The sequence below is a fragment of the Ursus americanus genome, chromosome 1 (assembly GCF_024610735.1).
Source record: "Ursus americanus isolate L20-20 chromosome 1, mUrsAme1.1.p, whole genome shotgun sequence".
NCBI classification, from domain to species: domain Eukaryota; kingdom Metazoa; phylum Chordata; class Mammalia; order Carnivora; family Ursidae; genus Ursus; species Ursus americanus.
The window spans coordinates 98,589,584-98,661,672 of NC_142127.1; the positions used below are offsets into that span (position 1 = coordinate 98,589,584).

Consider the following 72,089-nt stretch of genomic DNA (forward strand, 5'->3'; position numbering starts at 1 on the left):
CAGGTGGACAGCCTTGGATCTGGCCCTGTGGCGTGGCCGGAGCAACGTCCACTGTTCTGCCTGCAGGGCCTCTCCAGAGCCCAACTCCCCAAGACTTCCCACTGTCAAATAAACCTATAAACTTTCCTTAGAGGGACATTGCCCACCCCGCTTCCCCCCAGGAACGTGGACAGCTACCCCTTCTACCCCAGGGGTTTTTCAGATCACAAGCTGTGGATAACCGAGTGAAAACCTAAGTACGGTTTATAGTCTGTTAACTTGGAAGAGGGATACAAACAGTACCGTTGTCGGGAGGAAACTCTACCTTCCTGAGATGGGTAATTTACAAATTGTTTTCTTCCCACGCTTTCCTGAGGATAAAGTACCCCCCCTCCCACCCCCGGCCTCCCCTGACATTGACACTCAAAGCAGCAAATCATCTGATGATTCCTTTTAGGCTACAGAAAAAAGTAGCTGTCAACTTCCCATCACAGTTTCTTCCCTGCAACCTGCACTTTAGTACCGGGAAGAAATAACATACGCCCCACCTGCTCCCCGTGCAGAGGAATTTCCTGAGATGCCTTGAGGCCTCCAGCTTCAGCCAATCTCCCCAGTCAAGTCCTCCTGAGTGGCTCAGAGCCACAATTTTAGTGATCGGTTCTTTTTTCTTTCTTACTAAACCTATGTTCATATCAAATCAGGTTTTAACCCCCAACCCTTAAAACTCACCCCCTTAAAACTCAGTTACAGATTTCCAGCGACATCTGTGAAATCGAGTGCAGTCTGCTTCCTGGCTGATGAGGAGCCTGTCAGAGTTGTGTCTGGATTTAGTCCAAGCAAAGAGCAAAGGTTTAACTGGTGAGAGAGCTGGGCTGCCTTCGCCACCCAGGAGGGCCTCTGCCAGGGTGTTGGAGGTGACGGGCTGGCCCGCAGGGGCCACGCACTTCTGCACAGATCCTGCAGCCTTGTTTCTCCCCAAAGTCCCCGACTTCGCTCAGGGCCAGAACATAGATTAACACCATGTGTGCGCAAGGACTGTGTGTATGGTTTGGTACGCAACATAACTACATAAATATAAAGTTACAGCTCCTTCGTAACATCGATGCAAATATGTCAACAGCTTAAGCATTTCATATGTCCTGTTTAATCAAGTAACAGACTCTGAAAGCTTACGGACATACACGGTGTTCTAGTTCAACATGAATCAGCAAGAACACAAACCAAACCCTTTGCAAACTCTTACCGTGTATGGAAACTATTATAACATAAAAATAGATGCGAACGGTAAATAACAATGAAAAATGAGCTTTTGATACGTTGACTATTGCTGACAATAGTCGAAATTAACACAGGTTATTAGATTATCTAAGTGATTATCAGCCCTAATAATTTGGGTGCCTTATTGCCTGATTATAATTTTTTTTGGTCAAAAAAATTGACGCCTGGGTGGCACAGCGGTTAAGCGTCTGCCTTCGGCTCAGGGCGTGATCCCGGCGTTCCGGGATGGAGCCCCACATCAGGCTCCTCCGCTATGAGCCTGCTTCTTCCTCTCCCACTCCCCCTGCTTGTGTTCCCTCTCTCGCTGGCTGTCTCTCTCTCTGTCAAATAAATAAATAAAATCTTTAAAAAAAAAATACCAGTTTCACCCACCTAAAATCCTGCAGGGGACTGATATTCTCAGTGGTTGAAACATTTTGCCCCTCTTCTCCAGCCTCATTTTCCGTGTTAGATCCCCTGTGGCAGTCCCATCGGATGGGATTAGATAGCTATGGTGTTGCCTTTCTGCCTCCACAGACAGCTTTCATGTGGACGAGTTACTCTGCTCTGTGTATGACATACCATCGCACAGTGAAATGCCACAGCACTTTATAATCTTGCCCTTTCTCATCTTTTAAGTCAAAAGTGTTTCTACTCTGTTCTCATTTACCATTGTAATAGTAAAAGCAAAATGCTGATATTTTCTGATGATTTATACGTTTAGTGTTATAAGAACAACTACTTAACAACAGCAAATGTGAAAATTTATAAACTAAAAAAATAAATATATTTTTCTTAATATCAAGTTCGGTTACTGCTTTTTTTTTCCTGAACAGGTTAGCATAGTATGTGCATTCAACCCCACTTATATGGAATCCAAAACATTGTGCACTGAGTAGACTCAAGAATTTAGACTGAGGTCATGAATTTTTTACAAGATTTTATTTATTTATTTGAGAGAGAGAAAGAGAAAGCAGGGGGAGGAGAAGAGGGAGAGGGACAAGCAGACTCCGTGCTGAGCATGGAGCCCAACATGGGGCTTGGTCCCACGACCCTGAGATCATGACCTGCGCCGTAATCAAGAGTCAGCCACTGAAACCGACTGAGCCATCCAGGCGCCCCAGACTGAGACTGTGATTGGGGTGAAGGATGGGAAGCCGGGGTAGGGACAACTCACTAGTCTCCACTTATTATTGTTTTCCGAGCTGCTTCTGTCCAAGATAGTCACCAGCCCTCATTAATTACCCCAAACTGACTCCCAAGACACCGAAAACTAATATAGAACAAGCTTACTAAAAACATAAACATTTGCGCGGCATAGTTTTTTGCTCTGAGCTTTAGTGGGATGACATTTATCTTCAGTTTGTGTTAAGATAATATACCGTGGGAGAATATCCAAGCTTTTCAGCTCTGAACAGTTGGTTTCAAATGACAATGAAGGTCTTCCATTGGATGTTAAAAACGCTAAGTACACAAGCTACCACTGCGTGAAAGAAAAAGGCGCCCTGACAGTTAGGAGCACGATGCCATGTATCAGGTCATCTTACAAAGTAAAATTGTTCTCTTAGCTTTACATATTTATTGTTTTGAAATGAGATCACCCACTGCGATAGCACTGGTTTGTCCTTGTAACGTGGAACCCTCAGGGCTGGGAGCACAGAGAACTCCCACGTTTCCTGTTTATTATGTTCCCAGATCTGTGTTCCTTCCACATGGATCTCCATTCAGAGAAGTAATTTTCAGTTGTGAAATTTTTTCTGCACTTCTGGGAAGTCTTACAGCCATAGATCCGTGGTCACAGACTGAGTTAGAATGACCTTAGAAATGGTAAGAATAAGAGTAAGAATAAGAATAATAAGAAAGAATGAGAATAGCAGCTTCCATTTGTTGAGTGTCTATTGGGTGCCAAGAAACAGGTAGCAATCAACTTAATTCTTACAGCAACCCTTGAAGGTAAGTGATTATTATTTCTGTCTAATAAATCAGAGATCTGTAAGCTATGGCGTAGGCCCAATTTGACCAGACACCTGTTTCTGTAGAATAAAGTTTTATTGGAGCACAGTCTATGTACTATCTATGGCCACCTTCACATGACAATGGCTGTATTAAGTAGTCCCAATACAGACCGTATGGCCTGCAAAGCTGAAATTATTCTCCAAGAGGGACAATCTTCCCAAGGTTTCATGACTAATAAGTGGTAAAGCTGAGATGTAAATCTATACTTAAAGTCTGTGTTCTGAACCACAAGTGCCACATATCACTCCTTTCAGAGCCAACACCGCATTTGACCAGTGGAATTTGAAAAGGTGATAGGATTTACCCAAGGTCATTTGAAATTATTAGGCCCTGAGCACAATATAAGAGACCATTCTAATGTAGATGTCCAGAGAATATTCCAAGCTTTTGATGAACTAAATTATTTTTTTATTATTTATTTATTTTTAAATATTTTATTTTTATGACAGAGTGAGAGAGAGAGAGAGAGAGATCATGAGCAGGGGGGAGGGGCAGAGGGAGAAGCAGGCTCCCCTGCTGAGCAAGGAGCCCAATAAGAGACTCGATCCCAGGACTCTGGGATCATGACCTGAGCCAAAGGCAGTCGCCTAACTGAGGTACCCAAGTGCCTTTTATTTTTTATTTTTAAAATTTTAATTCCAGTGCAGTTAACATAGGGTGTTATATTAGTTTTGGGTGTACAGTATAGTGATTCAACAATTCTATACATTACTCAGTCCTCATCCAGATAAATGTCTTCTTAATCCCCTTCACCTATGTCCCCCATCCCCCCACCCACCTCCCCTCTGGTAACCATCTGATTGTTCTCATAGTTAAGTCTGTTTATTTGTCTTTCTCTCTTTTTCCCCCTTTGTTTGCTATTTTGTTTCTTAAATAGCACGTATGAGTGAAATCCTATGGTATTTGTCTCTCTCTGACTGGCTTATTTCGCTTAGCATAATACACTTCAGCCCCATCCATGCTGTTGCAAATGGCAAGATTTCATTCTTTCTTATGGTTGGATAATATTCCATTATATATATATACCACATCTTCTTTATCTATTAATTGATCAATGGACACTTGGGCTGCTTCCATAATTTGGCTATTGTAAATAATGCTGCAATAAACATGGGGTGCATGTATCCCTTCAAATTAGTGTTTTTGTATTCTTTGGATAAATCCCCAGCAGTGCGATTACTGGATCCTAGGGTAGTGCTATTTTTAAATTTTGAGGAAACTCCATACTGTTCTCCACAGTGGCTGCACCAGTTTGCATTCCCACCAAAATGCACCAGGGTGCCTTTTTCTCCACATCTTCACCAGCATTCATTGTTTCTTGTATTTTTTATTTTAGCCATTCTGATAGGTGTGAAGTGATATCTCATTGTGGTTTTGATTTGCATTTCCCTGGTGATGAGTGACAGTGAGCATCACTTCATGTGTCTGTTGGCCATCTGAATGTCTTCTTTGGAGAAATGTCTGTTCATGTCTTCTGCCCATTTTTCATTGGATTATTTGGGTTTTTTTGGTGTTGAGTTGTGTAAGTTCTTTATGTATTTTGAATACTAACCCTTTATCAGATATGTCATTGGCAAATATCTTCTCCCATTCAGTAGGTTGTTGTTTAGTTTTGTTGGTTGTTGCCTTTGCTGTGCAGAAGCTTTTTATTTTAACGTAGTCCCAATAGTTTATTTTTGCTTTTATTTCCCTTGCCTCAGAGGACATATCTAGAAAAGTGTTGCTACATCCAATGTCAGAGAAATTTCTGCCTGTTCTCTCTTATAGGAATTTTATGTTTTCAGGTCTCACATTTAGGTCTTTAATCCATTTTGAATTTATGTCTGTGCATGGTGTAAGAAAGTGGTCCAGTTTCATTCTTTTGCATGTAGCTGTCCAGTGTTCCCAACACCGTTTGTAGAAGAGATGGTCTTTTTCCCATTGCACATTATTGCCTCCTTCGTCAAAAGTTAATTGACATCATATAATTTTGGGTTTATTTCTGGGCTTTTTATTCGGTTCTGTTGATCGGTGTGTCTATTTTTGTGCCAGTACCATACTGTTTTGTTTACTACAGCTTTGTGATATAACTTGAAGTCTGGAATTATGGTATCTCTAGTTTTGTTTTTCTTTTTCAAGATTGCTTTGGCTGGGGGCGCCTGGGTGGCTCAGTTGGTGAAGTGTCTACCTTTGGCTCAGGTCATGATCTTGGGGTCCTGGGATGAAGCCCCACATTGTGCTCCCTGCTCAGTGGGGAGCCTGCTTCTCCCTCTGCCTCTCCCCCTGCTTGTGTGTTCTCTATCTCTGTCAAATAAATACATAAAATCTTAAAAAAAAAAAAAAGATTGCTTTGGCTATTTGGTGTCTTTTGTGGTTCCATATGAATTTTAGGATTATTTGTTTTAGTTCTGTGAAAAATGCTGTTGATGTTTTGATAGGGATTACATTTAATCTGTAGATTGCTTTGGATAGTATAGACATTTTAACACTATTTGTGCTTCCAGTGCATGAAGATGGAATGTCTTTCCATTTGTGCTGTCTTCAATTTCTTTCATCAGTGTTTTATAGTTTTCAGAGTACAGGTCTTTCACTTCTTTGGTTAAGTTTATGCTTAGATATTTTATTCTTTTTAGTGCAATTGTAAACAGGATTGTTTCCTTAATTTCTCTCTCTGCTGCTTCATTATTAGTGTATAGAAGTGCAACGGATTTCTGTATATTGATTTTGTATCCTACAACATTACTGAATTTGTTAATCAGGCCCAATAGTTTCTTGGTGGACTCTTTAGGGTTTTCTATATGCAGTATCATGTCATTTGCAAATAGTGAAAGTTTTACTTCTTCCTTACCAATTTGGATGCATTTTATTTCTTTTTGTTGTCTGATTGCTATGGCTAGGACTTCTGGTACTATGTTGAATAAAAGTGGTGAGAGTGGGCATCCTTGTCTTGTTCCTGACCTTATGGGAGAAGCTCTCAGTTTCTCCCCATTGAGTATGATGTTAACTGTGGGTTTTTCATATAGAGCCTTTATTATGTTGAGGTATGTTCCTTCTACACCTACTTTGTTGAGGGTTTTTATCATGAATGGATGTTATATTTTGTCAAACGCTTTTTTTGCATCTATTGAAATAATCATATGGCTTTTATGCTTTCTCTTGTTGATGCAATGTATCACACTGACTGATTTGTGAATATCAAACCACCCTTGCATCCCAGGAATAAATCCCACTTGATCGTGGTGAATGATTCTTTTAATGTATCGTTGGATGTGTTTTGCCAATATTTTGTTGAGGATATTTCCACATATGTTCATGATGAATTAAATTATTGCCCATTTTTTTAAAGATTCTATTTATTAATTTGAGAGAAAGTGAAAGCAAGAGAGATCACAGAGGCAGAGGGAGAAGCAGACCCACCACTGAGCAGAGAGCCTGACGTGGGGCTCAATCCCAGGACCCTGAGATCATGACCTGAGCCGAAGGCAGACACTTAACTGACTAAGCCCCCCAGGTAGCCCTCCCATTTTTTCTATAAACAAGTACCTTAAGTTCATTTAATAATAAGGAGTTAATTCTTTTTCCAAACCCTCACATACTCTTCAGGAAACCCTAGTAAGGGATTGAGTGGAGGGTTGAATACGGCTCACCGGGACTTTCAGACCCAGTCCCCTCTTCTTCCTGCCACTTCCTCCACTTGGGAACCAGTCCCTCCCAAAGACTCTTACCTTTTTCTACTTCACCTGACAACAGAAGGGACTCCTCAGTGCCAGTTGGAGACCCTCAACCCAACCCTCCCTGCCTGTCATTGTTGGAGGTCCATACAGTTCTTCTGTGGCACCTTTAATGCCTTTCCAGTGATCTCTGTCCTCCGCGTGACTCAGTTTTCCTTTCCTGGGTTCCTTTCCTTTCCTTGGTTTCCTTTCCTTTCCTTTCCGTTCCTAGCCTTCCTAATTCAGCTGCAGCATTCTCTCCTCACTTCACTGTTTGTGGACGTTTTGACTTTGGAGACCTCTGCCCCGGAAGCCACACTCCCACGTGGCCAACATGGCGGGCTATTCTGCAGCATTTCCATCTGAGATTTCTGGGGTGAGGCCAGGCTCCCTTTTAAGGGAAGTAAGGAGACTTCCTTATTCCCTTGTTCCAAGCATTTGTGACTCTGCTCTCTGATGTAACCCAGGGCTCCTCAGACCTGTGTCTTCCTGTTCTGACCCAGTGGCTGTACTTGGTGGTCCGCCCCCTCTGGTCTCTGGGATCAGTGACGCCCTAAGTGACACCTGATGGCACCCCCCCCCCTCCACCTTCAGTGTCTGCTGGACTGGCAGACTACTTCCTCTTCCCTGGGGCAGAGTGCAGAGCATCACGGGAGAACATGCTCAGATGCGCTGCCTTGGTGCACCGCAGAATCCGGCCAGGCTCATCTGGCTTCCCGCCACGGCCTTCACAGCCCACTTATCGTCTCATCTACTTCCTGCACCCCTCACCCTGGATCTTCAAACCTTGCCTCCCACTTTGCAGAAATTAAGTTATCAGCGTAAACTTCACAGCTGCTTTTCTCTCCTGCTTTAAATAAATCTCCCCGTCCTTGGCCCTGCCTTCTCTCCTTTCCACCTTCAAAGAGGCAGGTGATACCTTATTTCCATCGCTCGCTCCTTCCCGTCGGCAGGGACTGTGGTCCTTCCCGTCTCCTCCTTCTCCCGCACCTTCGGGGTCTCCTCTTCACAAATCCCCGTCCATTTTCTTTCCGTACCTGCATCCATCTCTCCTTGAAGGAAACGTCACTTCATCCTACTGTCCTTCTTAGTGCCATCCTGGTTCTGTCCTTGGCAGCCACCAAACTTCTTTAACTCTTCATTTACCACCTCCCCCCACTCCATCCCCTGGTCTTCCTGCCTCCCTAGACAGCCTTCTGAAGCAACTCCCGTAGCTGCTACCCTGTTTCTCCTTGTTAATTCATTTCCAAAGTCTGTTTATTTATTAGTTACTCTGCGCCAAGCACTGGACTCGGCAGCGGGGATGCTCGTGCAGACAGAACACAGCTCGACCCACCAGCACGTTCACGGTCAGCGAACGTCCAGCTCTTTCTCCTCTAACGTCCTGGTTCTTCCTGGCCGGGGCTTCCTTCCCAGCCCTCTGCTCCTTTCTTCCGGCCCTAAACGTGCTGCACGTGCGCCTCTACTTACCTCCACGTTCGTTCTCCAGGCTGTTCCTGGGTCCAAGCCTGTGCGGTGTGGTGCCGCCTGTGGTGCTCAACTCACCGCCACCACCCGCACCGCGAGGGGGCTCTTGCCCACGTGCTCCTCAGGCTCCTGCTTTGTGCCCAGCAGGAGACACTGTGCCAAGGGCGTGGGGACAGCTTGATGGGGGTGGACCAGGGCCCTGAGCTCACGGAGCTTGCTTGGTGATGGCAGGGTAGGAGGGTGAGAGTTTGCAACCCCTCCCTGGGAGATTCTGATAGGCTCCACAGGGAGACGGGGTTGGTCTCTGCGCCATCCTGTGCTGCCGGGACACGTGCTTCCAGTAGGAAGGACGCTTGGGACACACTGTCTGCCAGCCTTGCCTCCCGCCTTGCAGAGGTGGAACTTAACAGCGTGAACCTCACAGCTTCTTTTATTAGCTTGTCCGTCAAAGTCTTGTCCCCCCGTCACCCGATTACTTCAGACGACTGTTGAACCTGAACTCCTCCTGGGCTTTTGCAAGTCGATGTTTCTGCCCTTGCCCCCGTCACAGGGCCAGCCCCCTAACCAAATCTGCCCAGCCTTCAAGGCCACTTCAGCTTCCAGTGACCCCCTCCTTCAGATTCCTCTAGTACAGCAGTTCTCAAAGTGTGCTGTGGGCCCTCTCAGGGGGTTCCTGTTACCCTTTTGGCAGTCTGTGAGGTCAAAATTATTTTCATAATGATCCTAAGGCATTATTTGCCTTTCCCCTCGTTCTTTCACAAGTGAACAGTGGAATGTTTCAGAGGCTACATAATCTGTCATGATGTCAGTGCTCTGACGGCTAGTGGAATGTATGCTTGTCTATTTTTGTGTTTTCTAGAATGTTCTTCAGTAGTAGGTTTAGGGTATAAATACGTTCAGATTTCAGAGGTTGCCTCAGTTCATTCTCAGTACTTCTACTGTGCTCTTGCTAGCTATCTTTGTTACACTTGCTGTAATTTATGTAACCTCGTTATCATGGAATAAATCATTTTGATGTCCTGAAGTTTTCCTACGTGGAAACACAAGCAAGAGGTAGGGATACTTTGTTCGCTTATTTTACAATATAATTTAAAAATATCCTTCCGGATGGTTTATACATTTTAAAATTTCTGTAAAACTCATGATTTTAGAATTTAATAGTATTTTATTCTAAAACTTAAAAAATTTACTTATATTTTTATTATATTCAAGGATGGATCATTTGCTTTAAAAAAGGACACTAGATAGCTTACTTTCCTAGCCCACAGCTGCACCATCTAAACCTCAAGACGCTGAAAAAGAGGAAGCTGAAATCTACTAAAAAAAGTATAAACACAAAACAAAATATTTCTCAAGATTTATCTTTTCCTCAGCTTTATGATGTTAAAATCCTTACCTTTTTGGTGCCTCTTAAAGTTGTGGCACCATTTTGAGAATAATAATGTCGAGTTTACAGAAAAGGGAACTGAGTATTTAAATGTAGATGTGATGAGTTCATTAAAAGCCAAAAATTGATCATTACAGCCTTTCAAATGAGAAATGCAAAAGCCATTGAAGTGCCGCGCGGGGAAGTGACTGCGCCGAACTGCCTGGAATGGGCTCGGGCGCCCGTACAGCTGACGCCGCTGAATGCCTGCTGGATGGAGAGTCAGCAAAAGGAATCACATCAGCGCCGCTTTCTAATGATACAGTAACTTGTCATATTAAAGATTTAGCTGCAGACATGAAGGCTGACTTAGTATCTTCTCTGCAGGACTGTACTTTTGTCTTACACACGGACAAGTCAGTAGAAGTGGCTGGCCTCGCCATTTTGCTTGTGTTCCTCTGATAATCAGCACCAGCTAATCCGAGAACTTCTTTTTTTTAAAGATTTTATTTATTCATTTGAGAGAGAGAGAGAGAGAGAGCATAGGAGGTGGGGAGCGGCAGGCAGAGGGAGAGAGAGAAGCAGGCTCCCTGCCGCCGAGCATGAAGCCCAATGTAGGGCTCGATCCCAGGACCCTGAGATCATGACCTGAGCGAAGGCAGACACTTAACGGACTGAGCCACACAAGCCACCCCCCCCCACCCCTGCCCCTGCACCCATCTTTTATGTGAATGCTTGGAAACAAACCCAAATGGCACTGAAACATTCACAATATTGAACAATTCCATTCACTCTCATGGCTGATCCCGGAGCAACTGTGTGGATGTTTGCACCAATGGTGCAAAAGCACCAATGGGTCAAAGTGCTGTAGCACAGGTCAAAGAAGTGACACCACAATGTCCTGGAAGTCACTGTATTTTTTACTGCCTTGCGCTTGCAGTCAAATAATAGCCAGATTTGCTTATCTTTGATGAAATCGTAAAAATGATCACCTTTTCTTTATTAAATCTTTCCTCTTGAGTCCACATCTTTTTAATATTCTGTGTAACAAAATGGGAAGTAGGCACAAAGCACAGCTGCTGCAAATCAAAGTCCAATGGTTGTCTGGGGGAAAAGCACTTCTGCAACGAAGCTGTGAGCTCACTAGTGCCTTTTCCATAAAACGCCGTGTTTATATTTGGCAGACGCGTTATTGAAAATGAGGCTGTCACTTCAAGGAAAATAACTGCAGTATTTGTTGCCAATGATCATATTTAAGCTTTCAAAAGGAAATTAGAATTTTGGGTAACTTATATCAACCTCCGTGAGCTTGTCCACTTGCCAACGGAGATAGAATTTACATACCATGAAATTCACCCTTTTAAAGCGTATAATTTGGTGACTTTTATAGATTCATAAAATTATGCAACAAGTACCTACTTCCAGAACATTTTCATCACCCCAAAAAGATACCCTATTAGCAGTGCCCACTAGCAGTCACTCCCCATTCCCCCTCTCCTCCCAGCCTCTGGCAACCTCCAATATGCTTTGCCCTTACTGAGTTGTCTATTCTGGATGTTTCACACAAAGATCATGTGATTTTTAAACACATTGTATGAAATATAAAAACATCTGGAAGATCTATAAGACTCTGTGGACCAATATTTTCCAAATGACTAAAGCATTATGTTACAAAATCATAATTGGGCAAAAGATTCATCCAGAGTGCAAGACAGATCAATGGCTTCTAATGTGAAGATTGTACAAAAATTTCGTTGATACCATGTCCAATTCCACACTGCAACTAACCTTTAAGAAATGCAAGTATGTTGAGCTTTGGCATGGTATCAAAAAAAAAAAACTACAATTATCTGAAAAGACTATTAAAATACTCCTCCCCTTTCCAACTACATATTGGTATAAGGCTGAACTTCCTTCATGTATGTCGGTCAAAACCACGTATCACAACAGATTGAATGCAGAAGCAAAGATGAGAATCCAGCTGTCTTCTATGAAGGATAGTAAAGAAATTTATAAAAATGTAACACAATGTCACTATTTTTTTAAGATTTTATTTATTTTTGAGAGAAAGCACAAGCCGGGGGAAGGGGCAGAGGGGGAAGGAGACTCCCTGCTGAGCAGGAAGCCTGATGCAGGACTCAATTCCAGAACCCTGGGATCATGACCTGAGCCAAAGGCAGACACTTAACCGACTGAGCCACCCAGGGCCCTAGATGGGTCTTTTAAAAAAAATAGTTGCATAAATACCATACTTTATTTTATAGTTCCCTACTGATGGGCATTTAAATTGTTTCCACTCTTTTATATAACAAACCACAAATCTAAAAATATTGGTTCATTTGTCTTTGTTCATATGTAGGGAAAAATTTTAGACATCCAATTGCTGGATTAAAAGGTGAATACATTTGAAATTTAATAGCTGGATTTAGCACTTCTAACAAGCAGCCTACGTGATTCTCTCCGGTGGCTCTATGACCGCATCTAACTGTTCCAGGGGAAAGAACCACACAGATAAACATCAGTTATATCTTAGGGCTCTTCCCCCGAAGGCCAAGAAAATAGAGATTTTACACAAAGACACACTGATCATCTTTAAAGAAGACAAAATTTATTTCATCGTATGTAAATAAAAAGGACTCAGATATGCGAGAGGAACACTAGAAAGCACATGGTATAAACAGACAACTAACCCTTTATAATATCGTCAAAGAACTGTAAAGAATAACATAGTTTAAACAGGAAGTATTCATACATTTGCTGTAATTCCTCATAGACATTCTTTTTTATTCTGTTGTCCACATGAATATTGCAAGCAGGTTTTACTGTTTTTGTAAAATAGGAACTTCTGATTCGGTAGAAATCACCATCCGGTCAGTGCAGAGAGTCAACGAACACCTGTCTAGACTGCAGGTGTGCAGATCTAAGTTGGGTGGAACGAAAGCGGGGAACTGGAGGGAAAGTTCCTGTTTACGATACGCGGCCAGCAGCGCACGCATCAGAACGCATTGGCTCTAGCACCATTCAAAACACTTAATTTGGTGTTATCTGAAAATGAAAGTCATGGAAGTCGTGTAGTCCGTTTTAAAACACACATGTGTTCTTAGTCTAATTATCTGATTTTATAGTAAATAGAGAGAGAGAGATAGAGCATTGCCACAGGATTTAAGAGTACCTTTATCAAAACAGACAGCTGGATTCTTAAACAGCAGCCAAAGCTGTAATGATAACAAATAGGTCATTGTGTTGAACCAAATGGAGAATGACATGCAATTTATTATCTATAACAATTTCCAGGCGATTCTCGAGTCATTGGAGGTAATATTGAGTGTGTATACTAACCATGCTTTTGTTTCTCCTTTCCATTAGCTGCCTTAATTATTATGGTGAGTCTGGTGGTCCCTTTGATTATACAACCCCTCCCACTAGGCATTAGAGCAGGAAATAATGGAGACGGAAGAAAAAAGAAGCTTGTCCCTGTAATTCCTCGTTAAGAGCTCTGAAGCGTTTGGGGAGGAAAAGTCTGAAACTCTTGGCTAGAACAAAGCTTGGGGTAACACTCTGTGATTCCAATTGCTAGTACAATTCCTGCCTCTAATTACCAAGGATAATTGAGAATGGTCTGTGCTCACTTCAGATAAATTTGACGCAAGACATGGGCAATGATACGAAAGGATTTGTGTGTGTGTGATGAGCACATTGTGAGTAGAAATTGAAATAGTTCTAAAATAGGTGTCAACAAGTAAGGCAGCCAGAAATTTCCAAATGATTCTGGGGAAGAACATTCTGCAGGCTGAAAACTGTTTGGCTTAGAAAAATAGAGATCTCAGATGAAGGAAGAGCATCATTTGATGTCATGGATTACAGTTATCTTGTGTATGCAATCGGTCAAGAGAATGACTGTTAAAACCATGTCGAGCTCAGGCAGACGGATGGTCTACGTAACGGGAGGCCCCGGAGAAGCGCTACCGGTTACCGCCTGCTCCAATGTCGGCTGCACAGACGTCCCGGCTGAGGGCCTTCCGTTTACGACCCTTGCAACTTGATAGTCTCACATTCTGGATCAGTAACACACTCCACGGATGATTTAACTGCCGACTTTGTATATCAACCAGCAGTTCCTCCTCTGTTTTATTTATTGGGCAGGAGAAACTCAGGAAAAAAACTTTTATAAACCCCAGATCATGCTCATAAACGAAGAGGCTAATGATATGAATAAAAGTGCTTGAATCATAGCCCTTGATTGAATGTTTGCATGACAAAGACAACTTTTTGCTAAGGAAATCATTATTATTTCTGTAGGTTTTGTCTTAAGAGTCAGTTTATAACTAAATACTACTAAATTAGGATTGATGACAGAGGCTTTTCTTAGAGGAAGATTGAAAAACTGTACTTCTAGCTGCAGAATTCTTTCATAAAAATATAAACTGTGTTTCTTTCATTGTACTAAGCGTATTACCTGTGAAATCAGAGCCTGCCTTTGCTTTTCACCAGTAGGTCAACAGCTCCCTGTAACAAGTTCTGAAGGCTGATCGTGTTCTTGTGCTTGAAACCCATTTATCCATAAGCTTTCCAGAAGCATTTAGATCATTTATTTTCACCGCACAAAGAGTAGATGAGTTGAAAAGATTTTATTCCTCGTCTTTGTTTCAAAAGCTGTATCTAAAAGCTTAGTCCCAGTGGGTGATGAGAGAGAATGGTTTTTGTAAGGGCATTTCTACCAAGTATTTAACAGGCCGTCTTTGAAGGACATCGTCATCTCTAAAATGTATGTAGTCTCTCACACCTTTCCAGCCTCGCTTCTCCCAAACCGAAAGGCAGTGCTGCTTTCAAATGCAGCCGTGACCATGGCATTTACAAATGACAGTGCTGGTTACCATACAAAGCGCTTCCCCACAATGTCAAGGGCTCCTCACAGCAACCATGGGAGGTAGGCGTGGGTACCCCAAAGAAACCTTACAGGAAACAGAACATGATGCTAAACATGGGCACCATCCATGTATTTTTTTCTGGATTGTTCTATCATTTGAATACACGGTTGAATGAGTAAAAAGAGTATTCCTACCATGTAAAGTAAGCCACATATGTAGAAGGAAAAATCATATTTTTCTGTGATGTCATAGATCCAGCCTGCAAAACAGAAAGGAATATATTCAGTGTAACCTAGCTGATGAAAGCCGAGAACACGATTACTGCGACTGCAAATATTTCTGTAAGAATTAATTTATATGTCACGTCCTGCCCAAAACATGTCAGTTCGCCATTTTTAAGCCCAGGCTATATAAGCCAGAGTTTCTCAGTGCCTGAGCATGGCAGGCATTTGTCTTCCAAGCTGATAGGGTACCTTACAAAGCGCTTAAGGCATGGAAACAGTAGCGGGCCGACCCTTGGAACGATCTGGCTCACAGCCCTCAGAGTCTCTCAGGCTGGCACCAAGCCAGCAGTCAGAAGTGAACTTAATGATTTTCTTTGTTCACAAATATAACCACAAATGTTTTCTCAAACCTTCAAAACTCTTAAGAAGTTTCTAGAGTCTATCAAAAGAGGCTGAGTAGAACACATTTGAACTTTTATTCACTGTGGAATATTTGAGAGTACACATCTATTCTAGAAAGAATGAAATTGTCCATGTTTTATAAAATTCACATTTACAACTATAAAACTTTAATATTTCTACGTACAAAGAACCTTAAATTGCCAAGGATATAGCCTTCAATGCAGACTAAATTATCAATTTTTAATACTATCATCTAAAACTTTCATATAATAATATTACTAGGCATTCTGGAAAAGACTACTATATTTCATGTATTCTAAGATACCATGAATTGCATGATGCATCATTATCTTATGCAGCAATAAGAAAGAAATATCCTTGTCAATTTAAATATGACTCAGTGTTTTCCTGGGACTCTGTAAAATGCATCCCAATTTCAGAGATGTTAAAATGTGAAAGAAAAGCCTCAGAAACTATGAAATGTGATTAGACTTCAGTGATTAAATCTAAGAATCAGTCACATGTCATCGTCCTCACGTAGCCAAACCATGTGAACTGAATTCCGCAAGAATTTCATTTGTGGTAAAAACATAAATTTTGCACGTTCACTTTTTTCCCCATATCAACAGTACATTCATTATCAAAGACATAAGGAAGATAGGAATGATTTAAGGACCAAACGTAGTATTTCGTGACCACTTTTTCAAAAACCATCTTTTAAAAAAATATCTAACTGGCAAACGAGTGCATAAACGCCACTCAGCCTTCTCCCACCAACAAATAGCTACACAGAGGCCACTGCTTTTGCCAAGCAGGACCTCGGGCTGCCCGGATCTCCGTCTAGTGTGTTTCGCGCATAATTAACGCACCCGGGCGAGTCAAGGTAGTCCTCACGGAAGGCAAACACGTGACAGCATGAAACACTTATGTACTTTAACCACGCCAGATATACTTTAAAAGTTAACCAACTTTTTTGAGTTTGTTTGAGTCACACCAAAGAAGAAAACACCGGACTCCGGAGACGTACCTTTAGGAAAATGCTCTATCAGCTTTTCCCGATCTCCGACTGAGACAAGAGGAACAAGGGAGATGAACCATCCAATCCAAACACAGAGACTCGGCTTCAGCACCGAATCAGAAAGGGGCGGTGATAGGACACATGCACAAGAACGCGCCCAACTTGGCTCAGCGTCACCACGTGGCCACCACCAGCCGCAGCGAATTACGAAGACGTGACGCGTCCGCTGGCAGATAATGCGGCGTGGGCTGTGTCGGTAAATACAAATGAGGTCCTCGTGCTCTGCTCATCCCCTGCGAAAGCTGATCTTGTCATTTCAAGAGTTAAACCTGTGCTTTTCATATGATCGAGTGACCGAGTAAACACTGGCTCTAAATCACAAGCCCTGGCAGCTGGGACGAGCGGAACTGTCGTGGCTGCTGAACACGGCTCTCAGAAATAGGACAAAGTCTTAACTGATTGGAAAATTAGTTTGTACTTAGTTCAGACTATTTGTTGACTTTTTTGTTTGAAGTGGTTGAATATAAGCGCCAGGGCTCTGTGAGGGGGCCCCCCACCCACCTCTTTCCCCTGCAGCCCCAAGCTTAACCATGAGCACAAGCCACAAGTTTTTGGAGTTTCAGACACATTTTCTCTTGGCTCCTTGCCTGTACACATACAGTTCCCCCGTCTGCCAGACACAGTAATGAACACCATCACCCACCCTTAGCACATCCTGGCATCCCCTTCCCTCCACTCCATCCCCCCTCTTGTCCCTGCAGACTTTAGAACGTGCTAAGTATATTAACATTGTTACAGTCGTTAACGGAGTTCATTATATTTTAAAATATTTTCTTTCCTCTTAAAGTATAAATGTTTGTAAAAGGGTGTCTGTCCTCTCACTCCAATCTTTAAAAGTAACTCAGTAACTCATGTGTCCATTTTTTAAAAAGTGCCCCCAACTTGACCAAACAATTTCATAGTAAAGAACTGGGGGAAGTAATCCTAAATTTTATGTTAAATGAACCCCACAGATTTCTCTAGTCTACCTTTCAGATTTATTTTGAAAAGACTCTGGATCCTGCCCTTTTTCTTTGGTGCCTATTTTAACATTTCTGCCAGTTTGAATGGAATCCATTTCTGCATCAGAGGCAAAGCAGGTCAGGAGAGACAGGACTTCACTTTGCGCTTTGATCATCAGCATACATGGTTATAACTCTTCGGAGAAACGATGTTTCTGACAAGCTGCCCACCTCATTCATCCTTCACCACCTCTCCCTACAGATCTGATCTCGGGTCCTTGGTTGGGAGCCTGGCATCCTTGGCAACCCCGATCCAACCATCAATTCAAATCAATAGCTTCCAAGTAAAATCTGGTTCCCTATTACATTGCAATTACTTTTCCTTTGAGTCTGTCACATGAGGAATGATGGTTGTTTTTTCTTATTTATTAAACAGGGATTCCCAGCTTTTGATGAAAACACTGCAAATTGTTGCTAGGGTGTTATATTTTAGGCAAGTATGTGCAGATTCTTAGTCAAACCTGGTGGCCACGTTTTGCTATATTTTACACTGGAAACGTCTAGAAAAGTAGGTACTACTATTACATCTTTACAGGGGAAGAACTGAATGCCCAACAATATTATAAATGAATTAGATCAAGAAGTTCGCTTTGCTAAATGACACAGCTGCAGTGTCTGCTCGCTATGATTGTACATTCTTCTTCTAAATGGAACTGCGTGATTGTCTAACACGCTAGTAAATGGTGCCAGATTTCTTAATGCCAGTAGAAACCACTTTGAAAAATGGAAAACACATTCATTTCTGAACCCATTAAAAAAGGAAAAGGTAACGCGAACAATAATTTTCCCTGTAGCAAACCTCGCAAGTAGTAATTCCTAGCCCACTTTGAATTTCTAGCAAGAATGTAATGTGGTGATTTGGTCACTCGTGCTGCCAGTCACTTCTGAACTATGAGGCATAAAAGGCCAGGCCTGCATCTCATTGCCTTGTTGGCTCCTTGGCCTGGAAAGTCAATGAATTAAATGCAACGCAGTGAGCCAATGAAGCTGCTCAGCATTCCTCTGGCTCATGACTTCAGTGCAAGGAGAAGAAACAAACAAACAGAAAGGACAGTCCCCTGAGGTTGCTGGCCTAGAGACACACACACAGCACAACATTGATTTTTGAGTCCCCATAGCAGCCTTTGACCCCCATTCATAGAAGGTTCCGAACCACTAATACAGCGGTTTCTACATCCACAGTGGATGACATTGAGCTCCAGACCCACTTCCAGGGAGGAACCTTGAAGCAGGCAGACGTAAAACCTGATGACTGAGGGCTGGGGATTAACTCCCTGCTTCTTCTTCTAATTCCCTTCTCTTCCACACCAAAAAGTGCACTGGAATGCACTGAGAAGGATGTGGCATGGGAATGAGATAAAGAAACCATGCTGGCCAACTTTGGTGCTTTAACGAACATGGATTGTGAATTGCTTAAGCCGCACCTCACAGCATCTGTTGTGATGCTGCTACCGTAATCTGGTAGATCAGGGTCAAAATAACCCCAGACTGACCGTTAGAAGCAGAAACTATGCCTGGATCATGAAAAGAACCATCAACAACAGATTCCATTTCCACAGACAATATAGCTGAAGAACCTTCAACAAGAGAGTGGATGAGCCACTGATAATGTCTGCATCCCCTTAATGGATATTTCAGTTTAACATCTCTGCAAGGTACCACTGATTGCCTGATCCAACCCCTGATCTCCATTCTTTTCTCTTTTCCTTCCTCTAGTCCAGAGGCTAGGAAGCAAAATAGTTCCCCTGGAAGCTTGGACTAGCTGTGTGACACAGTTCTGGCCAGTCAGATGAAGTTGGAAGTCTGCTGAAACTGAGCCTTTCTTCCCATTTTCTTCCTTGGTATAAATAAAGATGTAGGGGCTGGAGCTGCAGCAGCCATTGTGTAGCCATGAGGAAACTAGCATGAAGAAAAGGCCAGGAGGATCTTGGAGACACTGTCCCAATACCATCCAGTATCTCTAAATTATAGATTTTGGATTATGTGACACAGTTAAATCTCTGCTTAAGCTACCATGGGTGGGGTGTTCTCTTATAGCCAAATGCATCCCTGAGAGAGAACCCTACACGAGACTACTGAATTCCGACTTTACAGCTGCCAATATAGTTTGCTGCATTGCTATAGTGATTCTCTGTCACCTAGAAATGCTGCACCTGCATCTCTGTGCACAGAGAACAGGAGCAGCTTGACCCAGGAGGGGCCTCCAGGTGGCCACAGGGTTTCCTAAAGCAAGTCTTGGTTCTTGAACCTTTAGTGAACCAGCTGCCAGTGTTATCAGCTGTGTAGGCAAAAAACCCGCCATGTCTTGAACTTCAAATTCCATGGGGGCTTCAAAGTAAATGTATTGAAACAAGCCGCCTGCCAGTGGGGGCTTAGGATGGGAGATGACTGTGCGATCCCTAGAGAGACTGGGGAGGGAGGGACGGGGAGGGCTTTGTCCTGCACCTGTGGGGTTCCCTGGAAGAGGTACTCCTGCAGAGGATATGAGAATGAAGGGCCAGGAGGGGCCGAATGAGCAGGGAGTGCGGGCATCGGAACAGGTGAGGCTCTACCAAGTCAGCTTACAACCCTGCACAAAACCTCCAGCAGCCGTGAAAACAGCCACCGGTCCTCGCCTGGCAGCCCAGACAGCCACCTCGGGCGGGAGAGCACCTTTGCATTGGTGTTTGTCCCCAGCTTCTGCCACACTATGTAGATTCCTGTCTCCAATCTTTAGACAGAGGGTGAACCTTGTCACCTTCACCCAGTACCTGCCGTCTTGAGGATTATTAAGTCTACCTGCCGATCCTGATGTGTTTTTCCACAAACAACAGGTTCGGAGAGGTCCCCGGCTGCTGCAGGACCCCTCGGTGCCCGGGATTTCTGGTATGGCCATTGCAAGAAGCAAGTTCTCCATTGAACTGAGGTGAACACCTGTGAGAGAGCTTGCCTGGGATGCTGTCAGCTGGTGGGCTCTGGGCCTCTGGTGGGCAGAACAGCCCAACCCTCCCCAGCTGCTCACATCCTAACCCCCGGAACCTGCAAATGTTACGTTACGTGGCAAAGGAGACTGCAGTTGTGATTGAGTTAAGGACCTTGTGATGGGGGTTATCATGGGTTGTCACGCAGACCCAATGTAACCCAGGTGTGTTTATCAGTGAAAGAAGGAGGCAGGAGAATCATAATGACAGAGAGGTCTGTGGCTGCTGCTGTGTCACGGGCTTAGAAGGTGCTGGAAGGGGCTAAGAACCACAGATGCAGGCAGTCCCTAGAAACTGTAAAAGGAAAAAAAAAAAAAAAGGATTCCTTCATAGAGCTTCCAGAAAAAACGCAGTTCTGCTGACACCTCGATTTTAGCCCATTGTGATCCAATTTAGCCTCCTGACCTCTAGAACTATAAGATAATAAATCTGTATTGTTTTAAGCCACTACGTTTTTGGCAATTATTATAGCAGTGACAAGAAACTGCTATGGGGCTAGACCCAGCTCATAGATGTGTTGTGTGGGACCTACACACAGTGTTTTAATGATCTGGAAATGTTACGTTTATCACGGCGAGCAATTCATTGTGTGCACAGTTGTTGAACCCCTACATTGTACACCTGAAACTAATGTAATGTATGTCAATTATATTCAATTAAAAATAAATTAAATTAAATCAAATTAAAAAAATCTGGAAATGTCACTGAAGAGCCCGGAGTTCCTAGTTTTTCTTGGAGGAAAAAACCTCCTAACAATAGAGGATCTGGTAATAATTTTCCATGTTTCTTGGTGACAGAAATCAGCTGGAGGGGGGTAGAGGCTGCCTCCTCCCAGGGTTCGACACTATTCCACGACCCACTTCACTAGCCTGGCCGCTTACCTTGTAGATAGAGATCACACGTTCATCCACGTTCTGCTTGAAAGAATGGCCACTACGTTGCTAACATTTCCAAATGAGAAGCCGGGGGACCAGAATGGGAGGATAAAGGAGCAGGTGCACAAATAGGCACTTCTTATTTGTCTTGGACTTCAAAATACAGAGAACACAACCGAACTCTCTACACGTACCCTAAGCTCTTAAAACCTTATATGGTTTACCTGCGAAAGGGGGTCCCAGCAGTGCGGAGATGCCATTGGCACAGATGATGATGCCGTAGGCGTTGGCCAGGTGCTCAATCCCCACCAAGTCTTCGGTCACCACGGGCATTAGGGAGAAATAACCGCTGGAAAAGCCTATCAGTGCGCAGATGACGGCCAGGCCAGCGTAGGTGTGCATCAGTGGCAGAATAAAAATACTGAGGACAAGGGTGAAGTTGGCCATCAGGAAGACATTCCAAACGCTGATGCAAGGTAGGTCGGCCACAATGCCCAGGATCACTTTTGCAAAGATATGCACTATTGCTATAATTGAAGTCAGAGGGAAAACATCGTTTTGCTCCGATAAGTTATACAAATTGACTATTTCTGGGAGGTGGATGAAAGGAATGACAAAGCTGCTGTATGCGAACAGAGCCCAGAAAATAAAGGCGACAAACATTCGATTGGTAAAGAGCGAGGCTGTCCCAAAATAGCCAGAGTACCAGTCCCGGAAGCCCCTCCTGACTCTCACGGTCAGCTGGCTGGCCGTCTTCAGCACCCGCAAGGCGCACAAGTTCTGTCTGTGCCCCACCTTCTCCTGGCACGCCTGGCCCGGGAGGTCGCCCACGGTCTCCTCGTTCCCGTTCCCGGGGCCGCCACCCTTCTCTTCCGCTCCGCCCAGCGGTCCACTTGACTTCGATCCAGGGGAGTGAGCCAGCACGACCTGCGGGTCTTTCCCTCCCGGGTCGTTCCGGCCTTTCCCAGAAGAGAGGGGCCTCATGAGCGCCCCGCAGACACACAGGTTTAAGGACACGGCTCCTTGGATGAACATTGCGTTCCGCCATCCGTACTCGGCGCACAAGTACTTGAGCAAAACCGTCATGAGGAAGGTGCCGAACCCCGTCCCGGTGGTGCTGAGGCCCTGGGCCAGGGCGCGTCTCTTCTGGAAGTACCTCCCCACCATGACCACGGCCGGCAGGTAGGCCATCCCGCTTCCAAAGCCTGCGCGGGTTGGATGGGAACAAAAAGCGCACAGCACAACATGAATCGCCACGTCTGGAATTTGCAGCGTGTAAATGTCATCTGCATTTCATATTCATTTCTATGCTGTTTTTCCTTTTACACAAAGAAATAACGTGTGTAAAAAAGCAGCTCTGTGGGCAAGCACCCTGTCAGGATCATCTACCGAAGCTTCCAGCCCATCATTTCCCTCCAGCACGGGCCACTCCAATAATAAAATAAGCCAGCATCTTCACATCAGAATATCAGAACGAATGAGTGGATGAGAAGGTAAATGAATGGAAGAATGAACGGATGTCGGGCCCTGCTGTCAGTGCTAATTGCATCAAGTGCCGAGGGAAGTATTTTTGTACCAGCGGATGGAGAGTAATTCCAGGCAATTTGCAGAAGCCTCCGGAATGGGTCCATTTGTTCACAAATTAATAGGAAGAATAAAAGGAAGGTACCCATAAACATACCCAGCGCCTGGATGTCAAAACCACATAATACTAATTTGTAGCTCTGATTTTCACTTGTATCTTTCTTAGAAAATTGGAACAGTTTGTGATTTCCATCGACAAAATTAAAATGCTGGTGGGGGAGACAATGTGCATTGGGGGCAGGGGGCATAACAGAACTCTCTGTACTTTTTGCAAATTTTGCTGTGAACCTAAAACTGCTCTAAAACATGAAATCTATTTAAAAAATGAAATGAAATAAAATAACATGCTGGCTAAGAGGTTGTGGGAGGCATTCTCAACTTCTAAGTACAGACAGAAGGAAACCGTAAGATCAACTTCAATGATCATGGGGCCCCATCTGGTTTTAATGCTTAAGCCTTCCTGACGTTAGGATGGCAGCATGAGAGTACAGAAGAGACTGACCAATGTTGTTTCCCAGAGCCGAAGCCTCCTTAGTTCAGCATCACTGAATAGTTTCAGAAATACTTGATTTTGAAAGACCAGAGCAATTGTACATACAATTACAATGCTAATTACCATTAATTGAGTACCAATGGTGGGCCAGTTGCTTTATAGGCTTTATGTGTTGGGTTTTCACAATAACCTGGAAGTTAACCGTGCTTCTACCTTTTTTTTTTTTTTTTTAAGTTTTATTTAAGTAATCTCTACACCCAACATGGGGCTCAAACTCACGATACTGAGATCAAGAGTCGCGTGCTCTTTGGACTGAGCCAGCCGGGCATCCCTATGCCCTTTTTTTGAACCTCATGAGGAGTTTAGTTATTTTCCCAAGACCCTGCTGCAGGAAACTGGAGAATCCGGGGCAGAACTCAGACCCAACTGCATAGCTTGGTCCTTTTCCACCACTCACTGCCTCTCACCCTAAACCGCTCACCCCCCAGCTGCCGGCAGGTAGGATTTTGAAGACGGATTTTGCTTCAGCCTGAGTTTCTAAACTTTTTTTTTAAGATTTTATTTATTTGAGAGAGAGAGAGGAAGAGAGAGAGAGCATGAGCGGGGAAAAGGAGAGGGAGAAACAGACCCCCCCCCCCCACTGAGCAGAGAGCCCGATGTGGGGCTCCATCCCAGGGGTCCTGGGATCATGACCTGAGCTGAAGGCAGATGCTTAACCGACTGAACCATCCAGGTGCCCCGTAGCCTGAGTTTCTAAAAGAAGCCTCCAGAAGCAACCTGCCTCCTTTATTTACCTGAGAGCAGTGATATTTACAGCAACTGTCAGAAGTCAGCGATCCTCAACCAGTCTACAGGTGGATATCCTTGTTTTAAGAACAATTAATAGCTTCTAAGTGATTCCCAGCAGGAGTAGGGGCAGGTCCCCAAACCCCCTTGCAAGCCTCGATGAGGGCAATAATAATAATTTGCATTATGGGAGAAATGAGCATGAAGAAAACAGCTATCCTTAATTTTGAACTAAACTCTAGATTAATCTTTGTGACGTTTAAGTCCACAAAAAACAGAATTTCTCATTTCCTAATATTCAAAGAGGCAGAGAAAAATATTTAATAGCCCATAAACACTCCATCCTCCCTCTAATTGTAAAGCACGTCTCATGTACATCATTTCAAGTGCAAATATTTTAGTATAAATCTCTAATGGAAGAATTCTTTAAACAGCATAATCATTATATCTTAACTGAAAAAATGAAAAATTCTTTGATATCATGAAATATCCAGAAGGTGTTCAAGTTTCTAATTGTCTCATAAATGACTATATTTTTAAAAAAACTGTCTCTTTAATCAGGATCCAAATAAGGCCCACACAGTGCTATTTGTTGATATGAATTTTAAGCCTCTTTAAATTTCTGTTTTTTTCTTGAAATTTATCTTTTTTTTTCTTGAAATTTATTTGTTGAGGAAAATGGGTCATTTGTCCTGTGAAATTTGTCATCGTCTGGATTTTGCTGAGAGCACAAAATAAGTTTTAATTTTTTAAAAAACTTGATTTGTTACTGACAATAACCAACATCCTAAATTTAATGTGGTTATGGATTTCTAAACAACAGTAGAATAAAATGATTAATAGGAAGAGAACGGAGGTACCTTAGCCTGACAGCAGCCCTAATTTTCACTTAGTGTGAAGAGTAAATGCTCCATGTGTGAGGAAAAAAAATCCAGGCCCAATGTTACAAGTTATCTATTTCCCTGTTACACTATCCATGACCTTGACAGCATCCCCTCCTTCCGCACCTGGCTTTGCTGTCTGTTATGGGCACAATTAGTCCATGAGCTTATAGGACAGGCCTTGGGGAGATGTGGTTCAAGCCCAGCGGTCAGTCAAGGCCCTGCTAATGTCCAGCCCTGGGCAGGGTCCTGGAACAATTCTTCACCACACGCTGGTTCAGAGGATGGGATTACAGCCCTACCAACCAGGTGGAGGAAAGAGGCTGAGATCGGGAGAAAAAATCCTGTGATCCTGGGTCCGTGTGGATGAGGGAAAAGATGTCTTTAGGAGAGAGCCTAAAGAAAATGCAGCTCTGGTAAGGCTGAAGAAATCCGGTCCAGACTCTCTTGGCTAAGTACGTTCGCTCAAACAGACACTATTTTTCTGCTTAATAGAAGGATACTACAACACAGTTTTAATGGTCTGGGCGTTAAAAAAAAAGACAGATATAAACAAATCTGTCTCAAATGTTTTTTGGAAGGAAGAAGGATATCAATAAAGTTTTCTTCAAACATAAATTGTACAGTGAAATGTATCTCTTAAGCACTTGCTTTTTTAGATCTTCTCGTCTTTCTTTTCTGTTAAATAGGGTCTAGATTGCTAATCAGCTTTCACATGCCTCCCTAATGACAGCCCAGGATTTTGCCTCTATAAGCTAACTGATTTAGCTGGATTTTCCAGTTACATAGAGTTAGATATGTGTATTTGTGGGGGATGTGGATACATTTCTTTTCAGAGACTGTCTTTGGGTTTTTCCTGTATAAAAAGTGGAAGCAATAAAGTGTCTAAAGACACACTTTGCTTTCACCAGCCCCCTGATTTTCCTCCTACTTTCTTGGGTCCAGAAATGTTTGTTGAATAAATAAGTGAATGAATATGGAAGAAGTAAAATGGGATGCCCGGGTGGCTCAGTCGGTTAAGCGTCTGCCTTTAGCTCAGGTCATGATCCCAGGGTCCTGGGGTCGAGCCCCATATTGGGCTCCTTGCTCAGCTGGGAGCCTGCTTCTCCCTCTGCCTGCCACTCCCCCTGCTTGGGCGCACTCTCTTTCTCTCTGACAAATAAATAAAATTAAAGAAGAAAGAACATGGAAATAATATTAACTGCAGGTCAATAGGCAATTAACTGCAAGAAATAAAGTTCGTGTAAACAATCGAATCCTAGAAATCTCTAAATGATGAGAATTAATCTCAAGTCCCAGTTTGTAGGATCCAGTCAGTCTGTATAATCAATCACCACCACATCCAGTTTACGGGGGTGCCCCGTGTTTGCCTGGAGACCCCAGTGTGGCTCCTTTGGCTCAGGAGGAGTGTTTGTTTCCTCACCTACAATATAAAAACCCCAGGGCTGGCTCTATTCATTGGAGGGTTTGGGGGAAAGTTTTTAAGATACTCAGGGAAAACACCTTAAGTTGTTCTTTAAGAACTGTTACCAAGTCCTTCAGATCAATGGTTTTCAAACTATGCTTCAAAGGACATAGAAGTGTTTTGTGGATCGATGTAAATTACGGAGAACCAACTTGCCAACTTATTTGGAAAGTAGGGCTCTGTGTTCAGGTCTCCTGCTATCATAAGCTCATAATAAGAATGTTACATTCTATATAACAATTATATATTAGCTAACACTTACTGAGGGCTCTATTTTGTGACAAGTATCGTGCTAAGTGCTTTATACAGATGATCTCCTAATCGTTTCAACAACCCTGTAAACCAAGCACCCTTCATGACCCCATTTTGCAGATAGGAAACTGAGGCATAAGTGGGTTAAGTAATTTGCCCAAAGTCACACAGATAATAAATGAAAAAAAAAAAGCAAGGTTTCCAAATTCTAACTTTTACCTCTTATACCACCACTTCTGTCAATGTGTCATTTATTAGGACGGCAGCTCTGTACTCAAAAAGAAAGTCACGCTGGATCTGGTTCAGTGCAATACCATTGTACAAGTAAGAAACTTCTTATCTGTGTGAATTCTTTTAGCTGTTGATAAAGGAAATTACAGCCGGGAATGTATTTTGCAGAAGGGATATGAAAACCATGCTGCCTGGGAGCCAGTTTTACCCATTCACTAGGGAGTCACACTCTCCTCTCTAGATGCGCTTCTTCAGGGTCTCCATATATGTGGATTTTGCTGCTATTTCATTCATTTGAATAGGGCTGAAGGAGAAAATAATTATTCTATGATTCATGCTCCCTTCTGCAGTTATTAAATGAGAAAGTTATTAATTTTCTTAATATTCAGTCTATTCACTTATGTCTGTATTATTACCTTCCTTTTCCTATTCCTCATAGGAGAGAAGACTAGCCCTTAGAACCAATCAAGGGAAATTTAGTTAAATTCTAATAGGAACATCAAGCCTAACACTTGTTAGGCTGTTTTTCCACACCTAAGATTTAATATCTTATATTAAAAAGTATTTCCTGGAGTATATGGTGGGGTGGGGTGGGGTGGAGGAAAAGAAGGACAAAATATGGGGCGCCTGGGAGGCTCAGGGGTGTAAGTGACCGCCTTCAGCTCAGGTCATAATCCCAGGTTCCTGGGATCGGGGCCCGCAGCACCCGGTTCCCTGCTCAGCAGGGAGTCTGCTTCTCCTTCTCCCTCCACACCCCCCCACCCCCGTTCGTGCTCTCTCTCACATGCTCTCTCAAATAAGTAAAATCTTTTAAAGAAAGGACACAATATCTTAATGGGTTTCTTTTCTCCACAATTATTCATTGTCAAGACGCCCAACAAATATATTTAAAATTAAGGTTAAGAAGTCAATATGCTTACCAGCTGTCACTCCAAAGGTAATAAAGAGATAATGCACATTGGCAGCATAGGCGCTCAGTACCCAGCCGAGCGAGTTCACCAGCCCTCCGATTATTGCCGTCCGGCGACACCCACAGGTATTAATAAACAAGCCGATGAAAGGTCCTGTCGTGGGACATTGAAAAGGGAATTGACTGATGGTGTTTTATTTTCATGCTTTCTTCACAAATCCTCACATGAAGACAGCGAATAAAACATTGCTAGGGCTATTAAATAAAATGAACCCAAACCCCCATTGCTTTATATGCAAAAAGCTTTTAGCATGCAAAGATGGGTTTCAGTAATTTCATCAGAGAGCACAAGTTTCTAGGTTTCCAAAAAAAGGCAGATCTGAAATAAACAGACAAAAAAAAAAAAAACTTGTCTACAACACAAGTAGGTCCCAAACAATTGGTCTATGGGCTTACTCAGCTTGTGGATGCATTTTGTTTATCGAGGGCATAGTTTAAAAGATGTTTTGGGGGCACCTGGGTGGCTTAGTTGGTTGGGCGTCTGCCTTTGGCTCAGGTTATGACCTGGGGGTCTCAGGATCGAGCCCCAGGATGGGTTCCCTGCTCAGGGGGAGTCTGTTTCTCCCTCTCCCTCTGCCCCTCCCCACTGCTCCTGCTTTCATGCTCTTTCTGAAATAAATGAAGTCTTTAAAAGATGTTTTGAATCAGTTGCCAGCATTTAAAAATTAAGAGCATTCACAAGAAATCCAGTGGCAACACAAAATCCAGCAAGATGGATTCCCACATAGCCAAGATGGGCTAGAGCTGTGCCCTGGCTGCCCCACTTCGCTCTGTCCACACTGCTCATTAGCTACAGTCACCACCCTTCCCTTTGGTCCCGTACTTGGCCTCCTGCCCCCATTTACATTACTCGCTACTTGAGTTTTTGACTCCAGACCCAAGGGGAGTCCAGGAAGGGGCTTCTCAGGACTCCCATGCTTCCAGCAAAGAACTGATGACAGTTTATTTTCACGAGGATGCCTGGATGCAAACCATGTAGAAAAGAACTTCTCATCGCTTCGTATGTACTTCAGCCGCTGCTGACTCTCAGTCCCAGGCCGGCCCCACCAGGCTATTTCTATGACACTGGAGATTCAGGAATACGCTTCCGTCTGCAACGGGTGCCATGCTCACAGTAACACAGTAGCAATGACACACATCCTGGCTCCTTACTTTCCTAGGACGCTCCGGTTTTTGTCAAACCTCTTTGTTTTCTTCCTGATATTTATGTATTCATTCATTCATTCACTCACTTATTTATTTTTATTAGTCGGCTCCACACCCAGCATGGAGCCCAACGCCGGGCTGGAACTCACCACCCTGAGATAAGACCTGAGCTGAGATCGAGAGCCGGATGCTGAACCGACTAAGCCATGCAGGCGCTCCTGTGGTGACTTCTGATGTCACAGAAGCTTAGTGCTTGCCTTGTGATCCGTGATTCCCTGTGCGAAAAGCAGTCTGTATTTCAGCAATACAGTGGGAGGCTGTAGTCAATATTCAGTAAGATGGCACATTCTAAAAATCGTCTTATTTTGGATCATTATTACTTTTCATAGTTACAAAACCCTATATTCTGGTGAGACTATTTCAGGTTAAAAATCTGTTAAACTCTAAGGAGCTTCCCCTTTTAGTTCAAACTGAAATAAAATTTTCCTTTAAAGTTCTAACTATATTCATGTACATATTTGGATGCACAGGTGGCTAATGAATTTTTTTTGTCTACTGATTTTGAGTGTGCCTAATTCTAAAAATTATGAAGGTAATGATTTATTAATTTAATTAACATTGGTGCACAGAAAATAACTCAGCAGATAAACCTCTTAGAATAGACAATATAGTAAATATATTTTACATAAACATACTGTTATATATTATAAAATAAGCACACGATATAAATAATATATAAACCAAACACATTGATATAAACATCTGAGGGAATTATTGGGGGCAACTGAAATTCAGAAACCATAAGCTGAAGATGTGTCTTTGATTTCTTCACAAGTATTTATTTTCCTTTTATTTATTTATTCATTTATTTTAAAGAGCTTATTTGTCAGAGAGAAAGAGAGAGAGAGCACAAGCAGGGGAAGCAGCAGGCAGAGGGAGAAGCAGGCTCCCTGCTGAGCAGGGACTCGATCCTAGGACCCTGGGATCATGACCTGAGCCAAAGGCAGACACATAACTGACTGAGCCACCTAGGTGTCCCACAAATATTTTTTAAAAAAAGATTTATTTATTTTTTTTGGGGGGGGGAATGTGTGTGAGTGGAGGGAGGGGCAGAGGGAGAGAATCTCAAGAAGACTGCCCCCTGAGTGTGGAGCCTGAGACAGGGCTCAATCCCAGGACCCTGAGACCATGACCTGAGCCCAAATCAAGAGTCGGATGCTTAACCAACTGAGCCACCCAGGCGCCCCACAAAGATTTTTATTTTCCTAAACCCACAGTCACCTCACTACTCGAATCTCGGACGAGTGGATAAAGAGAAAAAGGCAAGACTCATCGGTCTGCTGTTAACCGACCTTCTAAGCTGTGACAGGTCACCAGACCGCAGTTCAGAAGCCCGATCATGTTTTCCATGTGACAGAAAGGGCCCAGAAGCAAGTTTTCCTGTGATACTGCGTGTTTCTGAAACACTGCATTAAGAAAGCATTTGGAGGAAAAGGAGGGAGGTGGAATCCCCACGTAGCAGCACGTACTCCTGTCTGGAGGAATGTTGTAAATCAAAAAGAAAGAATGAATTGCTTTACTGATAAAAAGGTAAGTTGATAACAGTGTCTGGCTTTTCAGGTCATCATCTCTCACGGGGTGCAGCTTCTGTCCGTTACGACTCGCAGCTGGGCCAGGTCAGCCCGGGACAGGCCCTGACTCCTCGATGGTCACAAAACACAGACAGGTCACCATAAGGAAGTCGGACCCAGGTGTTCTGATTCCGCTCCGTTTTCTCATCATTGCTGATGGTCAACTGGCATCTCCAAGATCAAATTAGCGTTTCGCCAAAATGAAAGGAATTCCGCACACAGTCTAAGGACAAGGGGCAAAGGAGCTGGAGGGACCGTCATCTGGCTATGATTCCCACTTTTGTGAAGGAGTTCAGTGTTCTGGGATGAGACGCAGACTTTCTCCTCTGCAGAAGGAATCTGATTTTGGCCCGTTTCCCACATAATAAAGCTGCAGGGAGCACCATGAGGAAGTCCTGATTTCTTGCCCATCCCCGCCTCATAGGTTCACAAAAGCTCAGGTGAGGAGAGAAATGGTCTGAAGGGTGACCTTGGCCTACAGTCAGGGATGAAAGGAGGTAGTTCATTGAACTCCTGGCCTCCTGGGCTCACCCTTTAGTGCAATAAGGAGTTCAGAGCCTCTAAATCAATGACTCTGAGCACCGGAGTCACTTAGGAGCTGAAAAAAGTCCTGATGTTCGGATCCCATCCCAAGAGATTTTGATTTAATGGTCTAGGTGCGACGGGAGCAGCAGGGTTTTTTAAAGCTCCCCAGGTGGATCTGATGTGCATCCAGGATTGGCAACGACTGCTCTAACTCTCCTCGGTCAGAAAGTGACCTTTTGCAGCCTGTGGATTCCCCCAACACGGCTTCCCCCAAGAATTCGTCCAAGGGCTGCTGTAGATACGACTGAGGTGATGACAGCTTATTAAAAATTGGGACCTTTGGCAGGAAACTGGCAAAGTCCGTACTAGCAAAGAATGAAACAAGAATGAAATTATCGAATTTCCTGCATGCAAGCCACTGCCCCAGAAAGAGATGGCTTTCAACTCTGTAACATAATTCACAGATTTTTTTTTTTAATTTAAAGAGAAAACCCAAATGTGCTCACAGTGATTGGAAAATGAGAACAATTTCTATGTGTTCACTTCGCATGTATTTTCAGTTCTCATTTGGTGTAGTGGCAGGCAGTATGGTATGGTAGGCACGATTTTGAGTCCAGTGGACCAGCTTTGAAGCCTGTCTCCTGCTTATCGGCTGTTCAACCTCCAGTAAGTTACTTAAAGCCTGTGAGCATTGCGTGTTCTTCCTCTGTCAGACAGAGACAATGGTCCGGCGCTGGGGTTGCTGCGGGATCAAATGAGATCATGTACATAACACGCACGTGGCATACGGCAAGTGGCAGGTAAAGGAGAGCTGTTCTTGCGGGCTTCTGGCTTGGAAGACACCCAGCACATCTGCAGCCGCCTGGGATCAGGCAGCTTAAGATAATCGACAGCAATTTAGGATCACGATAAGATCAAAGGCCTTTTATTTATAGAACTAGGAGCCTTGCTGTGTGGTGATTTCCAAGACACAAGATATTGATCTAGCAGGTGCCTTTCCTGGAGAAAGGTTTGTCTACAACGAAATGACACTGTGAGGGATTCACGGACTCTCAAACAGAATTCTGAATATATAGTTCCCTCTCAATTAAATTAAAGAGGACAATCCCATTTCACCGTCGCTGTGAGTTAGGTGTTCGCATTTGGGGGGTCATATCCAAAATCATTTCCAATAATTTCAGGACTGGCTCCCATTGCTTATTTTTGCAGAGCTTGTGAAACACAAAATAACATCTAAGACAACCTCATTGGATGATTTGGAAAATAATGGGACATTGCCTATCCTGGCCTTTTGCTGAGTCTTCTTTTTTTTGTAGTAGACACATACTTCTTAGAGTGAATCTGTAAGTCTTTGGCTCTACCCCTCAAAGATTTTTTTTTTTTTTAAGATTTTATTTTTAAATGATGTCTACACCCAACGTGGGGCTCAAACTCAACCCCGAGATCAAGAGTTGCATGCTTCATGGACTGAGCCAGTCAGGCTCCCCTTAAAGATTTAGTTTTAAGAAGGTAAAAAAACCTGGAGGTTAGGTATTCTAGAAGCACAGTTTTCTTTCACTGATTTATTGAGAAGTTTGAATCACATCCAGCGTAAAACTAGCACCTTGTCTACACTGAAGTGAGCTATCTTGCGTTTTTCGTACGACAGTCCTAGTTTTAACGAGGCCAATGCAGGGTTGAAGGAGTCGGTTCCTTAACGTTGCAGGCAAGACGATTTACTGGCAATTTCCTCACACACGTAATGGTGCCCTTATGTAATTTTAAAACTAGATTAATTCCCTTTGATAAACACGCATACTCCACACGCATCTTGAGAAATAATACTTTGTCCTTGTTTTCGAGGATTAGCACTACGACCGTTATTAATGTTGTTTGTATTATCCAAAATAACCCTGACTGAATGCCAGGCAAGATCAACAAATCTTGGAATTGGATTCGAGGAGTTAATTACCGATGGGGAAATGACTGAAAAGGGAGTCTCCCATCAAACACACAGATGCCTGTCATACACAAATTCTCACAGAACCAGGAAAAGATTTGAGGCTATTTATGTTTCCAGTGTCATTTCATGAATACTTGAAATTAAAGAAAATTTGATGGAGGGGTGCCTGGTTGGCTGAGTCAGTTAAGGGATGGACTCTTGGTTTTGGCTCAGGTCATGATTTCAGGTCCTGAGTTCCAGCCCCACGTGGGGATCCGCACTGAGAGTGGAGCCTGCTTAAGATTCTCTCTGCCCCTCCACCCGCTTTCGTGCACTCTCTCTAAAATAATAAATAAAAATATATGTAAAAAAATTTCAGCGTAAAAGTATGACTTTTACTTTCAAGAGATCATGTAAGGGAAAACACCTGGTATATAATAGATGCTTATTAAATATTAGTTGACAATAAAAACTGTTTACTTCCCAAAAGGAAACACATAGGCCATAATAACATATTGTATGTATCATAACTTTCTAGCTTGGCATCTCCAGCTGCATGAAAACTGTTTTCAGATTGGTGTGTGGTTAGGTTTAACTAGAAAATACACTATTATTCCTTCCTGTTAGCTGGACCAGCAATTTTTCTAAAAGCAGCTTAATAGATTTTTCAACAGCATATGATCAATATTTCAAATTAAATCACCGGAACTCTGAAATAAGATTGCTACTTGCCTTTTGCGGTGTTTTCTCTAAAATTTTTATCTTTTACAAGTACTCACAAATATTAAATAAGCAGATCTGTAATGATATATAATGAATTAGAGCGGTCAAGAAAACAGAGTTTGGGGCAAAAGAGAGTTTTTTTTAAATGATCAACTTTTAAGACACTCCAAATTTTTTATAATATTCAAATAGTCATATCACACAAAAGGACACATATTGTATGATTGCACTTATATGAGGTACTTTCATAGAGACCGAAGATAGAGTGGTGGTGGTCAGGGGCGAAGGGGAGGTGGGAACGGAGAGTTGTTGTTTCATGGGTGCAGAGTTTCAGTTTGGGACAATGAAAAGGTTCTGGAGATGGAATGTGGGGATGAATGCACTCAGTGGCAATGAACTGTATACTTAAAAGTGGTTAAAATGGTAAATTTGATGTTATATATATATTGTACCACGATAAAAGAAATAGTATCATCATTAATATCTAGTATCTCATGTTTCGACGATGTAAAACTTTACTTACAGTGGGGAATTGTCAACTTATAATAATTCAGTTTTACAACAGGTCACACGCGAACGTACCCACAATCAAGGTGATGCCCATACTGAGGGAGCTGACCCACGCGGTCAGACCGCGGCTCTGATGGAATTCTTCAAGCCATTCCACGTTGAGGACGCCCAGGGCCATCTGGGAGCCCATGATGAGGATGTGCACAAAGAAAGAGGAAAGAACCACCATCCAAGCCCATCCGCTGTCAATGTTTGGGTGGGGCTTAAGTGTCTTCTTATCTTTGGGGTCATCTTCAAAATCATACCCAATATCTTCATGACTTGTATACATTTTCCAAGATTTTCTGAAATACACATGACAAACAATTTCCTTGAACGTCAAACCAGTAGTATCTTTCTCTTCCCCGGACAGCTCTGCCTCCCCGCCGTAAGCAAACCGGCCTTCGGATTCACCTTGTCATTATGCAGATTTGGGAACACTCCTGACTTTTTTACCGCCAAGCGCTTTTGTGAAACCGGTTTCATCTCTACAGTCATCCTATATGTAAGCATTAGTATGCATATTTTAAAGAAAGGGAAATAGATTCAGAGAATTGAAGTGCCTTTCCCAAGCTCTCATGGCCAGGAGGTATGGCTACCCAGGAACCTGAGGCATCGACTCCAAAGCCCATGCCTTGTGTCTGTTATTGAGATGGATACTGACAGGTGACAACCAAGATGTCACAGAAGGAAGACAGCTGGCTCTAAACAGACTTTCAGGGTAGCTTTGCCTTGATAGAGCCCTTGGCAGAGATTCTGGTCCCCATTTTGTGGGTCCAAGCATTGAGTTTGTTCGGTACAGCTGGAGTGGATTGGCCTCAGAAGACCAACTCATATGAACCCAACTCAGGAGAGATTGGTAAACTGAAGGCCAATTTATTTTTTTTTACAATGGGAGCTAGCTTTCTAATAATGGTAATACTCATGTCTGATACACAGGACACAGAAAAGAGGCTTGGAGGCTGGATGGTGCTGGAGGGGGGCGATGATGCCAGGTCAGGCGAGGACTCTGGTTTCGTTTTTATTTTTCAGGATGAGAATTAAGTACGTGTATAAGAACTGAGGTAAGGAGTAAAATAAGGACAGACAGAGACAGACAGTAACCCTGAAATGGTGGGACGGGAGGAAAGTCTTGATCAGGAGGAGCAAAGCAGAAGGTAGATGGAGATGACAATGCCAAGTAGTGGGATGAGAAGTTACACCCGATGGTCTAATTCTTGGGTGAAGTAGGAAGCGAGGTCCCTGGCTGAGAACGAAGAGGATGGTGGTTATGAAGGGCCCTCAACATTCAGGAAAATGGAAGAGACTGTTGCCCACAACGAGTGGAGACGATCGTGGGGCAGTTCTGCGGACGGACCTCAGCCCTGCAAGACAGCACCGCAGAGCCATAAGCGTGCGGCACCAGGGACAGAGCGCTGGGAGCCCTCGGCCCCAGGAGCCGGCAGTTCGAGCATCATCATCGGAGAACGTTAACACGACAACAAACGACTAAAAGTTCGCCTGTTCACTGATAAAATACTCCTCTCCAAAAAAATCTTTTTCTGGTCAAAGTTCCAAACAATGACGTTTTAATTTTCTACCTGTAAGCTTCACATCAGCGGGGTGCTATTACTGATCCCTTCGTAAACACTGGATTATCCACAGCAGTTATTTCAGAGAACTCCTGGTTCTCCAGTTGACCCCAACACCCCTGTGGCCCCAGCTACACACATGTGCTTTGAGGGTAAGTTCCCAGGAGTTGAGAATTATTGGAGGTCTCTGGGGCACAGTTGGGTCTGCAGCCCCCAGGGTGCCACATATCCCCACCTGCAGCAGGACGTCCAAGATGGACAAACAGCACAGTTACTGTAGAGATGAAGAACCAGAACTTGACTTCTTCACTGCTGTCACTCTGCATGTCTACCTGGACATATTATTTTGATTAACATGGAAAATAGTGCAACAGTGCAGGACTGTCAGGTGAAAAACCTTTCGTTTGGAAAGCGAAGTATGCAGTCAATACAGGAAATATTTTACTCAATTTGAATACTGTGTTCAAATTGAAATCTGTTCTTTTTTCAATTAATTATTTTAAAACAGAAGAAAAAATAAGAAAATAATGATTATTACTAACCACTACATGGTTGTTACTGAAAATCGTGTTGTTGCAACGGAGGAAGGAGGTCTAAAAGGTAATCCCAAATACATGGGGAGACCCTCCAATGGTGTTCGGGTGTAGACAGGTCAGAGAAGCGGACTGTGGTGGACTGCACAGTGCCCACAGCCTCTTTCTGTACACCCCTGAGCTAAGAATTGTTTTTCCCTTTTTTTTAAAGGCTATGTGGTCCATGAAACTTAAAATACTTACTTTCTGACCCTTTCTAGGAAGAGCTGGCTGATCCCTGGACCGTGGCATTGGTTCTGGCTTAGAATTTGTTGGGAAGAAATGGGCTCCAGGGAACCAAGGGGCCAGTGGAAGAGCAGTTTAATGGATCTGTCCCGAGGCTCCTCCTGACTTTCCCTTTCTCGTCCTCATTATTATTTTTATCTTTTAAATGATTCTATGTCGTAAACACCCATCCAGTTCTCAACCACTACACTTCCTGCCCACGTTGCTCCTCTCTGCCAGGGTCCTTTTCCACCTCCCCGTTCTGCAGACAGCTGGGAGGGATAAAATGCTGTCTTGCCATGTGATTTCTCCACACTGTCAAAATATCTTTAGGAGTAAGCCCAAACTCCCCTTTGCCACTGCCAGGTTCTCCACAGATTATTTGCCCCCTGGTCCCTGCTCTCATTTCCCTACCTTTGACCTTTGCGCTCCAGCCCTGTGAAGCACCTATAGCTCCTTGACCTTGGCACGGTGTCTTAAGCTTGGGGCATGACCTCTTCTTCTCTCTTTTGGGAACACACTTCTCTCCTTCTAACTTCCTGCTCCTCTTCTGCTCCTCCTTCCAGATTCAGCTAAATATAACAGTGAAACCTCGACATGGTGAGAACCCCCCTCCCCTGCAAACATCTCTAATCTCCAACAGTGGAGTATGTATTCAATCAATCAATCATTGTACAAGGCTGTTTGAAGACACGGAAAGGAGGTATGAATTATACACGGGAGGGCTACTAAATGGGATGTGTGCAATAATCCCTGTGTTGTTTTTGTTAAAAATAGGTATCCATTCACTCCAAGATTGGAGTGAAACAAAAATTGTAAGGGAGATTATTCTTTGGATGATGGTCTTAAAGTAATTTTCCTCCTTTTAATCTACCTTGTTGGTAAAAAAAATGCATAATAAATACATATTAGCTTTATGGTAACAAAATAAAAGTTCCTCTCTCTATCTTTTAAACATCATCCGGATCAGCTTTTTGCTTCTGGTAGATGAGTGGCTGAATTGTAAAAAAAAGAAGGAAGAGGATTCTAGAGCCACTTCCCTGGGGAAGTCTATAGCCTGCCTCTACCCTGCTCTCTCCCGGCAAGAGGACAGCCTGCATGGGGACAGGAAGTGATGGGGCAGCCCTTGCTTTCCAGAACGCGCAGCCCAGAAAAGAGCTGCATTGGCAGAAGGCCCAGAGGATAAACCTACAGAGCGAGCAGAAGGGGCGTTCAGTGGTTCCGTCTCTGCTCCTTGTATGCAGAATTCCAAGAAGCCAGAAAGCAAAGAATCAGGGGAACGACTGGCCTATATGAATAATAATAGCATCGTTTTATTTTATTTTTTAAATTAAAAATTTTTTTATTAGTTTCAGAGATAGAATTTAGTGATTCATCAGTTGCACATAACACCCAGTGCAACTGGGTGATGGGCATTAAAGAGGGCACTTGATGTAATTACATCACGCATGTTTAATCTGTGGGATAATGCTCAGCTCTGTTTAGTAAGACAAAACAACGCAGCTTGGCATTTCCCTAAAGCCCACTTACATCTATGAAAAAATCTGAAATAATAATATCACAAAAGTTATAGTTTTTCAACCCATGAGTTGAAACAATAAGCATGTTCCTAAGCAATGTTAAGAACTTGATATTCTTACTGAATTATTTATTTTATGGGTTAAGAGATGCAGTTGCCATTGAACTGCTCTCAACATTTCCATTTTATTTGTTCATAAATAAATGACATCGAATAGCATTTAATTGCCAAGATTTATCCAAGAGGCGCAAGGGGGCGCGTAGCATACAGTAGCCAATGCAGAGACTGGTGGAGGGCGGGGGTGGCTAAAACGACATTCTGTCCCGTCCTTCGGAGGCCCCTGAAGATACCCCTGGCAATAGAAACCTCTGCATTTCATATCTAAATCTCTCTATAAGCAATTATTGTTTTGACTAATCACAGTTAACTTACTGCCCAACCAGGTTAACTAAAACAAACGAGAACAGAAAAATAAATTTCTATCCCCTCCACCCCCAAGTTTGCTTTTAGCATTTACATAATTATAAGATACAAAATAACCATTTGAGTATTGTAATCCTAGTCTACAACCCATGAGAAAGAGAGAGGGATCAAAAGTGAACCAGTGATGGTTCTGAACCACCCTGTCCCCAGTCTCCCTGTCTTTCTCCACCACCTGGCATTCAAGCTCTCCCACCTTCTCCACATGCTGACACACGTGTAAAACATCAACACACATGGGGTACACTGGGGTACATGGAAGCACTGAGTGTGGGGCTTCCTCTAGGATCATACATAAGATGGAACCCATTCCAGGCTGGCCTGTTTGAAGCTCAGCATATAACATTAGGGCGTTGCACAGAAGGAGGTGAAGGAAGGCAGTGGGAAGATTATGGGACCACTAGTCAACCTTCCATTTGCCCCAAATGTGAGTTCGTAAATGGTGGAAGAGTCATCACAAATGGCGGCAAATGAAGTAACCCATGAAAGCTATGAGATGGAGGCCAGCTACCTATTTATGTGCTACCAGGTTGAGGGGAAAATAATTTAGAACCAGCTGGAGTGTATCAAAGATTAAAACTAAATTAAATTTCCACAGCTCTGTTACCGGGTTAAGTTTCATAAGCACTTTTAATTTGGCTACTATGATTATGTTAGCATGCGGTGAGTTCTTGATAAATGACAAGCAAAGGGGAATCCGCCCAGGTAAAACTAAAATTAGAACCTTCCCGAAAGGTGGCCAAAGTAGGACGGTGACTGGTTCTTCATTAGATGCAGGGGAGTGGTGCGTCCACCTCCAATTGGGCTGTGGGTTCTTTTGCCTTCTAGACCTGGTGTGCAAAGCAATCTTGGGCCTTAGGGGGCGCACTTGAGCCCAACAGGCTGAAGCGGTTAGAGCCGCGATGGCTGGGGAGCAGAGCGAGCGCAGAGGCCAGCGCCGGAGAAACGGAAACCTCCCCTGGGTTCACGCTGTACTGGGGAGAACTAAACATAATAAATGCCTTCTACAGGTCAGGGACTGTGCTGAGTGGCTGCTCCACACCGATCCTGTCCAGTGGGCATTAATGTCCCATTTCACAGACAAGGAAACTGAGGCTATTTGTCGAACGAGGACAGTAAAGTTCAGAGGTCAAACTAGCAGGTAGTGGGGCCAGGCCCGAGGGTTTCCAAAGCCGACTTTATCCACCCTCCCCCATCTCTCTCTCTCTCTCTCTCTCCTCTCTCTCTCTCTCTCTCTCTCTCTCTCTCTCTCTCTCTCTCACACACACACACACACACACACACACGCCAGACAAGGCAAAAAGGAATCTTTCTAATCCTCAATAATAATCCTCACCCATCCTTGCTCATTAGCCTGAATCAACTTTCCTGCGGAAAGAAAATGACTGAATTGATAAGCAGAATTCAGTTTCTAAAGCCTCGCCAATGGCCTTGGCCGCGTCTGGCCCGGTAATGGCCGCCCCGGGTCCCTCGCCCCCGTTAGTCTCCCTTTCCTTCCCACCGGGGGACCAGCATCTGGAGCCCCTGGGCTTGCGCGCGCCCTGCTCCCCGGCTCCGCGTTCTGCCCGCTTCCCCCGCGCCCCGAGAGCCCCATCCCGCGCACCGGCGTCCTCCGGCGGGCTCGGAGCCCGCCAGCTCCGCGGGGAAGCGGGCCGAGCGCAGTTCCGGCCGCCTGCGCGGGGAGGCTCCCGCACCCCCGCACGACCCCTAACCGCAGCCCCCGGTCTCGCCCTCTCCGCTCCGCCACTGCCTGGTTCGAGTTCCAAACTGGACTCGAGGAGGCGCGAGCGGGGCCCGGCCGGGGTGCCGGAGGGACGCCGTGCGCCCTACCGGACGCACGCGGGGCCCCGGCCGCCGGGGAAGCGAGGCGCGCGTCCCCACGCTCCGCCCTGGCCCGAGGTTCCCCGCCCGCCCCGCGGTGGCCTCGCCCGCAGCTCGCGACCCCCGCGCCTCGGCGCAGCCCTGCCCGCCACCGCCCGGCAGCCTTCCCGGCCCGACCCCGGGCCTGCGCCGCGCCTCGCCGATGTCCCCGCGGAGCAGCGGCCACCCGCGGTCCCGGGCGCCCCAGGGGCCGCGCGGCCTCGGGATACTCACCACCCGCGGTTCGCGGGGCTGCCGCCTCACTCGGCTCCCGGCCCCGACCCCCGAACTTGCTGCTGGCCTCGGAGCCCCCTGAGCGGCTGGGCGTAGAGAGCTGCGGCAATGTCGCCCAGCATCCTGGATGGAGATGCGGGTGGCTGCGGCTCGGCTCTCCGGCCGGCTCCCTGCGCTCGGTGCCCGGCGCCCGGGCTCCTCTGCCGCTCGCTGCCGGGCCAGGGGAGCGTTTCGTGGAACTTCGAGCTCCAGGCCTCAGTCCGTGTGGCTTTAAAAAGGGTACGTTTGGAGGTGCCCGAACCTAACCTGGGCTTTCTTCCAATCGGTGCAATTTCAAATCTCCACGCTTGTTCATTCCTATACCGGCTAATTCTGGTTTGGCAGGAAAAAATTGCAGTCATCTCACGTGCACACTCTTGTGGCCGGTTGAAGTTTATAGCTGGGGCTGCGGCTCGCTAATGCTCCGCACATTTATAACCGGAGGACAGGGATGGAAACCTCACCCCACATGCGCGTGAGAGAAGTCGCTTCCATTTCACTGCGATAGCAGGGACCTGAGGAACAACACCCTCACCCAGGTCTGGGCCGCGAAACACGGCACTTCGCGGGGAGGAGTGGCGCAGGGCCTGCGGTATTCTTGGCCAAAAAGGACTGAAAATCCCTAATTCTTCGTCCCATTCTGGGTCCCACCTCTCATTGCTCTTTTTCCGGTCAGTGTCTGCCCGTTGGGTCTTACACATTCAAGGGCACCAGGCGCAAATTTCACTTCATGTGTATGTACCCTGTTCCCAAGAAAATTCTGTACCCGCGGAAAGTTCTCGATACTTGTTAAGTGAATGGGAATAATGAAGCCAGTGCTATTTTACGTCACCCGAAGGTATTTATAGCAGTTTTCTGGTGCTGTGGTAATAAGTTCCCACACATTTAGTGGCTGAAAACACAAATTTAGTTAATCTTCCAGTTCAGAAGTCTGAAATGGGTCTGACTGAGTGGAAATCAAGGTGTTGGCGGGGTTGTGTTCCCTCTGGCAGTTCCAGGGAAGAGCCGCCAGGTTGCGAGGGTGCTTGCGTCCCTTGGCTTGTGGCCCCTACTCCTGTCTTCACAGCCAGCAGAATGCATCGTTCTATGCCTTTCTCTTTGGCTCACATCCCCCTCTGTCTCCCTCCACGACTTTTAAGGGCCCTTGGGATTACATTGGTTTACCCACTGGTAATTAGATTATTGGATAATCCAGGCAATCTCCCTGTTTTAAGGTCAGCTGATTAATAATCTTATTGCCACTTTTGCAACTTTAATTCCTCTTTTGCCACCTGACCTATTATATTCACAGGTTCCAGGGCTTAGGATGGGGCCGTCTCTGGGGGACCATTATTCTGTCTACCACAAATTGCCTTCTCTCCTTCCTTCTTTTCTGGTTTCGTGTTCTTTTTTTGCAAAAAAAAGAATATCTACATGTATTTCACATGGCCATTTTTTAAATATCAGACCCTGATTAAAAAATAATTGAGAACATTGTGAGAAATTATGGCTAGCCGAGGCCATTGTGATGAGGCACTAGGCTCATGTGTTCCACATGTTTTAATTTGCTGATCAGAACAGGAGCAAATGGATGGTGAGCAGTCCTTTCTGCTGTCCTCAGATATCACTCACTTCAAGCAGGCTTTCGACAGCAAGTCAATATTGGGGCAGTGCCCCAAGTGCACGTGGCCCATTTTGTTTGAAAAGAGGTCTGTGAGATTTTTACGTTGGTTTTTTTTTCCCCTCAGAAACCTTGTACATTTATTGAGGCATAAGTTATGTAGTATGAACTGTTCATATTTAAATGCGCTTGTTTAAATGTGAGGAGTTTTAGCATAAGTCAGGGGAACTGTCACTTCAGTCAAATAACTCCAGAATTTTCATGGTACCCTCTGTATCCTTTGTAATCCATGCCGCACCCTGACCCAAATCCCCAGGCAACCTCTCATCTGCTTTCCGAGAAGCTTCAACTCTGGACCATGTGTAATTCACCTCTGGAATGCCCAAAGAAGGTTTTCTTTTCTTTCTGTTTCCAGCTTTATTGAGGTATATTTGACAAATAAAACTTCCTTTGGCGATTGCAGGAGGATGAACTCCCATCAGACCTTTCACTGCGGCCATCTTTAAGTCTTTTGCCATTTGCAGATGATTATTGTTTTACTCTGATGCTTGGGCAAAAAGCACTCCTGCAAAAGTGCCTCAGCTTCAAGGAAATTCCTGGAAAAGACTTTGACAGGTTTCTGATAACTAAGGTAATTTGTGTTCATGGGGGAGGGACAGTGATGGACCTTTCAGGTGCTCCCTGAAGGCTACCTGCAGAGCCCGCAAATATGTCCTGGGATGGTAGCTGGAGACCCGCCCCTGCTCTCCTCCCCCCCCCCCCCAATCAGTAAAATGGACTCGTTACGTTGCAGATACAATGTTAATATATAAAGACTTGCTGCTGTTGCAGGACAGCCCACAGGCTTTGCAGGAACCCCTGGGAGGCAGAGAACGGGCAGTGAGCCCACAGACAAATCAAAGCTGAGAAGCCAAAGTAAGGTATGGAGCGTCACCTGGTTGGGTAAGATGCACCTTGACCCAAAAGCTGTGATTAAGAAGGTGCAAGCTTATCCAAGCCCTAAGAACGTGAAAGAGGTGCAAGGTTTGTAGGCATTGGGGGATTTGAGAGGACTTGAATTCCCCACCTGGCACAGTGCCTCCATCTCTTAGGCCACCTGGCAAAGAAGGGGCACATGTGGGACTGGGGATCAGAGCAGCAAGCCACCTTTAAGAAGGCAAAAACAAACAAAGACTAAAACCAACAAAACCCTAATGAAACCAATGAGAACTCTGGGGCATCTCTCCAGAAGGCTCACCGTTGGAGTTAAATACATTGGTTATTCCAGAAGGTAGGGGTGAGGCACTGCACAGAGGCAACAAAGTGGGAGTGCCCCGAGGATTTTGGTTCCGGTTCTGGAAGGAGGCAGAAACCCAAGGTACCCCTGCAGTGGTTGCACACACAGTGCTCCTGTGGGTAAAGCCTCTCATACAGCAGCCGGTAATCATACTGGTTGGTGATTACTCATGGACCCTGGAAGGACATTTGGGTACATTTCTAAGGGCCTAAGGCAGCCCTCGCTACCCAGGCTTGAGGCACTGATGACACTCCTGGCAAGGGTATGAGCCCCAGTAGACACAGCAGACTGAGTGCAGAGAAAAGCAAGTGAGAGTGATAGAAAAGCTGCTGAGGAGGGAGGGGACCTGAGAGGGTTGCCCCCCCCCTTTTTAAGATTTATTGATTTATTTGTTAGAGAGAGCACAGGCAGAGGGAGAAGGCAGGGGGAGCAGCAAGCAGAGGGAGAAGCAGGCTCCCTGCTGAGCAAGGAACCCAATGTGGGACTCGATCCCAGGACCCCGGGATCATAACCTGAGCTGAAGGCAGATAGATACTTAACTGACTGAGCCACCCAGGCGCCCCAGCAAATGAAATTGCTAACAGGTCAAACTACTTTGGCCTAGTGGACTAAAATATTGTCCCAGGCTTAAATACATCCATTCATTCATTTAGTTATTATTTATTTATTTTTTAAAAGATTTTATTTATTTATTTTAGAGAGAGAGCATGTGTGAGCTGGGGATGGGGCAGATGGAGAGAAAGAATCCCAAGCAGACTCCATGCTGAACCCAATGCTGGGCTCGATCCCACCACCCTGAGACCATGACCTGAGCCGAAATCAAGTGTTAGAGGCTTAACCGACTGAACCACTGAGACGCCCCACATTCAGATGACCAACCAGTAGGCCCCATTGCCCCATATACCAGACTGGGGGCCTCTGCTGAGGCATCCAACACCGAGAAGGTATGGAAGCCAGCCAGCCACTGCTCCAGCTCTCACCACGACTGCCTGCTATGCTGCTGAGAACACGAGCCCAGCACACGTGGAAAAGAGTTATCTACTGAAATGTGCAATCCCCGGGAGGGGTGAGTTATTCTGCACCCCTGGGTGAGGGGGAACTACTCAGTCTCCCCTGGGATCCCGTTGTCCTGAAGCAAGCTGGACCTATTAAAATGCACTGCACCTGGGGCACCTGGGTGGCTCAGTCAATTATGCATCTGCCTTTGGCTCAGATCATGATCTTGGGGCCTTGGGATCGAGCCCCGAGTTGGGCTCCCTACTCAGCAGAGAGTCTGCTTCTCCCTCTCCCCCCACCCTTCACTCATGCTCTCTCTCTTCTCTCAAATAAATAAATAAAATATTTTTTAAAAATGCACTGCACCTGCAACGGAATACCCACCATCCAAAGAGAGGAGAGAGTGGTCTGGCATACCCCGTCCCAAGTCCATCTCATGCCTGACAGCACTGCCTGTCCAGCCAACATGTATTATGTACAACCAAGTCAAGTTTCTAAACCTGCCAACCTCTCTCTCCTCAAGGCCAGCTGAGCACATTCTGTCTTTTGTTTGTATGATCAATTGACAGCATCTCTCTTCCCTCCGCCGGCTGGGAAGATGTTATAGCTTCTGTAGAAGTCCTTACAAAATCCACGTGGCAAGTCTTCAATGATAGCCAAGAAAGTCTGTCCTCAGTGAACACTGGAATGTCTCTGATGAGAAAGCCAAAACCGAATGACCTTAGACGTGATCACTGGCTTAGACATTGTTACTATAAGGAGGTACTTGTGTCATTATCCGGACAGAATGCTGTGTGTTCATACCTGCTGAGTACGCTACTGTATCATCTTTTCTAAATCACAGGGGGGACACAAGCGAACTCCTTGAGACATCCGATCCCCAGCTGAGGAGACTTGATAAATCAGTGGTTTGGATCACGAGGCTCTTAGTTGGAAAAAGTTGTCACCGATTTGGGGATCATGTCTGACTCTGTTTTTTCTCTTACGTCTGCCTGTATTGATGGCATCTTCCCCCAGTGCAGCCAGCCAGATGACAAAGGAGCCATCTCCATGCCAGTGAAACCTCTGCTCACCGCGCAGGGCCATTGCAGAAGAGGGGGGCATACGAATTGTAAGAGCTGGTCACGAGGGGTGGAGCGTTGGGGAGGTCATCGAGAAGATGAGACCACCTGTTGATCCGTGAGCTGCACCTGGGCACTTGGAGACCCCTCCTCCGTCCCCTGTCCTTGAAATGTGGACTCCATTTGTTTTTCCCATTCCTCGAGGCTGCTCCGAGGACATCGTCTTGAGATGGTACGTAGCAGTGGGAACACCCGCGCAGTGTATGTGACTGAACCCAGTTAAGGCCTCTATGTAAGCTTTTAAGATTTGGCAGACAGGTGTGAGGATCCAGTCGTCTTGAGGCTGCCCAAGGCAAGCCTCCCTTCTAAGTTCCCTTTGCTTATTAGAGCTGCCACCTACCAGCCTGGAGTGGCTTGCCACTATGCTCCGTCTCTCTCTGGCCTCCATGCTTATGGGGGCCGGTTTCCAGTTACAGAAAAGCTCGCAGAGGGTTTACTGACCCATAAGCAGTGCTGAGAATGGGTTATGATCCAAGCGTGATGGTGAATCCACATCTATGTACCTGAAGTCCAAGATAAATTAATTACACAACTCTGTTCTTTCATTTAAATACCTTCCTTAGCCTTATCTTAAGCAATAATATCCATAAAACCATGGTCCTGATGTGCTTCTTACATCCTTGTCCAATGCGTTCCTATAGAAAAGCCTAATTATTTTAAAGCGCATCAGCCTGTGTCTTGCTTTGTGGTTCCTGCAACACCCCCCTTTCTCTCACTGCCCACACACAGCTGTCTGATACACAAGCCGTGAGAGAGCCCCAGTGTCTGCCGAAGGTCTGGTTGGTGAGTGAGAAGGCCATTTGCTTCTCCTAAGGGGTGTTAGAAGCAAGGACGTGAAGAGAAATCCCAAGCATTCAGGTTGGAATTTTCTTCCTGGTGTAGGACCTCCCCAGACTTCATCCCAAACACCAACAAAACTTCTCCTGCCCCTGGGGGCTGCAAGCTTACATCTTCCATGGATTCAAATTCAAGGACAGATCAAGGGTAAAATATAGCAAAATCAATGACACGTTTCCCTCTTTACCCTAGTCTTCCAAGTGTCTTACATTTTCCTTTCTGGTAGAAATAATCAATATCTTCATGGAGTAGCATGTGAGTAAGAAGTAGAGTAAGAGTAGAAGGTCTAAAAATGCCACTGTTGTCACAAACTTGGCAATCAAACATTTCCTCGCGCGTGTGTCTTAGAAGAAGTAATCCTCAGTTCGATGCCGTTGTATGATAATTTTGTTGGTTAATCTTGTACATGATTTTTAAAGACTTTTAGGAAGTCAGTGATGTTAGTAAGCAATCATTAAACATTTTTCTTGCAACTATAGGTGTTTCTTCTTTTATTCAATATCCATTTTCCTGAAAAGTTGCTTGTAGATCAAAAGTTACTTTAATGCTGTCAGGGTGTTCACTAATGCAATGCCCGGTGAATCCTTCTGAGGCTAGAAGAATACCCGCATGCCAATATATTTATATACCAACTTCATTGTTTTATAGGTTTAGATTTAAATTTTATCACTTCCTTTAAAGCACAGTACGCTTGTAACTTAGACTACTTTTTAAATATTTTGAGTGTCCAGAAATGGATCACTGACATTAAACATTCACGCTCTATGTTCAAAAGTCAACTCCACGTCATGTTCTTTGAGAAGGTCACTAATGAATAGGACTAAGTCTGGGACTCCATGAGCTGCAATGAGAAAGATCTAGCATTTTCTCTTGTCTGTCATGACCTCAGTCTTTATGTGCAGGAGGAAATGTTTCTGATGAATCCAGTTGAAGAGATGAGATGTGGATGCTGTGAACATAAGAGGCAAGGAGTTTGGATGGGGGCACTTGAGCCGTTCTCTTCTTGCGGGACAGGTGTGCTCTCCAGGAAAACGAATACAGGCTATTGTAGGACAATGTGTAGTTTAAGGGAGTGTCAGTAGACAGGCTGTCTTACTTTACATAGGAGCTGGATGGTTCTCTTTTCTACGACTCTGTTTTCTATGATCACTTTTGGTGAATTTCTTATGCTGCTACCTTGTACCTTCCAGTCGGACAGACAAACCTAGGAAACCGATAAGCAAGAGGTCACAGTGGCCTCCAGCTCTTCAGCCTGTGGAGGCCCCATGGAGGCAGTGCTCTTGGGCCTCTTTGTTCTGTCCTGCCCCTGGGCCTTCCTCCACTCTGTTTTCTGCCTGACTTGTGCTCATGTTGACTTGGCCTTCTGTTTGAGGTTTCCAGTTTTCCTCTTCACCTTGATGGCAAGTTGGACTTCCAGTGCTCTCTCTGGGACACCAGTGGCTCTTCCAGCCCCAGACGGTTTCTGTAACCTTGCTTGCCAGGCAGGTTCCCCAGCTGGGCCTACGTAGTTTCCTCTGCAAGAGAAGATCAGTCGATTTCAATATATTGAGCAGGCCAAAGGCCGGCATTAGGAAACTCCTAGGACTGTGTAAACCAATGATTATGAAAACCAAAGAGCTGTCCTCTTCCTGCATACAAAACAGCAGAGCATGTGTGGCAGAAGCCAAGAGCACATGGAGCTTAGGTGTTTAGGTTGGGAGGTCAGTCAGACCTGATCTGCACTCCACTGCTCCCTTCTGGGCACTAGCCCTGGAGAAGATGCGATGGCAGGACCACACCCAAGGGTTATCGTGAGGATTAAATAGGAGAAAGCACACAAAGCAGATGCTTGTGCAGATAAGCAGGGGACTTCCTTCTCACGTGGTAACAGTGGTATCATCTGAGGCCATTCTACTTCAGAGAGACGATGGCCTGATAGTGGCCCTTTGGAGAGGCAGCGTAAATTAGTGGTTAAGAGCATGAATCCTGGAGCCTCATCGGCTGGATTCAAATCCCAACGTGTACTAGTTTTTCACCTTACTTCATCTTACTTACTTCTTTACATCTCAGTGTCATCTTCTGTAAAATGGGAAGAAAGAAGAAGGAGGAGGAGGAGGAGGAGAAGAAGAATATCTAGTTCTTGGGTTGTTATAAGGTGTAAATGGTTTAGAGCACATAAAGTCAAGTGACACATGCCTCCCAATGTGACGCATTGAGAAAAGCAGCATTTCTTCCATGAGACTCTTGACAAAAAATTTATAAGCTACATCTCATCAGGAGGAAACAGTAGACAGCCCTGAATTAAGGGATATTCAAAAAATAACTTCCCTGTACTCTTCAAGAAGGTGAGTGTTGGGGCGCCTGAGCGGCTCAGTCAGTTGAGTCTGACTTTGGCTCAGGTTGTGATCTCGGGGTCCTGGGATGGAGCCCCATGTCGGGCTCCCTGCTCAGGGGAGAGTCTGCTCCTCCCCCTGTTCATGTGCTCTCTCTCTTCGCTCGCTCTGTCTCAAATAAATAAATAAAATCTTAAAAAAAAAAACAACAAAGGTGAGTGTCACGAAAGACAGACAAAAATCCAGGAACAGTCCAGATTAAAGGAGAGGAGAGAGACGTGACAACTAATGCGATGTGGGATCCCAGATTGTTTCTACCGATCGTAGTGCTACATCTGATTCCGGTCTGGAGATTAGGTAACTGGGTTATAACTTTGTTAAATTTTTAATTTTGGAAATTGTACTTTGGTTACGTGAGAGAATGTCCTTGCTTTTAGGAAATGCTCACTAAAGTATTTAGGAGTAAAGAAGGATTTGGAAAGTATGTGAAGTCCTTAGAACAATACCTGGCACTTAGCAGGACATGAGTGTTCCCTGTTATTTGCTAACTGAATTTTTTCCGGTGCCGAATTCCATTTAGTATCAAACAGCGCTATTGTGGCCTTCGTTACAATGTTGCAGGAAGCTGGCTAATCTCACTGCTTTTTCTTTTCCTGTCTCTCTGCCTTTGGTCTTGCATCTTATGCAGTCCCAGAAAATACAGAAAAGCTACAAGGAGTTTCCTTTGCAGACTTAACATCTCTCCATCTTTGTTGCCCTCTGTGTGGAAATCAGCTTAGGAATGGACACGTGACCCAAACCAAGCTAATCACCCCAATCCCAGCTCTTTGGCTTAACTGTTGGAAAAGAGGCATTCTCTGCTGGCCTCACTAGGCTGGTGGGACCCAAGCCTCAAACTGCTGGGGGGGAGCCTTTGCTACCACATCGGGCATGGGGATGGCACACAATCTAAGGTTAGAGAGAACAGAACCACAAAGAAATGAGGCCCTCATTTGAGTATCTGGGCCCAGCCATGCTTTCCAGAATCTGCTTTTTGTTACATGAACCAGTGTGCACTCTTGAGTCAGTTTGGGTTAAGATCCATCCCTTGCTAGGACGAGGATCTGGAATGACACGGGGCCTGTGTGCCTTGCATTTCTATTGATTCCGTGGCTCGCACGGAATTGATTCCGGATGGAGGGCCCCAGTGCCCTGGGCAACCAGCACTTGGAATGCTTGCGTGGGGGACACTGCCGGCCGTTGGGTGGGTCAGAGGTCCTGCTCTGTTCCTACGGGCCTTGCAGAGAATCCTCTGGTTCACTGCTCTTGTCCTACTTCCCTCTCTGGATGTCAACTTTCTCTAACTGCCGACAGCAAAATAGCTGCTGAGCGTAACCATCTTTTCATTAGTTCAGCCTCGGACCATGGTTCATCTGCTCCCTTTTCCTTTACAAAAACTCTGCTTTGGGGATTAGAAGGGTGCATGCCCACCTTGAAATTTGTTTTGCCTCAGGGCATTTTGGTTTATTTTATTTTATTTTTATTTTAAAATTTTTAAAAAGATATTTATTACATTTATTTGTCAGAGACAGAGAGAGAGAGACTGAGCAAGCAGGGGGAGTGGCAGGCAGAGAGAGAAGCAGTTTCCTTGGGGGGGGCGGGGGGCGCAGCTTGACCCCAGGACCCTGGGATCAGGACCTGAGACAAAGACAGATACTTCACCAACTGAAGCACCCAGGCATCCCGGCCTCAGGACATTTTATTTTTTTTTATTTTTATTTATTTATTTTTTAAAAGATTTTGTTTATTTATTCGACAGAGATAGAGACAGCCAGCAAGAGAGGGAACACAAGCAGGGGGAGTGGGAGAGGAAGAAGCAGGCTCCCAGCGGAGAAGCCTGATGTGGGGCTCGATCCCAGAACGCCGGGATCATGCCCTGAGCCGAAGGCAGACACTTAACCGCTGTGCCACCCAGGATATTTTAAATAGCACCACAGATCAGCAATAGATACTCTGTTTTGTTTAATTTAACAGAAAACCCAGAGGCCTGAGAGGCTCCAAAAGGATGAAATTTGCAGGAAGCGCTTCATGAACTGGGGCGAAGGAGAAAGGAAAGAAAGTCTCAGCATGAAGCCCTGAAGTTCAGAATTTAAATGACATCTATGAACAGGGATGGTTCAGAGCAAAGTTGTCAAACACATTAAGTGTCTTTGGAGCCCAACCCTTTCCTAGTTCAGTGGCCCATCTCTCCCCTCCCACTGTTCCCTCCAGGTGCCTTCTTGCCCATCAAGCCTTTGACATCGACTGGTCCTTGGATTGTTTCCAAGTGGGTCTCCCATGCCCCCCCCTTACCTTGAGTGCTGGAAATGACATTCCTCATCCTCAGGCCAAACTGCCCACCTGCTCGGTCCCCAGTGTCTTAGTGGCCATTATTCCTGGTCACCAAGCTAGAACAGATGGGCATTTCAGAGGTAAGTTTCAGAGCCTGTCACCCCCTTCCACGTGAAGTGCCCACGCCCCACTGTCCCCCACCCAGCCTCAGCTTCCCGCGCTTAGTCCTCTGCCCCTGCAGCCCCGGGCTCCAGCCGGACTGGACTCCCTTTCTGCCTCACACCAGTCTCCGAACATGGCTTCACATTTGTCATACAATTCCCTTTTTCTGGGATACTTGTCCCCCCATCTTTTCCTGGCAGTCCTCTCCATAACTCAAGGCACCCTCTTCTGCCATTCAGTAAGGATATTCTTTTTTTTTTTTTTTAAGATTTTATTTATTCGAGGGATAGAGAGAGAGAGAGCACAAGCAGGGGGAACAGGCAGAAGAGAGGGAGAGGGAGAAGCAAGCTCCCTGCTAAGCAGGGAGCCTGATATGGAGCTCAATCCTAGGACCCTGAGATCATGAACTGAGCCAAAGGCAGATGCTTAACCGACTTAGCCACCCAGGCGCCCTTCAGTAAGGATATTCTTGAGACCGCTTGAACTAACCCATTGCCTAGTCTATGGCTTCTCATTGCATTTATCACATTCTAGCTTGCGGGATGGCCATTCATCTCGTGTTTTGAGTTCCCCACTAGAATTTTCTCTAAGGGACCAGGTCTGTCTTTCTTCTCTTTGCAAAGCAGTGCAGTGAAGTGGTTATGATCATGGGCTCTGGAGCCAGGTTGCCTGGGTTTGAGGTGTGGTTCTGTCTTTCACTAACTGTCTGACCTTGGGCATTTTACTTCAGATTTCTGGTATCCATTTTCTGAGTAAATGGGAATAATAATATCATCTGCCTCATTGGACTGTGAGGATGAAATAAAATAATATATGTAGAGAAACCAGAACAGTGTGTTGCACAACATAGCTACTCCTAGCGTTAACCATCATCACCATCATCATCATCATCATCATCATCACCATCACCATCATCACCATCACCACCATCACCACCATCACCATCATCACCATCACCATCATCACCATCATCACAATCACCACCATCACCATCATCATCATCACCACCATCACCACCATCATCACCATCACCACCATCACCACCATCACCATCATCACCATCATCATCATCATCACCATCATCACCACCATCACCATCATCACCATCATCACCATCATCACCACCATCATCACCATCACCACCATCACCACATCACCATCATCATCATCATCACCATCATCACCACCATCACCACCATCACCACCATCACCACCATCACCATCATCATCATCATCACCATCATCACCACCATCACCATCATTACCATCATCACCATCATCACCATCATCATCATCACCATCATCACCATCATCATCACCATCACCACCATCACCACCATCACCATCATCATCACCACCATCACCATCATCATCACCATCACCACCACCATCACCATCACCACCATCACCATCATCACCATCATCACCACCATCACCATCATCACCACCATCACCATCATTATCATCATCACCATCATCACCATCATCATCACCACCATCACCATCATCACCATCATCATCACCACCATCACCACCATCACCATCATCACCATCATCACCATCATCATCATCATCACCATCACCACCATCACCACCATCACCACCATCACCATCATCATCATCATCACCATCATCACCACCATCACCATCATCACCACCATCACCATCATTACCATCATCACCATCATCACCATCATCATCATCACCATCATCACCATCATCATCACCATCACCACCATCACCACCATCACCATCATCATCACCACCATCACCATCATCATCACCATCATCACCACCATCACCATCACCACCATCACCATCATCACCATCATCACCACCATCACCATCATCACCACCATCACCATCATTATCATCATCACCATCATCACCATCATCATCACCACCATCACCATCACCACCATCATCATCACCATCATCACCACCATCACCATCACCACCATCACCATCATCACCATCATCACCATCATCACCATCATCACCACCATCACCATCATCACCATCATCACCATCATCACCATCACCATCACCATCATCACCATCATCATCATCATCATCATCATCATCATCATCATTGTCTTACTCTCATTCACTCAACAAAATATTCACAGTGTGCTACCACATGCAGACACTGTTGCAGGCAGTGGGATTACAGTGATGCGCCAGGTCAGGTCTCTTCCGTTGTGGGGTACGTGTTGGGGAAGGTGAGAAAGGATGCAAGCAGACAAGTGGAAAAATAGATGGCCTAACTTCAAATAGTGATAAAGCAGAGAAGGGATGAGTGACAAGATGATAAGATAGAGACCCGGAGGCTTTGGGATGTATTTTGGATCACTGTTAAATTATACAACTGTAGATGTGTTTCATATTCCCAATGCTCAAAAATGTTTGGGAAAGATGAATCAATGAATGAACACTGAGATATAGTTTTTCCCAGGGGCTGTGTTTATTCTCATCGATACTGGAATATTGAGAAGCTCTTATGATTCAGTGGATTGTAGCCATGACAAAAGATGGGTGGGAGGAGGATATTCTGAGACAAGGGCCCGTTTGCTGTCTCCCTCCCCCCATTTCATACACTGTGGCTCCCTTGATCTCAGGTCAAGTCTGATTTCTGATGAGGTGGTCGAGTTCAGACCCTTGGTTCTTGCTGAGTCACAGCTCCAGCCAACTGGCGTAGGTCTCGCCAGTTGGGGATCTAGGGACAGTAAGGTGCTGCTTTGTGAGCTGTGGAAGGGGCATGGCCAGAAAGGTGCCCTTCTTATTTACTTACTCAGTCCCACAGAGCATGGTAAGGATGCGTTCCTGGAAATCAGGGACAATTTTATGCACAATGGATAGAACCAGCCCCCTCCCTGACTGTGTAGCATACCTGGAAGTTTTTCTCTCTTAAACATTACCTTCATGGAGTCTTAACAACTTATCTTTTGAGGGCATTCACAATAATTTTTATGACTCAGATGTCTTTGGGAGAGACCACACTTTCAACTGCAGGCAGCTGAATGCAGATGTGTTTCTCAGTTTCTAAGCAGAGAGCAGAGAGCTGAGGGAAAGGGACACAGGGCAGGGCATTTTGATATAGGATGAATGTATCAAGAGCAAGAAATCCTCTGGGAGCATTGGTGGCATCTCAGGGAACACCAGACAGAGCACCCAGGGGTGAAGGAGGCCAAGGCCAGGGAAGAGCATGTGTACAGGGAAGGGCAAGATAAAAGAGCAACTGAGGCAAGCTTAGTCTGTGTCACACCTGGCTTAAGGCTGCCCATGCTGTGAACACAAGGCCTGAGGCCCCTGTGCTCAGAAGCTCTGTGTGAGCCTAGCACTGAGACTGAAAACAATCTTATATCCTTTACACTTCTGAAGTAGTTCTTCATATGGTGGGAAAACCGTATTTAATTATGAGTTCCAATGCCGCATTATCTGCCCCAAACTGTCTTCCAGTCCATTCTGGGTATAGAAAGGCTAATATTCAGCTGGTATTCCTAGTATGGCCATACAGGGTGTTAAAATGCTGACACATTTGGATTGCTGACACTTCTGGGGAAGATGGTGGAGAGAGGGGCCCTAAACTCACCCCATCCCATGCATACAACTAGATAACATCTACATCCATGTAAATAACCCAGAAAACAACCCGAAGACTGGCAGAACAGACTCTCTACAGCTCAGCGTAGAGACGAGCCTTCATCAAAGAGGGTAGGAAGGGTGGAGATGCAGTTGGGAGCAAAATGGATCGTCACATCACGGGGGATCGGATCCTGCATGGGGAAGACAAATCCCCATAATATTTGGCTTTCAAAATCAGAGGGGCATAAGTTCACAAATTCTCACAATCAGTGGGGCTTAACACCTGGAACTTCAAAAATCAGCAGGCCCTGCTCTGGGAGATCTGGAAGAAGAAAGGAAATGGAGTCTCTGTCCTTAAAGAGACAGCACAAAAAATAGCCCCACAGAGATACAGCATAGAAGCACCAGTTTGAAAAACACCTGGGCTATATGGGAGGGAGATTTGTTTACTAATCTCAGAGCATGTGCTGGAGGGGCAGGGTTCACTGGAAGACTTCTCCAGGAACAAAGCAGTTGACTGGCAGCATTTCCCTCCCCTGTTGCACAGCCAAGATACAAGGACACCTGCAGGAACTAGTGTAGTGCCAACACTTGCTACCTAACTTGCTAACAGCGCACCCCACCCCTTTGTTCTCCTGCTGAAAACTTCCTAATCTGGGGAAGGAAACAGAAATCTAGATCCAGAAGGCACAGAGAGCCCCCAACAAGAGTAACCCAAGGAAGTCCACACCAAGACACATAGTAATTAAAATGGCAAAAAGTAGTGATAAAGAGAGAGTTTTAAAAGCAGTGAGAGATGGGCGCCTAGGTGGCTTGGTCGTTAAGCATCTGCCTTCGGCTCAGGGTGTGATCCTGGCGTTCTGGGATCAAGCCCCACGACAGGCTCCTCCACTGGAAGCCTCTTCTTCCTCTCTCACTCCCCCTCTTGTGGTCCCTCTCTCGCTGGCTCTCTCTCTTTCTGTCAAATAAATAGAATCTTTAAAAAATAAAAAATAAATAAAAGCAGTGAGAGAAAAGATGGTTATGTATAAGGGAAACTCCATAAGGCTATCAGCTGATTTTTCAGCAGAAACTTTACAGACAGAAGAAAGTGGCACGATTCAAAGTGCTAAAAGGAAAAAAAAAAAAAAAACTGCAGCCAAGAATACTCTATCCAGCAAGCCTATCATTCAGAATAGAAGGAGAGATAAAAAGCTTCTCAGACAAAGAAAATTTAAAGGAATTCGTGATCGCTAAACCAGCCCTACAAGAAATGTTAAAGGATACTCTGAGTAGAAAGGAAAGACCATAAACAGGAGTCAGAAAAATGAGAAGCACAAAAGCAGTAAAATTAAGTGTACCTACAAAAACCAGTCAACGGATTCACAAAATAAAGGATGTACATTATGACACCATATACCTAAAACGTGGGGGTTGAGGAGAGGACTAAAGAATGGGTTCAAACTTAAGTGATCCTCAACTTGAATTAGACCGCTCTGTGCTTCAGATGTTATCTACAAATCCAATGGTAAGCACAAATCAAAAACCAGTAATAGATACGCAAAAAACAAAGAGAAAGGAATCCAAGTATATCACTAAAGAAAGTCAGCAAACTGAGAGACGAGAGCAAGAGAAGAAAGGAGCAGAGAAGGGCTGCCTGCATGGCTCAGTCAATTAAGTGTCTGCCTTTGGCTCAGGCCATGATCCCAGGGTCCAGTGATAGAGCCCCTCATCGTGCACCCTGCTCGTCAGAGAGTCTACTTCTCCCTCTGCCTCTGCCCCTCCTTTCCCTCCCTCCCGCTCTCTCACTCTCTCTCAAATAAATAGATAAATAAATAAAATCTTCAAAAAAAAGGAGAGAAAGGAACAGAGAAGAACTGCAAAAATAACCACAAAACAAGTATCAAACAATGGCAATAAGTATATGTCTATTAATAATTACTTTGAATGTAAATGGACTAAACACTTCAATCAAAAGAATAGGATGACAAAGTGGATTAAAATCTAAGGAGAAATAAAAAAACACACAGAGACAAAAGAAAATGAAAACACAATGGTCCAAAATCTTTGGGATGCAGCAAAAGCTGTTCTAAGAAGGAAGTTTCTAGCAATACAGGCCTACCTTAAGAAACAAGAAAAGTCTCAAATAAAAACCTAACCTTATACCTAAAGGAGCTAGAAAAAGAACAAAACCCAAAACCAGGAGAAAGAAGGAAATAATAAAGATAAGAGCAGAAATAAACGAAATAGAAACAGGACAGATCGATCAACCCAGGAGTTGATTCTTTGAAAAGATCAATGAAATTGGTAAACCTTTAACTAGACTCATTTAAAAAGAGAGAGAGAGAGAGCAGACTCAGATAAACAAAATCAGAAATAAAAGAGGAGAAGTAACAACCAACACCACAGAAATACAAGGGCTAAAATAAGAATATTATAAAAAATTATATACCAACAAATTGGACAAATTAGAAGAAATAGATAAATTCCTAGAAACACATAACCTCCCAAAACGGAATCAGGAAGAAATAGAAAATGTGAACAGACCAATCATCAGCAATGAAATTGAATCAGTCGTCAAAAAGCTCCCAACAAATAAAAGTCCAGGACCAGATGGCTTCACAGGTGAATTCTACCAAACATTTGAAGAAGAGTTAATACCTATTCCTCTCAACCTACCCCAGAAAATAAAAGAGGAAAGAAAGTTTCTGAATTCATACTATGAGGCCAGCATTACCCTGACACCAAAACCAGATAAAGACACTTCAAAAAAAGAGAACTACTGGCCAATATCTCTGATGAATAGAGATGCAAAAATCCTCAACAAAATATTAGCAAAATGGATTAAGGACCTAAATGTGAGACCTGAAAACATGAAATTCCTGTAAGAGAGCACAGGCAGAAATTTCTCTGACATTGGGTGTAGCAACATGTTTCTAGATCTGTCTCCTGAGGCGAGGGAAACAGAAGCAAAAATAAACTATTTTGACTACATTAAAATAAAAAGCTTCTGCACAGCAAAGGAAACAACCAACAAAACTAAACAACAACCTACTGAATGGGAGAAGATATTTGCCAATGACATATCCAATAAAGGGTTAGTATTCAAAATATATAAAGAGAGTTCTTTATACACAACTCAACACCAAAAAAACCCCCCAAATAATCCAATGAGGAAATGAGCTGAAGACATGAACAGACATTTCTCCAAAGAAGACATTCAGATGGCCAACAGACACATGAAGTGATGCTCACTGTCATTCATCACCAGGGAAATGCAAATCAAAACCACAATGAGATATCACTTCACACCTGCAGAACGGCTAAAATAAAAAACATAAGAAACAACAAGTGTTGGCCAGGATGTGGAGGAAAAGGAAGACTTGTACACTGTTGGTGGGAATGCCAACTCGTGCAGTCATTGTGGGGAACAGTATGGAGGTTCCTCAAAAACTTAAAAGTAGAACTACCTTATGATCCAGTAATCCCACTCCTGGGTATTTAACTAAAGAATATGAAATCACTAATTCAAAGGTATACATGCCCCCATGTCTATTGCAGCATTATTTACGATAGCCAGATTATAAAAGCACCCTAAATGTTGACCAACTGACGGATGGATAAGGAAGATGTGGTGTATATATATACAATGGAATATAACTTGGCCATAAAAAAGAATGAAATCTTGCCATTTGCAACAACATGGACGGATCTAGAAAGTATAATGCTAAGCAAAATAAGCCGGTCAGAGAAAGACAAATACCATATGATTTCACTCATATATGGAATTTAAGAAACAAAACAAAAAACCAAAATAATGAAGAGACAAACCAGAATCAGACTCTGAACTATAGAGAACAAGCTGATGGTTACCAGAGGGGAGATAGTGGGGGGATGGGTGAGATAGGTGAAGGGGATTAAGAGTACACTTATCATGATGAACATTGAGTAATGTAAAGAATTGTTGAATCACTGTCTTGCACACCTGAAACTGGTATAACAATGTATGTTCAATGTATGTAATCAAAATTTTTAAAAAATTTGAAATGTTGACACATTGCTATCATGGTTGGTAAATAGGAAAAGAGCTGCTTCCTGGCAGATTACCCTTGCTTTACAGATATGAAATGTTTTGATACCTAAGAATGCTACACAAGTTAGCTATTGTTCTGGATTCTGCATTTAGACATTTAAAGGTATTGAGTTAAACCGTTTGCTACAAATCCACAATTTTTGAGTGTGTGTTATGTGTAAATGATCGGATAAAGTCTACATGCTGGGTTAGACAGAACATAGGAGACACCCATGAGCCCCCAAGCTGACACACTTCACCCCACAAAAGCCCAGATGCTTGCCTGCCTCAGTCTCCCATTTCCCCTTGTGAGGAGAAACAGGAAGAGGAAAGACCGAAGTGAGTACTGTAATAACCAAGCCCAGACAAGCTCCCCTCTGCACCCACTCCTCTCGGGACCAAGCAGAGCCTGAGCCCTGAAGAGCCATGGAGCAGCAGCTCGGGGAGCAGGCGCGATGTGGTTCTCTCAGATCTGGGGGCCCCAGAGTGTCCGAGTGAGTGGAAGAAGGAAGCCATCAAAGGAGTTTACCCATGGTAGAGGGCACTAGGACTGATTTCTCAGGGTCTGAGTGAGGACCAAAGCTTTGGTGGGCGTGGGGTCGGCTGCATGGCAGAGCCTTGGTAATGGCTGGCAGAGCTGCAGGGGGGGTGCACCTGCAGCGGCAGCAGAAAATGGGCCAGCATGACTCAAGAAGAGCTTCCTAAGATCTAGGGCTTTGGGGAAGAAAATTCTCTCTGAAGTCCTGGGTGATCTCAGAATGATATAAAAAAGAGGCAGTAGATAGAATTAATTTTAAAAAGGCAAAGGAAAAAATGCTCAAGTTCTCTTTTTTTCCTTTTACTAACCACTGGAGGGCTTTTTTACTCCTTCTCAATGCCTTTTAGAGAGCAGGATCTCCTTGTTGATCTGGGGACTGACAGATGTTGGCTTTTAACCTGTTCATCACTGGGATGTTGAAATGGCCTTTCCTCCACTCTAGCTGTGAACGTGCATTCATTTCAACATGTGGGTGGGTGAAGCAAGTATCACCCCCTCCCCCCCAGTTCCTGGTCTCTATCTGCTGGTGGGGGTGGGGGCGGAAGGGAGATGACCATGTAGGGACAGTCTCTGATTTCCAGTAGTCTATACTCTGAAGGCCAACAGGACCACTTTTTCTCAATCCTTTCTCCTCCTCAGCACACTGACCTCTTCCTGACCATCCCTGGGGCCCGCCCATGTCCATTCTCACAGGCCTTAATTGAAAACTCATTCCAGGCTCAAGTTCAAAATGTTAAGGGACCACTGTTGGGGGTGTTGGCATTTTGAAAGTTTTAACTTGTCAGAGAATCTGAGGCTTGAACAAGACGTTGGAGATTATCTAAGCCAGGGGTCAGCAAATTGGGCCAAATCTCCCTTGATACCCAGTTTTGGAAAATTAAGTTTTATTGGAATACAATGACCATGCATTTTTACATTTTTTATGCTACAAAATGGCAACAATGGCAGAGTTGAACAGTTGTAAGGGAGACCACGTGACTCACAAAGCCAAAGATATTTACTATTTACTCCTTTACAGACAAAGCTTGCCAACATCTGATCCAGCCGAACCCTGGTTACCTCCCTTACATTTGACCAAATCTTGAACACCTTCTGTGACAGCTCACTTCCTAATTCTCACCAGCTTTTTAATTCTAGACGTTTCCTTCTTATGTTAAGCTGCATTAGCTTTCTTGATTTTCTTTTTTCTACTACTTTATTGGAAAACTAAAAAGTCAAATAACCCCGAAGAGCTAACTTCTAACGGTAGAATTACAAACACCTTTGCAGATAGGGACTTTAGAAGTAATTATCTTTCAAACCACATGACATAGGTATTTGCCTCTTTTCTGCCCACTTGCAAGGTCCACCCTTGAAAATTTGGGGATTCAGTCTTGTAGACTGAGTCAAATCAGCTGTTGGAGGTGGAAATAAAAACATAGGATGCCCAGTTACGTTTGAATTTCCGATAAACAACGAACACTATTTTACTGTAATTTTGCTCCAAATATTGCATGGGATATGCTTACCCCTAATAATTATTTGCTTTTTAACTGAAATTCAAATTTAACAAGAGCATTTTATGCTATTATTTACTAAATCTGGCAACCCCATCCCGGAGGCCCATATTTTCTCCCCTTGTGACACTGAATTGAGTGCCTATCACCTGTGTTTCCAGAGTGACTTGTCTTACTTACAGAGTGACCTGGAAACTCTTTTTTTTTTTAAAAAGATTTTATTTATTTATTTGACAGAGAGACAGCCAGCGAGAGAGGGAACACAAGCAGGGAGAGTAGAAGAGGAAGAAGCAGGCTCCCAGCAGGGGAGCCTGACGCGGGGCTCGATCCCAGAACACTGGGATCACGCCCTGAGCCAAAGGCAGATGCTTAACCACTGAGCCACCCAGGCGCCCCTGAACTGGAAACTCTTTGAGGGCAGAGATTATGGCCAGTTCCCCACTGAATCCCCCGTGCATTAGACATGGTCAGACATGCAGTAGACTTCAGTGTTTGCTGAATGATTCGTGCCTAATTCCTGTTCCTTCCTCTTCCCATCCCCTGCCCCAGGTAGGAAGCCACCTGACGTCCAACTGAAAACCCACATATCTCTAACCCAAACCCCCAGATCCTGGAGCTGGAGAGGGAATGCCTGAACTGGGTCCCAGCAATAATCCTGGTGTCAAGCTGGTGTCCACGATGGATCTTCAGAGTCAGGGGAGCTAGGGCGCATAGCAGGGGTGAGACGAAGAGCGAGATCAGGAAGACTAGCAGGGAAGTAGGTACAGACAGAAGCAGCAAGATGTTGGTCTGTATGAAATCTGCAGAGGTTGTATCCCCAGCCAAGGTGATTTCATTCCCTCTCTGGTGCCCTGCTGTGATTGGGTAGAGCTGTTTCCGGGGACCGGCACTTGTAGGCGTGCCAAATTTTGCCTGAGGTTGGAAAAGGCAGGAACATCCCTCTGAGGCTCTGTGTCACTCCAAAGCTTTGTGGAGTCTCTGGAAGACCTTGTGCAGGTCTTGAATGTAGCAAATCTCTTTGGTATCCATATAGACACAGATATCGATAAAATATATATCGCTCCTAGTGTGGAGCCCAACTCAGGGCTCGAGCTCATGACCCTGAGATCAAGGCCTGAGCTGAGATCAAGAGTCGGAGCTTAACCAACTGAGCCGCCCAGGCGCCCCCAGTATCCATATTTGAAATGAGTAAATAAGTGAAAATAGATATTCATTTTTTTAGGGTTATTTTAATAAGAGCCAAAGAAAGCAAACAGTAGTAGCTGACCTAAGATAAAATCTAATAACTGGCAGTCTTTTGAAAGTTGGTTTCATTACCGTTGGAAGGTTAGTAGAATGTGTTCAACACTCGTACGTCACAGAATACGGCTGTGGCTGAGCGCTGTTTTTACTGGCTTCAAAGAAGACCTTTGTGTGTGTGCCTTAGACTTCTTTGTTCAAGGTATAAAAATGGGTGAGGGCCCTTAGTCACATTTATACTAAAGGTGAAGTTATCAGGAAATCATATGCTTAGCAGTGCTTTTCAAAGCCTGTCAGCTGTTGGTGTTAAAACAATCAGTAAGACCAGATGAATTTAAACATAACAGTACTGAAGACAGTTTAAAAGAAAAAAAAAGTAAATTGCTTTTGCTTAGTTTGTAAAAGGTCTTTTTCAGAGATTTCTCTGGATTCCTTCCTGCAGCCACCCAGGTCAGCCAGAGGGGAAGCAGGACCCCTATAAGAACAAGGTTCTGTTGAGAGGTTCAGACTGGGCCACTGGTGTTCAGAGAACACCAAACAGAGCTTTTCTTTTCTTTTCCTTTTAAAAAGATTTTATTTATTTGTTAGAGAGAGAGAGCATGAGTGAGCACAAGCAGGGGGAGTGGCAGGCAGAGGGAGAAGCAGGCTACCCACTGAGCAGGGAGCCCGACGAGGGGCTCAATCCCAGGACCCTGGGATGATGACCTGAGGTGAAGGCAGACACTTAACCAACTGAGCCAATCAGGCATCCCCCAAACAGAACTTTTTTTGACATTTCTGCACATGGCTACACTCTGGCAAAGAGGCTATTGATGCTCTGACCCCCATATCTCTTTTCAATTCAGTTAAACAATGGTGTAGACCCCTGTAAGAAAAGCCCCAGCCTGGGTGCCAGAGGTGCTGACATCATGAAAGGCTTTGGGCTCTCAAGGAGTTGACAACCCAGTTAGTGGAGATTAGAGGGAGTACTAGACAGGCCCCAGGGTGTTCTTTGATTTCTTGCACTCCTCCCACACTCCCACTGCTCCCCATCAAATCTATTAGCAATTACCCTGAATCTGTCCACTGCTCTTTCTTCACTACCACCATCCTTGTCCAAGACATAGACATCTTGCCTGGACATGGGCAGTGGCTGCCAATGGTCCTCTCAGTTCTACTCTGGGTCCACGGAGGAAGCAGAAGAAGGTTTCCTAAACACATCAGGTCCTATTCTTTGAAATCTGTGAGTGTTACTTTATTTGGAAAAAGGGTCTTTGCAGATATGATTAAGTCAAGAATGCTGAGAGGAGAGATTATCCTGGATTATCAGGGTAGGCGCTAAATGCCACCACAAGTGTCCTTGTAAGAGACAATCAGAGGGAGCTTTGGCACATGGAGAAGAAAAGAAAGCAATGTGAAGACAGAGGCAGAGGTCATAAATGATGCAGCCATAAGCCAAGGAATGCCAGCGGCCATCAGAAGCTGCTAGAGACAGCTGATTTTTGGCCCAGTGCTACTGATTTCCTTCTCCTGGCCTCCAGAACCATGAGAAAATAACTTCTTATTTGTGAAAAATAAATAAATAAAAATACATTCAAGTTTGTATTGCATAATTTATTATAACAACCCCAGGAAACTAACTAAGCCCCTCAAATCCATTCTCTGCACAGAAGTCAGACTGAACTTTTGATGATGAAAATCAGACCATGGCAATCTCTTGCTTAAGTCCTATTCATGAATTATCATCACAAGTAAAATGGGTCCAAAGTCCCACAGAGATATTTGTTGGGTAACTGGGAAATCTGAATATGGACTGGATGTTAGATGATATTATGGAATTATTGTTAAATTTTTTTTAATGCAGTAATGTTAATTGCGGTTATGCAGCAGAAGTTCCTAGTACTGGGGGATGCATGTTGAAGCATTTAGGGGTGAAGTGTCCCTCAAGTTACTTTCAGGCTGTTCATGAAAAAAGCATACATTTTTGGCATAGCCTGGTTGGCTGGTCCTAGCTCAGAGTCCGTCAGTCAGAAGTTGCCTGGAGCTGCGGTGGTATGAAGGCTTTCCCAGGCTGGCAAGTCGCTGTGGGCAAGTTTGTTCCTCTCCACATGGGCCTCTCCATGAGATTGTTCGAGTGTCCTTACAATATGGTGGCTAGCTTCCCCCAAAGCTATTCCAAAGACAAAAGCAGAAACTACAGTGTCGGGGCGCCTGGGTGGCACAGCGGTTAAGCATCTGCCTTTGGCTCAGGCCGTGATCCCAGCGTTCTGGGATCGAGCCCCACATCAGGCTCCTCCGCTATGAGCCTGCTTCTTCCTCTCCCACTCCCCCTGCTTGTGTTCCGTCTCTCACTGGCTGTCTCTATCTCTGTCGAATAAGTAAATAAAATCTTTAAAAAAAAAAAAAAACTACAGTGTCATTATGACCTACCCTTCGAAGTCACCTGCCTGTGCACTCTCTCTCTCTCCCTCTCAAATAAATAAATAAAGAAAAATTCTTAAAAAAAAAAAAAAAGAAGTCACGTATCAACCACCACTTCTGCTTTATTCTATTGTTCATACAACGTTGTTCATTGTGGGAGGGGCTTATTCATGGGTGTGAATATCAGGAGGTTAAGATCATTGGGATCCATATTGGATGTTGGCTACCAAATTGGGGGGAGAAAATCAAACTAAATTAAATTTTAACCAAACCTCTTACCCTATCTTACAAAGTCCTACATGATATGACTCCTCTCACATATCCTTTCAAATAATTCTTCTCCTTATCCATTCTGTTGTAGGGACACTGATCTTTCAGTTCCTTGAAATTGCCAAGTGATTGCCTCAGGGCCTTGGCACTACCTGTTACTTTCATCAGCTGTGTTCTTTCTCCTCATTACACAGCGGAAGTTGGTCAAATCTCGGCTTAAATGTCACCTCCTCAGAGAGGTCCTGTGCTACAGACTGAATGTTTATGTTCCCCCCAAATCGTGTGTTGAACCTATTCTCCCAGTGTGCTGGTATTTGGAGGTGGGGGACTCTGAAAAATGATTAGGTTTTGAGAGCAAAGCCCTCATGAATGGAATTAATACCCATATGAAAGAGACTCCAGAGAGCTTCCTTGTCCCTTCTGCCATGTAAGGGCACAGCAAGAAGATGGCTTTCTATGAACCAGGAAGCTGGCTCTCACCAGACACTGAATCTGCTGGAGCCTTGATCTTGGACTTCCCAGCCTCCAGAACTGTGAGCAACCCGTTGCTGTTGTTTATAAGCCCCTGCAGCCTGTGGTATTTTGTGATACCCGCCTGAATGGACCAAGACATCCTCCCTCACCATTCGCTCTGAAGCAGTTACCAAGTCCTTGCTTTGACTCCACCCCTTTTTAATTCTCTACTTGGCCGTTATTTGATGTATTTTGTAGTATTTGTGGCTGCTTGTCATTTATGTTTCCCATTTATCATATAAATTCTGTGAACCCTTTTCTGTGTTGATTATCCTTGAATCCCCAGTGCTTAAAATACAGCCTGAAACATGTTGGCACTTAGCAAATATTTATCGAATGACAACCAAGGGGACAAGTAAGTGTTCTAGCCGTAGTTTTAAAGTGTTGTGGGAGCCTGGAGGAGAGGACATTTTCCAGCCTCATAACCTCGACACGTTGTCAGGTAATTGCTTCCTGAGCTGTCATATGAACTAGTCTGATGAACAGCCCTTATGTGCTCTGTGACATGGTCTAACAAAGCAATCTTCTGACGGAGCCTAAAGGCACACCCGTCTTCCTGCCAACAGTCATTCTTCCCTTCTTAAAAAAATTTTTTGAAATGGTCTAAAACCCACCTCGGCTCCCCTGCTGTCAGGCACAGCTGTATCCTTCACGAACTCACGGCCCCCAGTTTCGCTTGTGCACTGCCCCTTCCCCACGGCTCAAAGACAGGTTGCAGCTCCCTGCCTCTGAGTGCTCAGGGGGCAGAAATTTCCTATGCTTTTCAGCCCACAAATACAGCTCTATTACAAGAATGTCAGCTGAATTCCTTTTTTTTTTTAAAGGTTTTATTTATTTATTTGACAGAGAGAGACAGCGAGAATGAGAACACAAGCAGGGGGAGTGTGAGAGGGAGAAGCAGACTTCCCGCCAAGCAGGGAACCCGACACGGGGCTCGATCCCAGGACCCTGGGATCATGACCTGAGCTGAAGGCAGACGCTTAACGGCTGAGCCACTCAGGTGCCCCTCAGCTGAATTCCTAAATCCTGGTATGCTTCTGGAAATTCTGGAGAGAAGCCCTTCTATAGCCTGCCGATGGAGCCACGTCTTATCCATCTTATCTTATCCACATTTGGTCGCTGGGGCATATCCCTCGTTCCAGTACTTCAAGGTGTGTAGATGCCTATTGTTTTTGGGCAGATCCTGTAGGGAGCTCTGACAAGAGACCCTTGCTGCTTCAGGTGGACCTGTGGATGGCCTCATGCATCACCCGGGAGCTTGTTGGAACTGGAGCTTCTAAGACCTCCGGCATTGAACCTGGATTTGAAGTCAGTCCCCAGCCAATTCATAGGAGCATAAAAGCATGAGAAGCACTGGTGTAAAATTACCCTGGAGTTGTCTTCATCAGGTGCAAAGGACCTGAGGTAGTTAGACTATCTGCCAGTCACTAGTTAGGGGCTGCCGCCAGGGGGGTGAATTCTTCCCAGGGTGACTGGTTTACTAAATGCAGCAGGCAGGGGGATCTGGGCCTGAGGGTGGTCCTCCAGCAGAGAGAAGCAGATATGCCGGGAGGGAAAGCATATAACCAGGGAGAATGGAAAAGAGACCCTACGGGGTGTGGGCAGAGCATGGATTCTGTCCACTGCACTTCTCATGTGGGCAGATTGGATCCAATTTTATCACTCTCTCTTTTATTCCCTGGTGCCCACAGTAACCTCCTTTTAGAGGAAGTGAAAACACTTGAAACCAAACTTCCTCTCAACTAGCAGCCAGGCTGCCAGCTGAAAACAAGTGGGACCAGGTTGGAGGGACAGGGAGAGATGGTCTTAGCCAAGCCGATTTCTTTCTCAAAAAAGAGAGTGGTCTATTGCTAAAAGTTTTTACAAAGCTGCTGATGTGTGGATATTCATGGGTGTTTAACTGTGTTTTGGAAAATGGAGGATGTACGTTTTTGAGGAAGTAAATGTGCTTGGCTCTCCTTCCTCTTTATAGGACTCTCCCCACTTTAAAAAAAATAAGTTCCTGAATATATAGAAAATATATATAGATAATATATATATATATATTTGTGTGTGTATATATATATTATCTCTATATATATTTGTAGAGAGAAGGTGGATTAGAATAATGCAGTTTATTTTTAATTGGATTTATTAGGGTATAATTTACATATAGTAAAAATGATTTACATATAGTAAAAAATCACCCTTTGAATCCTATAGTTGTTTGAGGTTTGTTTTGTTTTTGAGAGAGAGAGAGAGAGCAAAGGGAGGGGCAAAGGGAGAGGGAGAGAGAGAACTTTAGTTAGGCTCCATGCCCAGCACAGAGCCTAATGTGGGGCTCAATCTCACAACCCTGAGATCATGACCTGAGCTGAAATCAAGAGTCGGAGACTTAACTGACTGAGCCACCCAGGCACCCCTGTTCTTCGAGTTTTAACAAATGTTTACTGTTGTATCATTCAAGACAGAACAATTCCATCAAAACAAAAAAGTTCCCTTCTGCCCGTCTGTCGTCAACCCTTCTTCTACCACTAACTCTTGGCAACCACTGATCTGTTTTCTGTCTCTACAGTTTTGGCTTTTCCAGAATAGCATACAAAAGTGAATTATGCATTTGGTATCTTTTTGTGTTTGGTTTCTTTCACTTGGCATAATACTCTTGAGGTTTACCCGTATTGTGTGTGTCGGTGTGTATTAGTGTAGCCTAAGTATTTCTTTTTATTGCCGAACAGTATTCTTGGTGTAAATATACCAAGATTTGTTTATCTCTTCACCAGTTAATGGGCATTTGGATTGTTTCCACTTTTTGGCTATTATGCATAATTCTGCTATGAACATTTGTGAATGGGTTTTTGTGTGAACATATGTTGTTGTGCCTCTTGGGTAAATACCTCGGAGTGGAATGGCTGGGTCATGTGGTAGCTGTATAAACTTTTTAAAGAAACTGCCAAACTGTTTTCCAAAGTTGTGCAGCCACCAACACTATCCAGTTCCATCCCTGGTTTTTGATGTAAAGTTCGATGATTCATTAGTTGCGTATAACACCCAGTGCACCACGCAATACGTGCCCTCCTTACTACCCATCACCGGTCTATCCCATTCCCCCACCCCCTTCCCCTCTGAAGCCCTCAGTTTGTTTCTCAGAGTCCATAGTCTCTCATGTTTCATTCCCCCTTCTGATTACCCCCCCTTTCTTTATCCCTTTCTTTTCCTACCGATCTTCCTAGTTCTTATGTTCCATAGATGAGAGAAATCATATGATAATTGTCTTTCTCTGCTTGACTTATTTCACTTAGCATTATCTCCTCCAGTGCTGTCCATGTTGCAGCAAATGTTAAGAACTCGTTCTTTCTGATAGCTGAGTAATATTCCATTGTATATATGGACCACAACTTCTTTTTTTTTTTTTAATTTTATTTATTTATGTGACAGAGAGAGACAGCCAGCGAGAGAGGGAACACAGCAGGGGAGTGGGAGAGGAAGAAGCAGGCTCATAGCAGAGGAGCCCGATGTGGGACTCGATCCCGGAACGCTGGGACAACGCCCTGAGCCGAAGGCAGACGCTTAACGACCGCGCTACCCAGGCGCCCCTGGACCACAACTTCTTAATCCAGTCATCTGTTGAAGGGCATCTCGGCTCCTTCCACTATTTAGCTATTGTGGACAATGCTGCTATGAACATTGGGGTGCATATGGCCCTTCTCTTCACTACATCTGTATCTTTGGGGTAAATACCCAGTAGTGCAATGGCTGGATCATAGGGTAGCTCAATTTTTAACTTTTTAAGGGACCTCCACACTGTTTTCCAGAGTGGCTGTACCAACTTGCATTCCCACCAACAATGTAGGAGGGATCCCCTTTCTCCACATCCTCTCCAACAATTGTTGTTTCTTGCCTTGTCAATTTTTGCCATTCTAACTGGCATAAGGTGGTATCTTAGTGTGGTTTTGATTTGAATTTCCCTGATGGCTAATGATTTTGAACATTTTTTCATGTGTCTGTTAGCCATTTGTATGTCATCATTGGAAAAGTGTCTGTTCATATCTTCTGCCCATTTTATGATTTGTTTATTTGTTTCTCGCGTATTGAGTTTGAGAAGTTCTTTGTAGATCTTGGATACCAGTCTTTTATCTGTAGTATCATTTGCAAATATATTCTCCCATTCCGTGGGCTGCCTCTTAGTTTTTTTGACTGTTTCCTTGGCTGTGCAGAAGCTTTTTATCTTGATGAAGTCCCACAAGTTCATTTTATCTTTTGTTTCTCTTGCCTTTGGAGAACACTATCCAATTCCAAAACATTTCACCTCCCCAAAAAGAACCTCCATACCCATCAGCAGTCATACTGCATTCTCTTCTCCCCTGAGACCCTGGTAACCACTCACCTACTTTATGTCTCTACAGATTTGCCTATTCTGGACATTTCATGTAAATGGAATCATATAATATATGGGTTTGTTTTGTTTCTGGTTTCTTTCACTTAACATAATGTATTCATGCATGTTGTAGCACGTATCATTCCTTTTCGTGGCTGAATAATCTTCCACTGTATGGATAAACCCTACTTTATTTATCTATCAGTTGATGGACACTTGGGTTGTTTTCACTTTTTGGCTATTAGGCACAATACTGCTCTGAACATTTTTGTACACGTTTTTGTATGGACATATGTTTTCATTTTGGGGGGTATATACCTGGCATGAAATTTCTGGGACAAGCGGTGATTCTGTTTATGTTTCGAGGAACTGCCAATTGTTTTCTAAAGCAGCTGCATCATTTTGCACCCCACCAGCGGTGTATGAGGGTTCCAGTATCTCCACCTCATCTCCAGCACTGGTGATTGTCTCTCCTTTTGATGCTTACTCTCCTAGTGGATATGAAGTGGTACTTCATTGTGGTTTGAATTTATGTTTCCCTAATGACTAGTGATGACAGGCATCCTTTCATGTCTTCTTGGCAATTTGTAGGTCTCCTCTGGAGAAATGTCTATTCAAATCCTGTGCTCTTTAAAAATCTGTGTTATCTTTTAATTAAGTTGTAAGAGTTCAAAAGCAGAAGTTTTAAGTATGGAAAAAATTATACACTTTTTATTTTGTGGTTTGAACTTTTGGTGTCTTATATAATCAATATCCACCTAACCTAAGGTTGCAAAGATTCTTCTCCTATTTTTTACCCCTAAAAGTTGTATAGTTGTTGGTTTTACATTCAGGTCTATGATCCATTCAAGTAGAATTTTGTGTATGATTTTTTTTTAAAGATTTTATTTATTTATTCGACAGAGATAGAGACAGCCAGCAAGAGAGGGAACACAAGCAAGAGGAGTGGGAGAGGAAGAAGCAGGCTCATAGCAGAGGAGCCTGGTGTGGGGCTCGATCCCATAATGCCAGGATCACGCCCTGAGCCGAAGGCAGACGCTTAACTGCTGTGCCACCCAGGCGCCCCTGTGTCTGATTTTTTAAAAAGATTTTTTATTTATTTGACAGAGATAGAGGTGGCCAGCGAGAGAGGAATCACAAGCAGGGGGAGTGGGAGCGGAAGAAGCAGGCTCCCAGTGGAGGAGCCTGATGTAGGGCTCGATCCCAGAACGCCGGGATCACGCCCTGAGCCAAAGGCAGATGCTTAATGACTGAGCCACCCAGGCGCACCTGAATTTTGTGTATGATTAAAGGTACAGTTTAAGGTTCCTTTTTTAAAATATAAATATATGTATATAATTGTTTCAGTACTATTTGTTGAAATGATTCTTCATTTACAATTGATTTTCCTTGACATCTTTGGCAATAATCCATTGATGATATACACATGAGTCTTTTTCTGGACACTATCCTGTTCCATTGACCTATCTATCACTGGTGTAGGTCTCTCCATGTACCAATATCACACTATCTTAATTAGTGTAGTTCTTATAGAAAATCTTAAAATTTGGTAGTGATCTTCTTTTTCAAAGTTGTTTTGTATGTTCTAGGTCCTTTGTTTTTCTGTGCAAATTTTAGAATCAACTTGTTAATTCTTATTTAAAAAAAAAAGACCTCTTAGGGTTTTGCACTAAATATAGAAGTCAACTTGGAGAGAATTGACAATGTAACAATATTGAGTTTTCTGATTTATGCATATATCCATGAAGAGATAATGCTTAGGAAAGTTCATTGCTTTGCTCAGTTTCTGTATGTTTATCTCTCATTGTTGACAACTAGTCTAAGTCAAAAGTGACAATTCCCCATCTCTTGCCAAGGTTGGTTCAGAAACGGGCTTGTGACTCAGTTCTCCAATGAGGCTGGAGGGAAGTCGACACTGAGAGTTGTAGGATGATGTTTCTGTCCTAGGAAGACTCAGAAAGAGAGGCCCTTTTCTTTCTCTGCATGTCGTAATGTCTAGATATGACCCAGGAATTGTTGAGGTCATCTGTGAGGGGAATCAGAATGAGGGCAAATGGCCAAACATGCAGAAGATGACAAATTGAAAAGACGGAAAGACCCTGGACCTTGACAACCACGTGAAGCCAGGGAAATAATCGACTTTGGAGCTACACAACCTTCCTTGTTATGTGAGAAAAAGATTTTCATGAT

General features: G+C 44.3%; 1 protein-coding gene across 2 annotated transcripts; it reads right to left on the bottom strand.

Annotated features, from left to right (window-relative positions):
* Positions 1 to 12,360: 12,360 nt before the first annotated feature.
* On the bottom strand, positions 12,361 to 41,304 carry SLC16A14 (solute carrier family 16 member 14). Of its 2 annotated transcripts, XM_045794164.2 has the most exons (5): positions 40,801 to 41,299; positions 34,373 to 34,644; positions 27,795 to 27,938; positions 21,407 to 22,387; positions 12,361 to 14,901 (listed from the first exon to the last, which is right to left on the bottom strand). In XM_045794164.2, the coding sequence occupies exons 2-5, from the start codon at positions 34,629 to 34,631 to the stop codon at positions 14,750 to 14,752; spliced, it is 1,536 nt and encodes a 511-aa protein (XP_045650120.1). In that variant the 5' UTR covers positions 34,632 to 34,644; positions 40,801 to 41,299; the 3' UTR covers positions 12,361 to 14,749. The 2 variants fall into 2 exon arrangements, with proteins under 2 accessions (XP_045650120.1, XP_045650122.1); XM_045794166.2 differs by lacking the exon at positions 27,795 to 27,938 and having other exon boundaries at positions 40,801 to 41,304.
* Positions 41,305 to 72,089: the final 30,785 nt, after the last annotated feature.

Coding starts and splice junctions, on each gene's coding strand:
- SLC16A14 (XM_045794164.2), bottom strand. CDS start 34,631: ATGTATACAAGTCATGAAGATATTGGGTATGATTTTGAAGATGACCCC. Junction 22,388..27,794: donor TACCTTTGGAGTGACAGCTG/GTAAGCATATTG, acceptor CAACCCGCGCAG/GCTTTGGAAGCGGGATGGCC. Junction 14,902..21,406: donor GCTGGGACCCCCTTTCGCAG/GTAAACCATATA, acceptor TCTGTTTTGCAG/GCTGGATCTATGACATCACA.